General features: G+C 39.0%; 4 protein-coding genes across 5 annotated transcripts in view; 3 read left to right on the top strand and 1 right to left on the bottom strand.

Moving 5' to 3' along the window:
* LOC121385247 (glycerophosphocholine cholinephosphodiesterase ENPP6-like) overlaps positions 1 to 8,640 on the top strand; it is a 10,330-nt gene extending 1,690 nt beyond the window's left edge. Inside the window, exons 2-7 of the mRNA XM_041515846.1 lie at positions 13 to 161; positions 1,190 to 1,367; positions 2,204 to 2,499; positions 3,688 to 3,828; positions 5,057 to 5,165; positions 7,316 to 8,640. Of these exons, the coding sequence (XP_041371780.1) occupies positions 13 to 161; positions 1,190 to 1,367; positions 2,204 to 2,499; positions 3,688 to 3,828; positions 5,057 to 5,165; positions 7,316 to 7,563 (1,121 nt within the window). The 3' untranslated portion in view covers positions 7,564 to 8,640. The remainder of the gene's footprint in view (positions 1 to 12; positions 162 to 1,189; positions 1,368 to 2,203; positions 2,500 to 3,687; positions 3,829 to 5,056; positions 5,166 to 7,315) is intronic.
* A 1,752-nt stretch (positions 8,641 to 10,392) lies between these two features.
* LOC121385263 (V-type proton ATPase subunit F-like) lies at positions 10,393 to 17,927 on the top strand. Its single transcript, XM_041515869.1, has 5 exons — positions 10,393 to 10,470; positions 12,031 to 12,112; positions 12,733 to 12,815; positions 14,210 to 14,332; positions 17,161 to 17,927. The coding sequence occupies exons 1-5, from the start codon at positions 10,420 to 10,422 to the stop codon at positions 17,188 to 17,190; spliced, it is 369 nt and encodes a 122-aa protein (XP_041371803.1). The 5' UTR covers positions 10,393 to 10,419; the 3' UTR covers positions 17,191 to 17,927.
* Positions 17,928 to 21,713: 3,786 nt separating this feature from the next.
* LOC121385337 lies at positions 21,714 to 29,503 on the top strand. The gene is made up of 4 exons (XM_041515979.1): positions 21,714 to 22,012; positions 22,496 to 23,521; positions 28,226 to 28,274; positions 28,506 to 29,503. Exons 2-4 carry the CDS (start codon positions 23,288 to 23,290, stop codon positions 28,664 to 28,666), a joined length of 444 nt encoding a protein of 147 aa, XP_041371913.1. The 5' UTR covers positions 21,714 to 22,012; positions 22,496 to 23,287; the 3' UTR covers positions 28,667 to 29,503.
* Positions 29,504 to 41,136: 11,633 nt separating this feature from the next.
* Positions 41,137 to 66,421, bottom strand: LOC121385688. 2 transcript variants are annotated; one of them, XM_041516458.1, is made up of 2 exons: positions 66,244 to 66,421; positions 41,137 to 41,544 (listed from the first exon to the last, which is right to left on the bottom strand). In XM_041516458.1, the coding sequence occupies exon 2, from the start codon at positions 41,504 to 41,506 to the stop codon at positions 41,189 to 41,191; it is 318 nt and encodes a 105-aa protein (XP_041372392.1). In that variant the 5' UTR covers positions 41,507 to 41,544; positions 66,244 to 66,421; the 3' UTR covers positions 41,137 to 41,188. The 2 variants fall into 2 exon arrangements, with proteins under 2 accessions (XP_041372392.1, XP_041372393.1); XM_041516459.1 differs by lacking the exon at positions 66,244 to 66,421 and adding an exon at positions 50,009 to 50,075.
* Positions 66,422 to 72,089: the final 5,668 nt, after the last annotated feature.

Raw genomic sequence — 72,089 nt, 5'->3', positions numbered from 1 at the left:
GTTTATTTCCAGGTCTGTATCCGGAGAACCATGGGTTTGTGGGTAATTTTATGTGGGACAAAACGAAAAATGAATCTTTCGACATGACGCCTAGTCCACAGGGCAGCAAATCACACTGGTGGGAAGACGGGGAACCGATCTGGGTGACCGCCGGGAAACAGGTATATATCAAGCAATTAGTAACAAGATATTACCTTCAGGAGTCTTGACATTTCTTTTTACACTCGCACCTGCCTTAAAATTCGTAAATTCGGTCCCTAAAGTCCCCACTTAATTCATATTGCCTGTAATCGTACAATATATAATGACAACCAACGAAAAGAAACGCAAATATTGATAATACAATTTATCATTTCACAGAATTGAACAGTTTTAATCAAGATAACCTATTCTAAGTGGTAGGACATATCCCAGTGGTAAAGCACCCGCTTGATGCGCAGTCAGTCTGGGTTCGATACCCGTCGGTTTGGGCTATTTCTCGTTCCAGTCAATGCACCACAACTGGTACGTGCTATGCTATCTGTGGGATGGTGCATACAAAAGATCCCTTGCTACTGATGGAACAATGTAGCGGCTATCCTCTCTATGTTTGACATCAATGTGCTCTATAGGTGTCGTTAAACAAAACAAACTTTAACCTATTCTAAATATAAAGTAACCATAACCCGGATATGCGGGGTTTTTTGGTTGCTCAGTATACCGTGTATAATAGTCCATCTTCTATACTACGACAAAAAAGTTTAGCAATTTGGTACTAAGTTGTATTGTACCTTAATCCGCTCATTGGGCTATTTCTCGCTCCAGCCAGTGCACCACGACTGGTATGTCAAAGGCCGTGGTATGTGTTATCCTGTCTGTGGGATGGTGCATATAAAATATCCCTTGCTGCTAATCGAAAAGAGTAGCCCATGAAGTGGCGACAGCGGGTTTGCTCTCTCAATATCTGTGTGGTCCTTAACCATATGTTCAACGCCATATAACCGTAAATAAAATGTGTTGAGTGAGTCGTTAAATAAAACATTTCCTTCCCTTGTACCTTAATCCCGATCGAGGCTACTATAGGCCCCTACATTCAATTAGGCGACAGTTATGCATTTCATTTTATACTGAAAATATCCTGTTATTTATATACTGACAAATGCTGCATCAATTAAATGCAATGACTTAGTATATACAATTTACGTTTCAGGGAAAACGCACGTATCTGTACAACTGGTTGGGTTGCCAGGTGAAGATCCGGGGTAGAACGCCCTCGCATTGTCACCAATACAGCGACACGCCAAAAGTTCGCGATGGCATGGCTGGCTTTCTATGGCAGAGTAACGAAGCCGTAGATGCCCTAATAAACGACAAAGCAGATTTAGCAGGTGAGCAGACTGTCTTGGAATTTTAAAGATATATACAGAAAACCATCACCTTTTAAAGCTGTGGTATCGCCTGCTCACCATCCTATAGCATTTCAAAATACAAAAACAACCATATGATTTAAATATCGTCTCCCCGTCCCAAAATACATCATTGTTTACTGATGTAAATTCCTGGTACACTTAAGGTCATTGTATATATGTGTATGTACATGTATATATCTACATGTGTATTATCCTGTTTATCGGAAAAACATACTCTCTCTCTATTTCTGTTTCTCCCTCCTTCCTTCGGTCTCTCTCTCTCTCTCTTATCGTATGGCGTCACCTTTTCCTCCCACCCATCCCCCCCTCTCTCTCCACCTCTTCCTCCTCCCTCTCTTCTCTCCCTCCCTATCACTGTCTCCCCCTCCCAAATGTCAGAATAACCATAATATATTAGAGACACCAAATTGCCAGTACCGGGGTGTCGTTAAACAAGCATTTATTAATTCATTCCATTTCATTTCAACTTATTTTCGTGCTTATATCCAAACACGCTGTCCTGGGCACACACCTCAGCTATCTGGGATGTCTGTTCAGGACAGAGGGTTAGTTGTTTAGTGAGAGAGAAGAGGGTGTAGTGGCCTTACACCTACCCATTGAGCCCTTAAGAACTCGCTCTGGGTTGGAGCCGGAACCGGGCTGCGGACCTTGTACCTACCAGCCTGTAGTCCGATGGCTTAACCACTGCGCCACCGAGGCCGGTATTCATTCCAAATAGCCATAGTTTAAAATGTGCTGGGGTGTCACTAAACATACATTCCTTTCCTTCATCTTCCTTTCCTCTAATATCGCAGGTGTATACACTCAAATAGTAGACCAGGCTGCCTCCCAGTTCACTACAAATGGCGAAGAACTGAAAGGCGTGTTGAAATGGATTGACAACGAATTACAGAGAATTTACTACAGACTCGAAGACGCCGGGATGTTGGACGCCATCAATATCGTCATATTTTCCGACCGTGGAGTGACGGAAGTGACGCCCAAGCGAACCATTCATCTCCAGAAATACATCAATAATAACGATTATGACATCATAAAGGAATTCGGTCCAAAAGTTAGTATTTGGCCGAAGGAGGACAACGTGGAAATGGTAGGTCTAAACACCGGAATAGAAAGAAAGAATAGTTTATGTGTTGTTAGTCCCAATTTTTGTCATTATGCATTATGACAGTGTTTCGTGAGTGCATACCATCACTTATCAAATGAGCTCTGTCCGGTGCTAATTTCATTTCATAAACTAGTTTGAGAGTGGCAGTCCTCTATGGGACTGCAAGGAGGATGGAATCTTCTGTAAAGGATAAAATAGTTCATTTAAAACTCTGGAATATTTTTATTATTTAAGCATTTAGAATAGATGATCCAGTTCTGTTTGGTACATGAAAGGTCCACCACATCGCTATAGTTTCGCAATGCTCGCTTATCTACATTATCTAGGTCAACTACAAACTCAATGGCCAGCTTTGAATTTCTTCATTTAGCGGGACGCCAGTAGAACTGGGACTTTACTTGATTTGCGCAGGCGCTGAGCTTCTCACGTGATTTTTGAACAAATTTAACTGTCTTGATTAAGTGGTCTTCTCATATCTCCAAAACATATTTATATCCATAGAGGTATGGTACAACACTTTTCCCGGGGTCGGTAGGGGATTTGCCTTGAAATTTTGACAATGGCCAGCGGTTGGCATACGCGTTACATGTAAGGGGGTGTTAATAATTACGTAACGCTATAGGGGCTAATCTTTTCGATTAGCAGCAAGGGATCTTTTATATGCACCATCCCACATATAGGATAGTACATACCACGGTCTTTGTTACACCAGTTGTGGAGCACTGGCTGGGAAGAAATAGCTCAACGGGCCCACCGACGGGGATCGATCCTAGACCGGTGTGTGTGTGTGTGTGTGTGTGTGTGTGTGTGTGTGTGTGTGTGTGTGTGTGTGTGTGTGTGTGTGTGTAGCTTTATCATGTACTGTTACAGATCAAGTTTAACTTTCATAATAATTTACCCATTTTTGACAGAGTTATGTCCCTTGAACTTGGGAGATATGAAGAAAAAAAAAATCGGATTTTGTTTTGCAATGTCTGAAGATACTGAGGTGAAATTTTGTACATAGCTTTATCATGTACTGTTACTGATAAAGTTTATCTTTCTTGGTGGTGATTTACTCACTTTTCACAGAGGTATGGCCTTTGAATTTAGGAGATACCAAAATATTTTGGGTCAGGCAGGGGACACGTATTGCTTTGGCAGTACTCTACGAATGTTTGTTTTTCATAGGTTTACCAGAAACTGAAACACGCCCACCCTAACATGACGGTGTACAAGAAGGAGGAGATTCCGGATGATTGGCACCACAAAGGTCACAGGCGGGTCGCTCCCATCATTGCTGTAGCAGAGCTTGGATGGATGATCGTTACAGTAAGTATTTTTGTAGATTATAACCAGCATTTTTAAAGGCACTGTGTCACTATTATTTTTAATTAAAAACATATTGAATAGATTACCGTTGGTAGAAGTATACAGTTTGACACCCATCCACACCATGTTATGTCCGCCAACTCCCGTTTGGGTGTGGTTTGTATAGGTTTGAAAATTGTCAAAAGTGCACAAAAATTCATTGCATCCCCTCACTAGAAAAATCCTACACCTGACATCATCATTTTGATCTGTTAGACGATCTTTTATCGTAAACACTGTTTAAAACAAATACATTGAAGTATTAAAGGTGCTGTACATGTATTAAATCTCTATTTCTCGTTCAAGCCAGTGCACCACGACTGGTATACCAAAGGCCGTGGTATGTGCTGTCCTGTCTGGGATGTGCAAATAAAAAATGCCTTGCCCATAATGGAAAAATGTAGCGGGTTTCTTCTCTAAGACTATGTCAAACATTACCAAATGTTTGACATCCAATAGCCGATGATTAATAAATCAATGTGCTCTAGTGGTGTCGTTTTTAAATTATTACATATTGAACAGATTACCGTTGGTACCTGGTATACCGTTAAAACCTCATGTTATTTCCGTCAACTCCTGCTTGGATGTGGTTTGTATGGGTATAAAAATTGTCAAACGTGCACCGAAAAATCATTGCACCCCGTCATTTAAAAAAAAATCTGGCATCCGCCACTGATTATATCTAACACGATCCATCATCATGTTGTGATCAGATGATCTTCCATCGTAAACAGTTATCGCGAATTACTAAAGGGGCTGTATTAAAGCTCAGAGGCGGATCTAGGGGTGGTGGTGGCAGGGGCCCGGGACCCCCATACATTTTGCGATAGTTATAATTTTATTATATATTAATTTTCATTTTTTTTACGATCTCCCCTCAAACCTCCCCAAAGTTCCCTTGGCATTCCACCTCATGTCACTGGGGGCCCCCTAAATGGATTTTCTGGATCCGCCACTGAAGCGACATTATGACAAACAAATATTTATTAATTTCTATTTCGAAATGTAAAGATTATGCCTTTACGAGACAAATGCAACCAAATAATTTCATTTACAAGTGTTTAAAACGTTTTTTTATTTCTTCATTTAATTGATAAAATTTTATTTAAAGGGTGACCGATATATCACACGTGTGACGTCACAATTACATGTCGTTATTATAACCAAACATTCCTTTCTTTTTTTTCAGCCAGAGAAACCTTTCCCAGTCGGTGAAGATGGCTGGGAGTACGTAGCTTACCACGGGTTTGACCCCACAGACCCCCAGATGAAAGCCATGTTCGTTGGAGTTGGACCAAGTATGTTTACTCCGCTAAATTTAAAAAAACCCAATGTTTTAATTAATCATAGCGAGGCGCGGATTAAGATGGGAGCCAAAGGGGCGCGGTCTCCTTCTATTTTTGGTCATCAGATTAAATTTTGATTTGTGTAAGATGAGGGTTTCTTGTTATCAACAACATCGATTCATTTATGTTAATGCTACGGGCCTCGACACTCTTTTACAGCATCGTAGATTCGTGCCTGATACATATTATACTTTATTACACACCAGTGTAAGATATTGGTCATGTGATAACAATCACTCAGTATCTAACTAGTGTAATATTGGCGTGACGTAGATCACTCGCTGACCCAATTCGTAGAAAAATGTCTTGACATCTGCTTACTTCTGCGTTGCGGCTTGTTTGCAGTTGGTTTGTAATAAATAAAATACTAAACGAGCTTGCCTGTCATACCATTTTTATGAAACTCGTGAACAGTGTTGCTATCTGACTCGTTTTCGCTCGTCAGATACCAAAACTGTTAACTCATTTCATAAAAATGGTATAACAGACAAGCTCGTTTAATACTCTATATGGATCACATAATTAAAGTTTGATTTGTATAAGATGAGGTTTGTTGTTATCAACAACATCGAAACATTTATATTAATGCTACGGGCCCCACTGTTTTACAGAATCGTATATTCGCGCCTGATAAATATTAATACTGGATCAGATAATTAAATTTTGATTTGTATAAGATGAGGTTGTTGTTATCAACGACACCGAACGACATTTATGTTAATGTTACGAGCCCCCTCTGTTACAGAATCGTAGATTCGCGTCTGATAAATATTAATACTGGCTCAGATAATTAAATTTTTATTTGTATAAGATGAGGTTGTTGTTATCAACGACACCAAAAGACATTTATGTTAATGCTATGCCTCCCCACCTTCTCTATTACAGAAGCGTATGTCCAGGCCAAATACAAAAGATTAGCTCCAGTACTTGATGGGGGGGGGGGGGGGTTGCCTCCCTTACCCCCGGTCTCGTACGCTTATGCTCGTTACGGCAGCAATCACACCTTTATTACCCATATGGTTAAATATATCTGGGTACATGTCAAAACGATACGTTCCACTAGAACGCCAAATGGGACGTAGCATCCTCGACTAAAGCTCCCGACAACTGAAAATCATTTCACTCGGGACATAAACATGATACGAAATGGATGCTCGTTTAATACCCTATAAGGTCTCACTACACAGAACACTTCCGGGTGAGAAAGAAAAAGAAAGAAATTTTTTATTTAACGACGCACTCAACACATTTTATTTACGGTTATATGGCGTCGGACATATGGTTAAGGACCACACAGATTTTGAGAGGAAACTCGCTGTCGCCACTTCATGGGCTACTCTTTCCGATTAGCAGCAAGGGATCTTTTATTTGCGCTTCCCACAGGCAGGATAGCACAAACCATGGCCTTTGTTGAACCAGTTATGGATCACTGGTCGGTGCAAGTGGTTTACACCTACCCATTGAGCCTTGCGGAGCACTCACTCAGGGTTTGGAGTCGGTATCTGGATTAAAAATCCCATGCCTCGACTGGGATCCGAACCCAGTACCTACCAGCCTGTTGACCGATGGCCTAACCACGACGCCACCGAGGTCGGTCTTCCGGGTGAGAGTTCATTCATCCACTATAGTTCTTAATTGTGACACAAGTTATGGTTCACATATTCACTTCTAGGAAATGGTGAAGAATTAAAACAATATGTATGTTTAATGGTAAGCCTTCTGGCTGTATTTTGCCCATGCTATTTTGTAACATTGTGCATTGACCATTTGGGACATTTTGTAACATTGTGCATTGACCATTTGGGACATGAGTGTAAAGCGTAAGAGACAGCCAGAGTGAATCGGTTAACGAACCATCTGTTCAGACCGGTATTACAGCCAGATGCGGTCTTATAGCAAAAAAATCAGACGGAAATGTTCTCAATTTTAGAGTGAAAATAAATGCTTATATTATAATGTATGTTCGCAATGGTATATGTTGTTAGTGCCAACGAGAACCCGTTTTATTGGCAATCTTCATTTGAAGTTGGGCAATTTAACATGGTTTTCAATGGCAGATGACATCTGTGTAGTTTGACCTAAGTAATATGTTGTGTTTTCAGATTTCAAGAAGGACGTCGTTGCACCATCGTTCAGCAACGTGAATCTCTATCAACTGATGTGTAGGATCCTCCGAATCAAACCGGCCCCGAACGACGGAACGTGGGGCGCCGTTCAGATGATGTACCAGGACACGCCCGAATGGTCTTTCTGGAACGCAAAAATATACATCGCCATCATTGCTGCAATATGTATCGTAGCGACTGGGTTAAAAACAATTCATAGGCGTCGGACGTTTAAATATCTCTAATGCTTAAGGCTAAAGTATATTAGTATATTCAGTGGCGTAGCGTAGGTTCTCAGCGCCCGGGGCAAGGCAAGTATTGCGCCACCCCCTAACCAGTGGACCGTTAGCACTCCCCCGAGTCTCTTTCACCAGTCCAGAATTTTGCGTCCGGGGCAAACACCCCGGTGGCTCTGCCCACACTACGCCACTGAGTATATTCAGTGTTGAATGGCTTCAGGAGCAGGACTTTTTAAGGGGAGGAAGGTTTGAGAAATGTTTATTGGACTGAGCGTCGAATGTCTGTAAGGAGAAGTTACGGAATTTTGTGAACATGGTGTAAAACCACGTCTGAGGTGTCATGAGTAGCAGGATCGATTTCCTAGGTGTATTCGTAGTGGTGTTTTCAAATCCCATGGTATGTACTGTCTTGTTTATAGGAAAATGCATATCAAAAACCCATAATGCTTTTTTGTTAGTAGTGTATTTGGCTTGAACCTTAATTGACCACGAAAATAACTAAATAAATGTGTGTGTGTGTGTGTGTGTGTGTGTGTGTGTGTGTGTGTGTGTACACACGCGCACGCCCCCCACGTTTTGGCACCTTCCTACGCCCGTGCTATGTCCTACCAAGGTTCAGGCATATGTCTCCATTGTCTCCTACCCTGGCATGGCCAGCGGTTTGGTCCAGGGGAGATAAATAGGACGGGCCCGTATGAAGTATTTATTAAACCGTCGGTGTTATAATTTGATGGTTTTCGCTAGCAGGTTCACTAAGTTTTTCAACCCGCTGATACCAAAAATAGTACAGTATTCTTTCTAGCGGGTGTGAAAGAAATCCCAATTGCAGCAAATGTTAGTTTCCATATGCATCAGTATTGTTTTGTGTTCTTTCTTCAGGATGGAATTGCTTCAGTACAGATATCTGTGTTTTTTGTCAATATTAAAGTTTCGTTTGTGTGTTCTTGTCTTCTTATATATATATTATTTTTAGGGTTTTTTAAGTCGGGCGTGTACGAAAGACTAAATTGTAAATTAACTTGTAGATGTAATTATTGTTCGTTGACATGTATGTCGAGTGTTAATAAAACAAATATTTTCAGATTTTGTTTTCGTGTCATCCTTTTTTTCTAATCTTTTCAAATCTGCACAGAGTACAACCCCACAGGTTACTCATTCGTTCATTCATTTGAACTTATTTTCGAACTTATATCCAATTAAGGTTCTAGCACGCTATCCTGAGCACACACAACTCTGCTATCTGAGCTGTCTGTCCAGGACAGAGGGTTAGTTGTTAGAGAGAAGCCGGTGTACGTAGTGGTCTTACACCTACCCATCGAGTCGTTAAACTCGCTCTGGGTGAGAGCCGGTATCGGGGTGCGAACCCAGTACCTATCAGCCGTATGTCCCATGGCTTAACCACTAGGCCACCGAAGCCGATTAGATTATACAAGAGACTGGGTTAATAAGTAAAAGAAATACGGGGTGTGGGGAGGGGTGTCTTGCAGGCTTTCTGCCACACACTAATTTGAGTGTATTTAATAAAAACAAAACATACCATACGTGCCCTGCTACTAGAGGACTAGGGGTTGGAAATGTTTTGAAAATTCAGGGGACGAAACTCCTCTACTCAAATCGATTTTTTGTTGTTTACATATGCATAGGCCTATACCTGCATTTGTGACGATGAATTTCAATGGTAGAATGAAGGAAACTGCATTTCAAGACATATTATATAGTTTTTTCCATATGCCCATGCAGCCCTGTAGAAGTGACGTGAACTCTTTACTTACGGACTCAAAACAGCTGAGCTAAACAAAAAATACCGTAATACAAAGTCCTACACAGGCGCGGATGAAGGGGGGGGGGGGGGATTTCTGGGGTAGAACCCCCCTCCCCCGCTCAAGCAAATTTACTCTTTTTTTTCAATATGTTTTCCAGAGGAGCATGTCTCGACCCATATAAACATTCGCTCCCCTGTCTAGACCTCCCCCAACCTAACATTCCTGCACACGCGCCTGTTACATATGGAAAAAAGTAAGTTATAAAACCCGTAAAATGTATTTATTGTGATTTCAGTCAATACAGATACTTAATATAATCAGCAACACCCCCCCCCCCCCTCTCTCTCTCTCTCTCTCTCTCTCTCTCTCATTCTTTATAATATCCTGTTGTCTAACAGTTTGAGTGAATAAAGCTTTTTATTCTTCGTCTCCTCCTCCTTCTTTCTTCTTTTTTCCCCTTCTTCTTTCTTGTTTTCTCTTTTCTTCTCCCATCTTCTTCTCCCCTCTTTTTCAAAACATTGTATTAATATAATTGTTTAATCACAATCATTTTAAGAGCCGGTTCTACCGCAGTCGGGATTAAGCGCTTACCTGAGTTGTTTGCTTTCTCAGGAGACCCATTCACTGACACCCACCCTCCTCCATCCCAACCAAAGCGTAACGACTGGTATACAGTGGCGTAGGCAGGATTTTGTAGGGGGGGGGGGGGGGGCACCTGTGTAGTGGGATATGACACAGGAACATTTTTAATGTTATTAATAAGCGAAAAGGTAAACATTTCCCGGGATTGGGGTGGGGGGCATGGCCCCCCCCCCCCCCCCCCGGCTACCCCACTGCTGGTTGATATCAAAGGCTGTGGTACGTGCTATTCTGGAAAGTGCCTATAAAATATCCCTAGCTGCTAATGAACAAATGTAGCTGATTTGAATTTTCATCTAAGATTTCGCATCCATTATCCGATGACTAATAAATCCATATGCTCTAGTGGAGTTGATAAACAAAAGAAAGTCATTTTATTATTACGTTGATGGAAAATGGCGATGTGCGATGCGAGACCCTCAGTGACACATAGGTCACATGATCAATATTCTTGGACAAGATGGCGATCGCTTCGGCTAGAGGAAAGTTAATCGCTGTGATCGGTGATGAGGTATACGACAGTTTTAAATATACATGGCCATTATTTTCAGGTCTACTTGATACCTAATTTACAATCTAATTGTTTGTCTCAAAGTCGTAGTTATCGGACCAGAACTGGGAACCATATTGCAATATTTAGAATTTAATTTATGTTGTGTAAAATTTACACTCATGGACATCTACAGACTACACGGGCAAGGTTACTCAGCTTACTGGCGTCGACAAGGGACGGATTTTAAAAGTTATTTTAAAAGACGGATGCCATACTCGAAATTAATACAAAACTGTTTCCATTATATAGCTGGTAATCTTTTGCATTTTATTAAGTTATTTCCATTTATCTATCAATATTTATTTTTTGATTAAGAAAAACAAAATATTCTGTGATGGAGAATTTATCATGTATAACATTCATCATAAGCTAGGAGATGAGTGTCGGCGTAGGGAGTGCTTGGGTTTGGAGATTTGCTTCCAGTGCTGGAGCAAATCTTTAAATTCTACTGTAAAGTATTAGTTGTAACAATGTAATTCATGTAAAAATGTGTAGTGATTTATTTGCAACACTATACCAGTGGCGGATCCAGAAAATCCATTTATGGAGGGCCCCATTGACATGAGGCGGAATGCCAAGGGATCTTTGGGGAAGGTTTGGAGGGGGATCGTAATTTTTTTTAATATATAATAAAATTATAACTCACAAAATTTAGTGCCCCCCCCCCCCCCCCCCCGATCTGCCTCTGTATACAATTGTTTGATAGTAATGCTAATATTATATGAATAAATGTTTTTATCCAGCTTCAGGAATATTTCTTTAATTCGGGTAAAAGGCAAGACTTCAGACCATTCCAGCATTCAGTTCATTCAGGCGGTATAATTAATATTTGTTAGAATTAATGTAAGTTTAGGATTAGTATTAGTTATATACAATACCTTTTTAAACATCTTGTTCTATAAAAGCAACATAATGTTTCTATTTTGTAATCCAGTATCACTACGTTTTGTCTTTGAAAAATTAGACATTTTGACTATTCTGTGTAAATTTTCCTTGACACGGGTGTTTTTGTTGGTGCTTTTGGTAGAAATATAGCACAGAAGACACAATAAGTCATTATGGGACTAAAGGTTCATTTTATTCCGTAGACGCTCGGTTCATTCCGTCAAAATACACCCTATGAGATTTATAAGTATTAAAATACAGTCTCACTTGTTGATCCACTGCGTGGCTGAGTGGATACAGTGCTCGACTACAGTCCCAATGGTCTAGAGTTTGAATCCCAGACCCTAGCACTACGTTGTTTGTAGTGTTTAATGCAATGTCCACTTGATATCGCTATTCAATACATGCTGGAACGGTCGGAAATCTTTCCGGTAAAAATAAACCTGCCTGTCCCCCTTCAAAAATGGGAGCCCATACACCTGTGACATTCACAAATTCAGTAAAATCTTCAAAAAATAAAAAGAACAGTTGTTATATGAACATTTACAGACAACAGAACACAGATACAAAATTAATTTCTTTATATTTTTTTTTTTATAAACACTGAAAGTGATTGTGTGTTTTTCGTTTTAGGACACGTGTACAGGATTTGTGTTGGGCGGTATCGGTGAACTCAACAAACATCGACATCCCAACTTTCTTGTTGTTACAAAGAGTATGTGTTATATCCATTAGTGTTTTCCCTAGAAATATGCAAAAACTTTTTTTTATTGAAATAAAAAATAAATATAATTAATAAGCTTGCTTTAATAAATGAATGGCAAACTATTTAACAGACATAAGTTAATACTTTGTATTTGATTAAATATATAACACTATTAACAGGCATATGTTAATACTTTATATTTGATTAAATAATGTATATTTATCATCCATTAAAGGCTTTTGTAGGACATATCGCAGGCATTATAATTTGCGATATTCTCCTAGGAGATATCGCTTCTTTTTGTTATGTCATTGTGTATGTTTCGGCACTAAACCTATAATTAGAGATGTCATGCCACTGTCGTTATGCTAATTTACAAGTCTATAGTATCACTACCAAATATAGTGACATTCAACCCACATTACTGACATTGTTTACAATTGTCAGAAATGAAAATAATGATAATGGATGATAAAAAGAATACCCCTCTTGTATCTTGTGATATCATAATTTATCAGCACTCGTTGATAAAAGTATAAAAATTATCGGCAAGCCTCAGATTTCATACTTTTATCAACATGTCTCTGTTCTTCATGCTATAATTTGTTTATTTATTTTCTGTTTTGTAGACACAAGCATTGGTGAGATTGAAGAATGTTTCCGAGGGTTTCTCATCCGAGATGATATAGCAATAGTTCTCATCAACCAGACGGTAACAGATTAAAGTCCCAGTATTTTGTAGTAGTGTTAGCCCTAAGGCCTGCTTTCCATTAACAAGATTTCGTGCACATTTCTCTACTCGAGTTTATCGATACAATGTCCTTTTCCATATACATACCCGATTCCATGCGCATTCAGTGCAATGGAAAAAACAATCGATCAATGGGTGAGGTATTCATTTCATGTGCAAGTTTTGCAGTGCTGTGACATCATAACATGAAGTATTTACCTTCGCTTTATAAGTACACTTCAGCAACGTTAAAATTTGTACAGTAATCCGCTTGTGAAAATGAAGATATGGAAAGCAGGCCTTACATAGAATGACCAAACTTCGCTGTTTAAGAAGAGCTATCATCACTCAAACTCCCCCCCCCCCCCCCCCCCCCCATCTCTCCCTTGAGACTAGACCAAGGAGATTTATTTTTAGCTCTCATTAGCATGTGAATTTATATCGTATCTATATGGTAATGTCTTAAATGATATCCCATAATCTTAAGTATGAAGAGCAGTTAATAACTCTCCTCAATTTGTTTATGGTAACGTCTGTGCAACTATTGTCTATTTAATTATGTTGTAGATGTGACAGCACCGCTATTGGTATCTCATGACACCGCGACTGGCATATCAGGGTCGTGATATGTGTTATTCTGTCTGCAAATTACATATAAAAGATCCCTTGCTACTAATTGAAAAAGGTTTTCACTCTAAGACGTACATGTCAAAATTACTAAATATTTGACATCCAAGACCTGATTATTAATAAATCAATTTGCTCTAGTTAGGTCTTTAAAAAACAAAACAAAACAATGACCACTTGTTTGACATCCAAAAAAACCCCAATAGCTGATTATTAATAAGTCCTGAGTTACCCTGACCAAATTTGTTTCTGGAGTTAATAAACTTACAAACTCTTAAAGGGACAGTCCTGCGTTTACAACCATTGTAAAATGTTTCCGACCAATAGAGCCTTTTCGATGACTTATCATACAAATTAAATACATTTTCTTATTTAAAATGTCAGTGTCTGTATTTACAAGGTGTTTGTTGTTGTTCTAATGGTTGTAATAGCCCAAACTGGATTTTACCTGCCAATAATTCTGTACGTGGGAAAAAATATATATCATGAATTAAAGTAAAAGCTGAGTGCTACAAACATCAGTATACAACCGCAAACACATTCGATATACAGACACTGGTATTCTAAACAAGAAAATGTATTTAGTATGGAATAGTAGTCACCAACAAGGCTCTATTATCGCAAACATCTTACAATGGCTGCAAACTCAGGACAGTCCCTTTAAAAAATGTATTTAAAAATATATATTTATAAAAAGAAATTAAATGAAAAATAAGCCAATGAGTCCTAATGGGGTCATGTCATTGCAGATAGCGGAGATGATACGGTACGTGATTGACGGCCACACAGAGCCAATCCCCGCCGTTCTGGAGATTCCCAGTAAAGACGCCCCCTACGATTCCAATAAAGACTCCATTTTGAGGAGAGCCAAGGTGAGTAATAAAAGGAAAACGTTCACATAGGTTATGGAACGTTACAGGACTCGAACTTAAGAATTTTTCTCCCAATTTTTAAAAGAATTGCCATGGGTGGAACGGCCGACCCATGACAAGTTTGAGCTTGCACATGGCTATATGTTTTTTATAGAGTGACATTTGCAGCAAATAAACCTGACTGAAAGGTTATTTTGTTGTATGTAGACATTTCAAACATGCAACTGTTAAATATTGACAGTTTATTATCCACATAGTTCAAGATATTAATGAAATATAATCAGTATAACCCATGTGTGTCATTATGATTTCACATGCACAACGAATGACGTAATTTTGTGAAGCGACGTCATAACTTAATGTGGCTTCCTCAGTGTAAACGCTTATAAAAATGACATCATTTCGGAAAATAAGGTCTTTCATTGTCTCTTTTTAGTTACGTTTCAAACGTTTTGACATAGTCCTAGCTTGTTATTCATAAAAATAATATTTTGCATAATATGGATAATAGAGAAATTATTACACTCGCGTGTGAATCGTACTGATTTTACAAAACTTGTGTCGGGATTCATGTATGACCCTCGCTTTCGCTCGGGTAATACAAAAATCCTGACACTCGTTTTGTAAAATCAATACAACACACAAACTCGTATAATAATCTTTATTAATGTACACCAGATATATACATTTTGTCATTGTTGAGAAGTTTTACCGATGGCACAAAAAAACGTTAGTGATGCTCTGTACATACGCAATTTATATCTCAACGATGGCAATGGCTGTCGGTGCCATCGTTAAGTTCGAGCCCTCTGTTACGAAATCCGTATACGCCATTTTCTAGATGATAAGTTTCGTTTGAACGTCACTTGCACCAGTAGTGGTTTGCGTAACCCATTTTTGGTTTGTGCATTAAATTTAGGGCATCATTTACATCAATCTGATTAAAATTAACTCTACTGGTATATACCAGTAGATCTAACAGCATTGCATGGACTCCCATGTCCAGGTGACATTTCATCTATAAATAACAATTTAAATATCGACCAATTACACTTCACCTTTTATAGCGATATTCGGGAGCATACAAATTTTAAAAATATTGGGCGAGACTATTTATGCAATAGGCGAACTTGTTGGTCTATTTCAACATTGAAAAAAAACAGGGGGAAAGTGCAGTAATAAACTCTGGATTGTATACTGGTATAAACAGATTTTATGGATATACCAGCATGTTTTTGTTTTTTCATTTTGAAACAAATTTTATATAAAATTTTATAGTGAAATTAGTTTCCGGCATACTTCGTAATTCACCCGAATTATTTCGTATACCCTCGGCATAATCCCGAATGTTTTCAAATTCTTTTCAAATCACTGGCATGATTTTGCAAGTAAAGTTTTGATTGGTCGAATGAAACTTGAAAGGTCAACTAGACATGAGCTCCAACGGGCTGCTGTTAGATCCACATGTAATAATGGAGCTAGTTTTAATTAGATTGCATTTTATATTGTCACGACTGATTGTGCAGAAACTAAATAGGTTACCTGAATTTGTTTTTGTGTAATCCATAAATGGTTTACTCCATTTTCCATTCTCCGACTTGGTGTCAAAACATATATAAGAAATATTGATCAAGGAACTGTATTATAAATATCACTTGTGAAACCTATTGCTACCATATGCCTTAAAATATATCCAATATAAACAGTAAAAATTGCTTTTCATTGGAGGGAGGGGGGGGCCTTTGTGCTCATGTAACCCCCTCCTACCAGGGCATCACCTAAAACCTGACCTAGACAGCATCTTTTGGGTGAAACTCATGCCTGGAAACTTTTTTATATACGCCAGTCTATGATGGGTTGAACTATTGTATGGTGTTGTCTGTCCGTCCGTCCGTATGGCTGTCTGTTAACTTTTTCTTGTCCAGACCATATCTTGCATGCAAATGCATATAGTACCATCAAACCTCATATGTAGGAACAACATGGGATGGTGGTGTGTCGCATACTATTACTAGGTCATTGTTACCTACTTTTCACGGTCTACTGCACATAACAGTAAATCGTTATCAGGACCATCAAACCTCACATGTAGGAACAACATGAGATTGTGGTGTGTCGCATACTATTACTAGGTCATTGTTACCTACTTTTCACGGTCTACTGCACATAACAGTAAATCGTTGTCAGGACCATCAAACCTCACATGTAGGAACAACATGAGATGGTGGTGTGTCGCATACTATTACTAGGTCATTGTTACCTACTTTTCACGGTCTACTGCACATAACAGTAAATCCTTCTCCAGATCATATCTTTCATACAGATGCTTACAGGACCATAAAACCTCACATGTAGGAACAACTTGGGATGGTGGTCGCATACTATTACTAGGTCACTAGCTGTGACCTACTTTTCACGGTCTACTGCACATAACAGTAAATCGTTGTCTGGATCATATCTTGCATACAGATGCTTACAGGACCATCAAACCTCACATGTAGGAACAACTTGGGATGGCGGTCGCATACTATTACTAGGTCACTAGCGGTGACCTACTTTTCACGGTCTACTGCACATAACAGTAAATCGTTGTCTGGATCATATCTTGCATACAGATGCTTACAAGACCATCAAACCTCACATGTAGGAACAACACGGGATGGTGGTGTGTCACATACAATTACTAAGCCACTGTGATACAAATAATGGTCGTATCATGTACCTCATCGGTACTCTTTGTTTTTACAGGTTGATGGCTCTGAAGGGGTACATGCTTAATTGTTAATTTAGAAAATATATGTATTGTTTAATTTTTGTTCTAATTTCAGGGCATGTTCAGTGTGGACGATTTCCGGTAGAAGACATAGATATGAGACATGGTTAGGGCGGCTGTAGATGGTGGAGAAGATCATTTACCTCGTGACGCTGACGTACAGAGTGACATGTTGAAAAATAGTGTAATATAGTATGGCTGGTTATTGAAATGTGTTTTAAAGGTGCACACCCTAGTTTCAACCCGTTAAAATGGACACTAAGTTTGGTTTAAGTTACAAACCTGTAACACATTTGGATAATGTTACAAGAGAGTGAAACAAGAGTCTGTGGCATTGAAACGGTGAAATACCATTAAAAATAGATGAAAAATCAACTCCATAATATATATCCTGGGAAGGGGGCCTCGCTGTTATATGTGCTATAGGCCATGCGAATCCTTATTCTGACTGTGACTAAGGCTGTGTTCAACCATCGTGGACAAACATTTGCAAAAACTGGTTCATGTTCTTCACATTAAAACTGAATTCAGTTACTAAATCAGAGACCAATCAAACAGTTCGAAAGTGATAGCGACACTTGCTGAACGCAGATCAAATACGTGCATATATAAAAAGAAAAAATTCTACACACCCACTAAATATAGAAAAAATATATAGAACCCTAGCCCGAGTACCCTGTGAGAGGTAGACGGTGATTTGGACAGTTATGACGCTCGTCCAAATGTCCGTCTAGCTGTCAATCTGATTAAAATTAGCTCTACTGGGTCTACCAGTAAATCTAACAGCATTGCGTGTTCTCCCATGTCCAGGTGACATTTCATCTGTAAATAACAATTTAAATATCGACCAGTTACACTTCGCCTTTTATAGCGTTATTCGGGAGCATACAAATTCTAAAAATATCGGGCGACACTATTTATGCAATAGGTGAACTTGTTGGTATTTTCCCTATTTAAAAAACAGGGGAAAAGTGCAGTAATAAACTGGATTGTATACTAGTATAAACAGATTTACGGGTTTTTTCCGTCTTGAAACTAATTTTATATAAAATTTTATATTGCAATTAGTTTCCGGCATACTTCGTAATTCACCCGAATCATTTCGTATATCCTTGGCCATCGTTATATATCGTTTTGTTACTGCTACGACCACTTCCCCACCCGCCTCATTTTGTGACTTAATTTGACCAACATTAATTTTCTGTTTGTATTTTCGATTTGTTAGTATAAGAAGTAAAAGATATTTATTCCAAAACTTTAAAGTTTTAGTATTTTCGGTAACATTATGATTGGCATTTTATTTTCTATCCCAAAAAAAAAAAGAGAGAGAGAAAAAGAAATTGTATATTTGAATGCTTTGTGACTAATTTGTTGTCAAATTTTGTAATAATATTTTATTTTGCGCGTGTGTTCGTTTGTGTCCATACGTGTTTGTAAAGGAATAAATGATGAGTTGGACGATCTGTATTGTACTTTTATTTCCCTACAATACTTTACATGTTTTGGAATACACTACTAGTATACCCTTTAATAACTACTTGTTAAATCCATTATAATATGGTATCGAAAATTCAATGGTAGTTACGCCCTCATATGGCCGCAGGGGGGGGGGGGGGGGGGGGGGGGGCGGCGGCCGCCGATCCAATAATTTGACCAGTTGAGATCGCCGTCCAAAGAATTTTTACCACTTTCCACAATTTTATTTGTATTGCAGAACGGTTTGGGTTCAAATTAGTTTTGTCATTATAGATTAATATTATATATTTTTTTATAGATCTACTTAATTAATATCCCTATACGTCTGCCATGATGTACTAAATAGTTATTTAGGAGATGACCATATGGAGTTTTTAGATTTTTAAATCTTCAAAACTCAATATGGTTATGTTCATTGTAAAATTAATCGGTTTTTTTCTACGGAACTAATTTTATGTTTGGTATTTTTCTGAAATCATGGCACTGATCAACACACTTTTGGTGATGCCCGCAACCAGCGAACGTTCCTTTTCGAGTAAAAAACATGCCTACGTTCCAGTATGTCGCAGAAAAGGTTAAATCACCGGATGCTTTTGCATGTACATAAGGACAGATTGGACAACTTGGATATGAAATCTGTAAGGAATGCAATTTGATGCGGTCACGACAAAAGAGTGTTCAACTTGGGCACACACACAAATGGCATATCTGTGACATCGTCGAAGACACACCCTCATTGAAAAAACAAACAAACCATGGGTCAGAGAAAGAATCGCCTACCATCGCCTGAATGCATTTATAAACTTTCAAAAAGGTTTTTTAAATGTCACTAAACGCTGTTTTACTATGTCATTCACATTTCTTTTTATATAAAATAGCAACACATTTTATCACAATCAAAGATTATTTATAATGTCCAGAAGCCATTAAAATCGTTTTTTCAGTATCTACATTTCAAAATTGTCCTGGGGGAGCATGCCCCCGGACACCCCTAGCAAATTCGAGCCACTTCGTAGCCCTCAACATCGCTAGTCCGCCGCTCCAATGTCACAATCGTTCCGGCGGCCTTACAGGTTCACCGTGTAAATTGCTGCCTTCTGTTGACAATATTCATCGCGTGCACGTGTTCAGACGGGGTGGTGTATGTGGTGGTGGTGAGAGGGTCTGTACTATAGTATGCGAAGTTCTTTAAAAAACAACTTCGCTTGGAGCAGGGTATTCTTTGGTCTACATTTTCCTGTGTGAACAGCCTAATATTGACTGAAAAGTAGCTCCAGTGTCGTTTCATTTCAGCTTATTTTCGTGCTTATATCCAATTAAGGTTCAAGCACGCTAATCTGGACACACACCTCGGCTATCTGGGCTGCCTGTCCAGGACAGTGAGTTAGTGGTTAGTGGTTAGTGAGAGAGAGAAGATGGTGTAGTGGTCTTACACCTATCCACTGAGTCGTTAAAACTCGCTCTGGGTGGGAGCCGGTACCGGGCTGCGAACCCTGAACCTACCAGCCGTAAGACCAGTGGTTTAACCACGACACTACCGAGACCGGTGGGTGGTGTCCTTTAGTGCTGGTCTGTTTATATCTTACAGGGCCGTACCCTGACCAAAATCCATGGGGGGGCACTAAATTTTATAAATAATTTTTAACATACTATAAAGATTAAACATTTCTATGCTATTACTGGAGATATATAAAAAAATAAAAAAGGACAAGATTCTCGTACCGGAGGGTACGGCCCTGTCTTACATATCGTATCTTAAAGCTCATACTGACAGGATGCGGCGCGTGCGGTGTTGTGTGGTTAGAAACAAAAATAATCGTAATGCAATAGTTTTAATGAGAGCGTCTACACTGGATGCTTGCGTTTATGGTGTATATACCCAAACATAACCGGCGTCGTGGTTAGGCCATCGGTCGACAGGCTGGTAGGTACTGGGTTCGAATCCCAGTCGAGGCATGGGATTTTTAATCCAGATACCGACTCCAAACCCTGAGTGAGTGCTCCGCAAGGCTCAATGGGTAGGTGTAAACCACTTGCACCGACCAGTGATCCATAACTGGTTCAGCAAAGGCCATGGTTTGTGCTATCCTGCCTGTGGGAAGCGTGAATAAAAGATCCCTTGCTGCCTGTCGTAAAAGAGTAGCCTATGTGGCGACAGCGGTTTTCCTCTAAAAAAGCAAACAAAAAACCCAGTGTCAGAATGACCATATGTTTGACGTCCAATAGCTGATGATAAGATAAAAAAAATCAATGTGCTCTAGTGGCGTCGTTAAATAAAACAAACTTTACTTTATACCCAAACACGCAAGCCGCAGACGCATCAGTCTCAACGGTCGGACCGCACGCACGCACGCACCGCATTCGGTTTATACGAGTTTTTAGATATAAACAGTCGAGCGGTAGAAGGCACCTGACCGGCCTCGGTGGTGTCGTGGTTAAGCCATCGGACATACGGCTGGTAGGTACAGGGGAGACGTTTAGGCTTATAGTGAGGCACGAAGTGTCTCACGAGGGCGCGAGGCGCTCGAGTTGCTGAGGAGCATATAGCCCGAGTACTCTGACTGTAAGAGAGCTAGACGGACATTTGGACATAAATACGCTCTCAGTTCAGTCGGAGACCAACCTATGTATATTTTTGGCAATTCCTGACAACCAAAAAGTTGGCAAAGATTCCCGCTCTAATACCACACCAATCCTATGTTTGACGTCAAATACCTTTACATCGATCATTTTCGAGTTAACTGATAAAAAAAAAATCCACATATTAATCACTAATACACATACTACAGAAAGAAATCCGACAGCACCCACATTCAGCTACGCTTCGTGACACTCCGTCGCCATAATTACAAAGCTCGACGATCTATTTCGAGACGTAGATCACGTTATCGCCTACTGTCCAAATGTCCGTCTAGCTCTCTTACGGTCAGAGTACTCGGGCTAGGGAGCATATTGAAAAAAAGTCACCGGTGGGGGGGGGGGGGGGGGGGGGGGTCGACCGACCCCACGACCCCTCACTGGCTACGGGCTTGTAGTAGAAGACCTTCTATTACTGTACATGATTATTTATATACTGCAACCACCACTTATTTTAGACTAGATACGGCCTTGAACGGTTTGAGACCGAAAGTCGCTATCAGATCAGTCGGTGACATTACTAATAACAGTGAAAATAACGCCCAGTCATTAACACGCCAGAATTGAGGTAGAGTGGGATTCCCCTCCGCTATAAATAGTAACCAGCATGAGTGATCCATGAGTGTTTGTGCTGCGGCGACAATGGATTATGACTTGTTTACTGCCAGTGACCCGCTGCTGTTTTTTGCAGCCAGATCACGTGACCGAGTCGCCTAAATACGGTTGCTGGTCACCGATTTCGGCAGGTGAGAAACTGTCCGCATCTTGAGCTGTTCACAATGCCACACAGACAGGTAGGAAATTCTCAACGCACGTTCTGTTTTTTGTTGTGTATATTTCTTACTATTGTTATTATTGTTATAAATTATAGGCCTATGTTATGGAACATCAACAAAGCATAATAACAGGATACGTTTGGACGATACGGGGGGGGGGGGGGGGGGTAGGGGGTGATAGCTGGAGCGTCCTCTATTCGTGATCTTCTTACAACAGTAATACAAGTGTAAGTAGACTGGCTAGAGAATACTAAAGCTAGGAGGGCTGGGGGGGGGGGGGGGGTGTAGATTGGGTTTTTTTCCATTTGAGGTCATATCTTACTCTACGCATGTACACACACAACGCAAGGACTGAACCTAGCCTAATAAATAACCAGGGGTGAAGCGGCGGTCAGTAAAACAATCGGAAGAGAGTAGAGGTAGCGGAAGATCTTTTATATCTTTTGCCACCTGAGACTGATTCTATACTGACCTTATCTTTTATTCCTTTTTTTTTTTCAGCGTCTTTCGTTTGGAAGGAAATAATTGTTTATAATCCATACGTAATTCAAATATGTGGCATGTGTAGTAAAGACTTTTATATGGATTAAATCATTACGTCAGTTTTCCCAGGACTTAAATGAAGTAGTGTAACAACTGTGGCAGTATGTATTTGACATAACGCATGCAATGGTGACGTCATCAATAATTGTATCATCCAGGTGTGTTTGTCCAATAGTTTTTGTTTAAACAAGTGACTTAATACATGCCTTGGTGGCGTCATCAGAAATTGTGTTCATCCAGTAAAAAGGTTTTGTGCGAGTAAATACGAATCAAAAAGGATGTTATCGCGAGAGGGTTCTCAAATTAAGTAAAACGAAACAGACTGTCAGAGAAGTGATATCCAGTATGACCAGTATACAACTGTCTATTTAAAAAAGAAAAGAAAAAAGGATATTGATTTAGGGTTGGCGCATTCGATGTGCAAATAGAAGAACATAATATGTATACTATGCATCAGTACAGAGAGAAACCGCTTTAATGGCCTCATGTCCATTCATTTTATTATGGTGAAAAACCAATAGGTTACTAAAAGCTAAAATAGCAATCAAACAATTTGTACTGGCTCTACATTCAGTCACCAGATTTGTGTAGGCCTATACCAACATTTCGCAAATACAAGCTGGTATTTTGTTGAAACACCGTACTGGCAAGATTTTAGAAAGCATCTATGATCACGTGGTATACTATCACTAAACAATAAACTTATCAGTCGATAGTTCACCCCCAAAATAAGATTCGTCCTCGTTCAAAATGACAATGTTGCCAAGGATACCGTTCTTCCTTGTGGTGGTTCATGCCTGGTGCTGCTGGTTCGTCTGTGTCGCGCTATCACTTCCGGCGAACAACGCCACCGCACTATATCTCCCGGTGAACAACTCCACCGCACTATATCTTTCATCGAGCAACGTCACTTTGATTCCGGCAAACAGCGTCGCATCCACGTCACTTCCACCTGATGTTGTTACAACTGCAGAAACATTACAGGTAACAGAGCATGCGCAGAACAAAGTGTTTACGAAGGTGTAGTCAGAATCACTGAATTAGTTTTAGTTTATATATTTCTGTTCCTTAATTAATTATATGGGTCGGGGTGGAGGCGAAAGACCAATATTTTTATGTCTCGACTGCTGTAATTCGTTGTCTTTACATTCTTGGTTTAAATACAGTTTATTTTGAGGGTGGTGATATTTACTGGCATCGGTGGTGTAGTGGTTAAGTCGTCGTACTGAGTTCAAACCCTGGTGTCGGCTCCCACACAGAAAGCGAACTTTTAGTAGATAGGTGTATGGCCTTATCTCTCCCTAAAAACTAACCACTAACCCACTGTCCTGGACAGGCAGTTCGGATAATTGAGGTATGTTCCAAGGCCAGCGTACTTGAACCTTAATTAGACCATAAGCATGAAACTAAATTAAAATGAAGTGAAATTGAGATGCAAAAGAAATTCCCGCCTGGAAAAAGAAGACGAGATCGCAAAGTTGCGAGAGTTTAGTGGCCAATTTCACAAAGCATCATGGGCCGAATTTACGAAGCTTTTTTTTTTCTTAAACGCGGATTTTTAAGTATTGTAAATGTATGTAGTTACACGCGTGTAAGACTTAAACAGGTGTTTAAGTATTGTAAATGTATGTAGTTACACGCGTGTAAGACTTAAACAGGCTTGTTATCTTTGGCCCACTTAGTTTACGTCTGCGACTAGCAGTTAAACACCGGTCATACGTTTACGCTTTTGCATAAGCGTACGAAACAGGGGAGACGGGGGACGAGGGAGGCAGGGGAGCAAATAATCAAATTCGGGTAAAAATGATGGAGATATTCGGGACAAATGTGCTAACCCGAGACCTTTTTACCATGTATTTTCATAATTTTACCCTCAAAATTAGTTGTAATCCATGTAAAAATGCGTAGTGATTCGTTTGCAGCCATGTATAGCTGTTTTGCAGTAGTGTTAATATGAATAAATGTTGTTATCTAGATTCGGGATTTTTCGTTTAATTCGGGCAAAAAGGGGAACCCGTACGCCTAGATACGTGTTTGAAATTTATTTCACGCAGAAAATGACATCATTGCGAAAGCATTTTAAGAACAATATACAAATATGTATACTTCAAACTATATTAGTTGTACTGTTAGTAGTACCACAAATTGTGGATTAGTCGTAGATTTATGTAACAGGGTCCAAGTATTGAAAACAACAACACGTCTCGTTTGGAAAACCTTTTACTCTCGTGGGAGATTCAGGTGTCAATGACAAACACCCCTGTATGTGGTACACGGGCGCACGACAATGGTTTCACAAGTGAGTTGTCACTACTGTCAACACCTCTAAATGTAATCTGTCCTGCTGTCAAAATCTCATGTCCATCTTGTCTGCCGTCAGTTTGATTTGTGGTCATGAAAAGCATGCAGTGCTATTATCCAATCAGATAAAGGATACCTGACTAAGAGAACTATTAAAATAAATACTATTTGGCAGACAACTATATCTGACAAATACCTAAAACATAATATTAAAAATAGCAAACTATTATTATACACTTAATATTACTAAAATATCAGCTGCCACATTTACATTGGCTTACGAACCTTTTGTGCAATTGGACCTAAGCCATTTTCTTATTTCACGGAGTATATCTCCGCTATCTGATCTTGTGTAAAAACCGTCTGTATACATTGCACACAAGCAATACAATAGATTGACTACGAGCTAGGTTTGGGTTAGTGTTACTGACTTACAATATATTGACGTACACAGGTAAGCCTACTTGCTTTTGTTATACGCTACGCTGTTACGTATTGAAAGTACATGTTAACATTCCATGTCAAGTAGAACTTTGGCTGTTTGTATGTTCAGGGGTGGATCCAAGGGGAGGTCCACTTGGCGCTTTAGGGAAAGGTTGCCATATATAATTCCACCAGCCTCGGTGGTGTAGTGGTTAAACCATCGGTAGGTACTGGGTTCGTCTCCCCGTGCCGACTCTCACGCAGGGCGAGTTTAACGACTCAGTGGGTAGGTGTAAGACCACTGCACCGACTTGTCTCTCACTAACACACTGCGTATAACACAGGCCAGATAGCTGATTTGTGTGTCCAGGACAGCGTGTTAGAACCTTAATTGGATATAAGGACGAAAATAACTATAAATGAAATAATAAAATGCCCAATACCCGATGTGTATTTTTGTGCTGGGGTGTCGTTAAACATTCATTCATTCATTCATTCATTCATTCATTCATTCATGTCTTTTAATGGAATAATGTGATTGACATTTTTAAACATTGCAGCCCCTCCCTGAAAAATGTAGGTGGTCCATCTGAAAAGTTGCACGTGTACCGTCCTAGACAAATTCCTGATCCGTAACTGATGTGTACGTTGTTTTGACCAAAATGTATGTGGTTACAAGGCCGTCTTTAATGGTTATATAGCAACAGAAGGGTGTGTGTGGGGGGGGGGGGGGGGGGGGGGCATACCGCTGCTACCACATACACGCACGTACACGTATAAACAAAGCGTACACTTTACCTTTTACTAATTATTCGTATAAAATAGGACTGTATGTTAATTGTAATTCAAAATGGTGTTTTTACTAAATAATTTCCAGTAGGGAGGGGATGTAGACAGGGTGATCCAATAGCACCATATCTTTTTATATTGTGCGCTGAGATCATGGGAAATTTGTTTAGAAAGGAGGAGTCAATTAAAGGAATAGTAATAGAAAAAAGAGAATATAAAATAATGCAGTATGCAGACGATACAGCTATAACACTCGATGGGACAGAAGCTTCACTAAGGAACACATTAAATTTAATAGATCAATTTTCTAAATTCTCAGGATTGAAACCAAATATTGAAAAAACTATTGCTATTTGGATCGGATCAAATTCAAATAATACTCATAATCTATGTAAAGATAAAATCTTAAAATGGTCACAAAAGAATTTTACCTTCTTGGGAATTAAATTTAGTGTCCAGTTAAATCAAATTGTACAATTAAACTATACTGACAAAATTGAAGAGATCTCAAAGTTACTGAATACCTGGTCTAAACGTCATCTTATTATGCTGGGTAGAATTACCGTTGTCAAATCCTTGGCTCTAGCTAAACTTGTTCACCTTATTCTCAGTATCCCCAATCCAGACAAGGGCATAATAAAAACAATCAACAAGATCTTTTATTCATATATTTGGAAGAGTTCCATAGATAGAATCTCTCGGAATTCGCTAATGCAGGATATAGAAAATGGTGGTTTAAAAATGGTAAACTTAGATATTTTATGAATTCCTTAAAATTAACATGGATTAGAAGAGCAATAAATGGACATGATTCATTATGGTATCATATCCTTAGATGTTACCTCCCAAACAAAAATATTTTATTTACTAATATAGGAGATGATTACCATAAACTGTGTGGGAATTTTTTTTCAAATATGTTCTGGAAACAGGTATTCAGTATACTAGCATTATTCAAAAAGAAAGTGGAACTTAACGAAAATGATGTAAGTTCTGAACCACTGTGGTTCAACTCCCTAATTAAAATTGGTAACAAAACTGTTCATTACCAGAATTGGAATATAATAGGTATAACAAACGTACATGATATGTATGACCCAGATGGCAACTTATTTAAATATGATGGATTTTGTGAATTTTATGGCTTTCATCCACCATTTACTACATTTGAAGGGCTAAAGGCTGCAATATTACATACATGGCCATTTTTATCCACCAAACCACTTTCAGCTGACTTTCTATTTTGGCCAAAGTATATAAATACCATAATACAAAACAAACAGGGGTCAAAACATATATATAACACCTATATAAAGTCGTCTTTTTCTCCACCAAAAAATATATCTAAATGGGAAAGAGAATTAAATTTTGAACAAGAATACAATTGGTGGAAAAGTATCAACAGCAATGTGTTCAGTATATCTAAGGATACCAAATTAAGATGGTTCCAATATAGAATAATCCAAAGAATTCTCCCTACAAACAAGTTCCTCTGTAATATTAAAGTGATAAGCAGCCCAAATTGTAGCTTCTGTAATGCGTCTATTGAAACGTATACGCATTTATTTTTTGATTGTGTACACGTCCAAAATTTAATTAAACAAGTCGAGCAATGGATAAAAGAATCGGCAGACATTATAGTTAGCTTCTCTCGTACCAGTTTTCTTCTTGGCCACTCGAAGAACAATATCATAATTGACATTATTGCTCTTTTGACAAAGCAATTTATATATAGTTCAAAATTTCTGAAGAAATCACTAGATATTAAAATATTAAAAATTCATATACATTCTTATTATATATTAGAAAAAAAATGTATTCCAATAAAATCAAATATAATTAATGTATTAAAAGATGGAGTGTATACCATAAGTTGTTTGAATAAATATCTCTAGGTCATCCACCACTGACAGTATCTTAAGTATTTATTACCATATATATACATGTATAAAAATATTTGAGTGTTTAGTACTGAGTGAGGTTCATTGACGTGTTGGCAAGAGATTTGTTGTCTTATTTCATAGTATATTAATTTTGATCTGTGTATGTATCTATAAAAAAAAAATATATATATGTACTGTGTGAAAATGTGACCAAAAATTAAAATAAAATATTCAAATGAAAAAAATTAAAATAATTATTCGTATAAAATTACAATTGTCTTATAATTTCCAGAATTCTACAACGGAAACTGACAACGAAAAACGGGATGCGGCAACTGATAGTAAGTAAACGTAATGTAAATATACACACACACGAACGCACACACACACACACACACTCTCTCTCTCTCTCTCTCTCTCTCTCTCTCTCTCTCTCTCTCTCTCTCTCTCTCTCTCTCTCTCTCTCTCTCTCTCTCTCTCTCTCTCTCTCTCTCTCTCTCTCTCTCTCGCGTTTCCTTTTTGTTATTCAGTATATATATATTTAACAAATATTCCATTTGTTTATTTCGCAGTGAATTCCCCCTCCAACTGGAGCGCCGAGGAAATCGCTTTGCGTGTGGGGGTGATCGTCGCAATGCTCGCCGCAATCGTCCTCATCATTAAACTCACTTTGATCGTCCACCGCCGGTGCGCTACAAAAGACGAGTTGTATGCACACGTGAACTCTATCTGACCAAAGGCGGGTGTCAGGCGCGGATTCAAGGGATGGGGCGCTGGTGTACGCAACCCCAACACGATAGTCAAATGGTTTATAACGACAAATCAATGCTGTGCATTTATTTCCCGGTTGGCTGAGTGTTTGTGGGAAATCTGCTTTTATAATATAATGTTTCCTTGTGCGTATATGAGTGTGCGGGTGCGTATATGCGTGTGCGGGTGCGTATGCGTGTTTACTGTGGTCAAGTGTGTGAAGGAAGGCGTGGATCGTAGTTTTATGTTCACTATTTCCAGCCTGTGCACCACGACTGGTATATCAAAGGCCGTGGTATGTGCTATCCTGTCTGTGGGATGGTGCATATAAAAGATCCCTTGCTACTACTGGAAAAATTCCTATCCTGGAGGGAGGAGTGGGCGAAAGTCGATACCTGCGCCCATGACAGGCATGTTCTGAATGTGCACGTTGAAAACCTATTACCTGACCTAATGTTGCGGGTTTCCTCTCTAAGACTGTATTATGTCACAATTACCAAATGTTTGACATCCAATAGCTGATGATTGATAAATCGATGTGCTCTAGTGGTGTCGTTAAATAGAACACACTTTAACCTTTTTATGTTCAGTTATGTTATGTGACGTGGGGAGCTGACGCTATATATATGCATGTGACGTGGGGGAGCCGACGCTATATATTAGTGTGACGCGGGGGAGCTGACGGTATATATATATATATATAATATATATGTGACGTGGGGGAGCCGACGCTATATATATGTGACGTTGGGGAGCTGACGCTATATATATACACACATGTGACGTTGGGGAGCTGACGATATATATATATATACATGTAGCGTCGGCTCCCCCACGTCACACACACACACACACACACACATATATATATATATATATATATGTATATGTATATGTATATGTATATGTATATGTATATATATGTGACGTGACGTGGGGAGCTGACGCTATATATATATGTGTGTGACGTGGGGGAGCCGACGCTATATATATATATATATATATGTGACGTGGGGAGCTGACGCTATATATATATATATATATATATATATATATATGTGTGTGACGTGGGGGAGCCGACGCTATATATATATATATATATATATATATATATATGTGTGTGTGTGTGTGACGTGGGGGAGCCGACGCTATATATTAGTGTGACATGGGGGAGCTGACGCTATATATATATATATGTGTGTGTGACGTGGGGGAGCCGACGCTATATATTAGTGTGACGTGGGGGAGCTGACGCTATAGTGGAAGGTGGTGGTGAGGTACTGAGCATATTAAATTGTTTTTTTTATAGTATAACCGACGAAATAAATGCACGCCCCTACATGCTGGTAGGTACAGGGTTCGCAAGCCGGTACCGGCTCCAAACAAAAGCGAGTTCTTAAGGTTTCAGTGGGTAGGTGTAAGGCCACTACACCCTCTTCTCTCTCACCAACCAACTAACAACTAACCCACTGTCCTGGACAGACAGCTCAGGTAGCTGAGATGCGTGCCCATGACAGCGTGCTTGAACCTTAATTGGATATAAGCACGAAAATAAGATGAAATCAATCAATCAACCGTGTCAACATTAAACACTATGAACGTTGAAACGTGTTGACATTAACACCGAAATAAGCCGAGAGCGGTCGTTCAAGTTGCCGGATTAGCAATTGTCAAGAAAGAATGAGAATGACACTTCGTTCTGCACAAAATCTTATTTACCGAAAACTACACCACCTAACCGTTGATCAGCTGAGTGCTATTTAGATACACACACAGTACCAGTCAGGGCCGTACCTGATTAAAATCCTAGGGGGTGGGGGCACTAATTTTTATAAACAAATGAAACACTATACAAATTAAACCCTGAGATGTGTATGCTATTTTATGGAGTAAAAAAAAAGGTGATATTCTCAGGGGCAACTGCCCCCCCTCCCCCCACCCCCGGAGTGTACGGCCCTGCCAGTACAGTGAGAACACTGACTTAAATGAATAAGAAAGTATCGGTGTGTATGTGAAATAATTTTATAGTGATATCAACAGAAGTATAAATGTGTGGTAACCTATTGGTTACCAGGTCTGTATTTTGTGGTAACCTGTACACGGGTTCAGAACCGGTTTAAGGAACCGCGGGGCCTGTAGCACAAATAACAGCGGGTACCCACCCACCCCCACCCCCCCCCCCCCATTCCCAAGATATATATTTTGCAACCCCCTTGTGGAGAGGGAAAATAACCTGGGGAAAGTAAATGTACACCTCACCGCGGGGCCCCCTGAAGCGCGGGTCCCGTAGCACGTGTCACGTGTGCTGCTAGGATAAACCGGCGTTGGCAGACACCTTGTTTTATTTCGAGCCCTGTTAAATAACACTGAACACTGAAGCTTTTCACTAAACAATGCCAACATTGAACACTTGACGTTTTGTGGTGAAAACCTCGTTTAACAGAATTAACGCTGAACAACGTTTTGTGCTGAAAACCATCAAAAGAAAGTAGTGTCGTTGTAGACGCTTTTGCTATACACTGTCGTTATAGACAGTGTCGTATAAACAGTGCCGCAGTGGACCGTGACGAAGGAAGGAAATGCTTTATTTAACGACGCACTCAACACATTTTATTTACGGTTATATGGCGTCGCTTGTGGACCTTGACCATGTCGTAACAGTGCACTGTGGTCACCACTACAACATGGACATGGTGTCACTTTGGACACGGAGATAACAGTTGTCGTCACCAATGTCTACGTGGTTTCAGTATTATATCATAGTGAACACTTCAGTTTAGCGATTTGGAGTGGATCTAGTGTTTGACCAGCAAGGTGAGTCACCAGGGGGTTGGGCGTGTGTGTGTGTGTGTGTGTGGGGGGGGGGGGGGGGGGATGCTAGTATTACCGTATAATAACTCGTGTTCACCAACATTAACTGTTAAATATTAACAGATATATGGGTACTTTATTAACGGGTCTAAATCCAAATGAGGTTCAGGCACAACAGAAGCACATTTGTTACTACGGGCGTGCTAGTATTGTCGTAACAATTGTTCATCAATCCCAACTGTTAAATATTAACAGAAATAAATTTTTCACTTGGTGCGTGCTAATATTATAATAACAACTCCTGTCCACCCATCCCACCCCAACTGTTAAATATTAACAAAAATACATTTGTCACTGGGGGCGTGCTAGTATTATAATAACAACTCCTGTTAACCCATGCCAACTGTTAAATATTAACAGAGATACATTTGTCATTGGGGGCGTGCTAGTATTATAATAAGAACCCCTGTTCGCCAACAGAAACTGTTAAAATTAATATTAACAGAAATACATTTGTTACTGTGGGCGTGCTAGTATTATAATAACAACTCCTGTTCACCAACCTCAACTGTTAAATATTAACAGAAATAAATATTGTTTAAACAAATTGTGCAATAATCGGTGGAATTCTTGAGCAGCAGTGAACAATGGGTCATTCAAATATTACTCAAACTGCACGTTCCCCACCCTCATTCCACCCTGAATAAGTACCTGGTCAACAATAGAATGTGATAAACATTGGCTTAAATCTTGGAAGTTTAAAGCTGCTATCCCAAAGTTGCATAATGGTGTGGCGGCCCGCTAACACTATTTATTTTTGCTTTGAAATGTAAACATTGCACCTTTAACTATACGTCCTTAAAGGGACATTCCCGAGTTTGCTGCATTGTAAGATGTTTCCGACTGATAAAATATTTCTACGATTAAACTTACATATTAAATATATTAACTTGTTTAGAATATCAGTGTCTGTATATTCTATGTGTTTCTGGTCGTCTTAATATTTGTAAGAAACCCAAACTGGATTTTGTCTTCAAATAATTTCGCACGTACGAAAAAACTATATTTTAGGAAATAAGATGAAATTTAACCTAGTACAAATATTTTAACGATTAGAAACACGTTTAATATACGGCCACTAATATGTTATGCAGAAAAATATATTTGATATGTAATCACAATCGTTAAAAAGTCTCTGTTAGTCGATAACATCTTAAAAATTGCAGAAAACTCAGGAATGTCCCTTTAACATTACAATCAAAATAATTTACTGATCGCGTGTCAATTTATACTGCGTTCAAGGACATTACAGTTTTGATATTCACGAATTACATGCATTTAAGGAGGGATTATGTAAATATGGCAGAATGTTATAATTTCATCTTTAACATAGACGATCATTTCACTGTAATTGCAGCTTAATGGTAAAGGGTTTGCCTGTGTGATGGGTCGCTGGATCGATACCCCCAGTGGACACACTGATTTATTCCACGTGTCAACCAGTACCACGTGAATGATATATCAAAAGCCGTGGCATGTATTGGAAAGTGCATATAAAATATACCACATAGCCCAGTGGTAAAGCGCTCACATGATGCGCGATCGGTTTAGGGTCGATCTTCGTCGGTGGACTCATTGGACTATTTCTCGTTCCAGCCAGTGCACCACGACTGGTATACCAAAGGTTGTGGTATGTGCTGTTCTGCTTGTGGGATACTGCATATAAAAGATCCCTTGCTAATAATGGAAACATTTAGCGGGCTTTTTCTCTATGTCAAAATTACCAAATGTTTGACATCCAATATCCGATGATTAATAAATCAATGTGCTCTAGTGGTGTCGTTAAACAAAACAAACTTTAACTGTTATCTGATTGGAGTTTGTTTTTCTTTCACAGTCTTTAACGTATATCGTGAATTTAGCTCAGTCGGTCGAGTGCTCGCTTGAGGTTCTTGCGTCGCAGGGTCGAACTTCCTCGGTGGATCCATTCATTTGATTGGGTTTTATTTCCTTCCAACCAGTGCACCACAACTGGTCAAAGACCGGGGTATGTGCTCAGTGGTAAATCGTTCCAACTAGTGCACCATCACTGGTATATCAAAGGCCATGGTATGTGCTATCCTGTCTTTGGGAAAGTGCATATAAAAGATCCCTTGCTGCATTAGAAAAAATGTAGCGGGTTTACTCTCATGACTAAGTGTCAGTATTACCAAATGTTTGACATCCAATAGCCGATGATTAATAAATCAATGTGCTCTAGTGGTGTCGTTAAACAAAACAAACTTTAACTGTTATCTGATTGGAGTTTGTTTTTCTTTCACAGTCTTTAACGTATATCGTGAATTTAGCTCAGTCGGTCGAGTGCTCGCTTGAGGTTCTTGCGTCGCAGGGTCGAACTTCCTCGGTGGATCCATTCATTTGATTGGGTTTTATTTCCTTCCAACCAGTGCACCACAACTGGTCAAAGACCGGGGTATGTGCTCAGTGGTAAATCGTTCCAACTAGTGCACCATCACTGGTATATCAAAGGCCATGGTATGTGCTATCCTGTCTTTGGGAAAGTGCATATAAAAGATCCCTTGCTGCATTAGAAAAAATGTAGCGGGTTTACTCTCATGACTAAGTGTCAGTATTACCAAATGTTTGACATCCAACAGCCGATGATTAAATAATCAATGTGCTCCAATTGTGTTAAACAAAAACAAACCTTATCGTGTATGTTGACCTTTAAGTATGCGAGGCGGTGTCACTGCTGCGTTCTGGTTCACACAAAACATTCCGTACATTTTGTTTCATTCCTGTGTATTACTGGGATTTAGAAAATTGTATGGAAAGTAGTTTTACTAATGACCAATCAAATCAATCAAAATTAATGTTTGTTGTTTGTCTTGTTTAGCGGGGTTTTTTTTGGGGTTTTTTTTTAGGGGGGTGGATGGGGTAATGTTCGTCGGGGAGGGGATTGTAGTCATACCTACTATTATTATTAAATTTCATAATAACTGGTATTTCGTTTGTTATCCTCTATGTATATAGTGATATATTACTTGTTTCGAAAGTATAAATAAAGAATAATACATGATGTTTGTTAATAGTGGGTTGTTGTTTTTTGTTTGTTTTGTTTGTTTTTGTTTTTAATTATTATTATTATTAAAAAAAAATTTAGGGGTGGGTGGCTGGGGGTGATGGTGATGTATTGTTCATCGGGGAGAGCATTGTAGTCGCACACTGTATTATTATCAAATTTGATAATCACTATTTCTAGCCAGTGCACCACGACTGGTATATTAAAGTCCGTGGTATGTGCTGTCCTGTCTAGATTGGTGCATACAAAATATCCCTTGCTACTATGTCAAAATTACTAATTGGTTGACATGCAACAGCAGATGATTAATAAATCAATGTGCTCTAGTTGTGTCGTTAAACAAAACAAACTTTAATAACTGTATATAGTGATTTGTTTTCGAAAATATAAATACCATTACATTGATCAGTGGTGTGATTTCTTAAAACAGTTTGCCAAATATCTTACTACATAAAAAAAACGGCCTCGGTGGCGTCGTGGTTAGGCCATCGGTCAACAGGCTGGTAGGAACTGGGTTCGGATCCCAGTCGAGGCATGGGATTTTTAATCCAGATACCGACTCCAAACCTTTAGTGAGTGCTCCGCAAGGCTCAATGGGTAGGTGTAAACCACTTGCACCGACCAGTGATCCATAACTGGTTCAACAAAGGCCATGGTTTGTGCTATCCTGCATGTGGGAAGCGCAAATAAAAGATCCCTTGCTGCTAATCGGAAAGAGTAGCCCATGAAGTGGCGACAGCGGGTTTCCTCTCAAAATATGTGTGGTCCTTAACCATATGTCTGACGCCATATAACCGTAAATAAAATGTGTTGAGTGCGTCGTTAAAACATTTCTTTTACTACATAAAAAAGTTTGTTTTGTTTAACGACACCACTAGAACACATTGATTTATTAATCATTCGGCTATTGGATGTCAAACATATGGTCACTTTTTAGTCATAGAGAGGAAACCCGCTAAAAAATTTCATTAGTAGCAAGGGATCTTTTATATACATCATCCCACAGACAGGACAGCACATACCACGGCCTTATCTTACTACACATTGCTTAGGTTTGCGAGAGGCAGATTAACATATTCTCTTAACGTGCTTTGTCGCATTAAAGGGACATTCCTGAGTTTTCTGCACTGTATGATGTTTCCGACTAATAAAATATTTCTACGAATAAACTTGCATATTAAATGTATTTTCTTGTTTAGAACATCAGTGTCTGTATATTCAATGTTTTTCTGGTCGTCTTAATATTTGTAAGAAGCCCAAACTGGATTTTGTTTTCAAATAATTTCGCATGTACGAAAAAATTATATTGTTGAAATAAAATGAAATTTAACCTAGTACAAATATTAGAACGATCAGAAACATGTTTAATATACAACCACTAATATTTTATGCAGAAAAATATATTTGATATATAATTACAATCGCTAAAAAGTCTCTGTTAGTCGATAACATCTTAAAAATTGCAGCAAACTCAGGAATGTCCCTTTAAAATAAACATTACCGCGCATACTTCACTATTGGATCGTTTTTGATAATTAAAGGGACATACCCTAGTTTTTAAACACTAAGGCATATATTTTTACTATTAGAGTCGTTTTTGATAACTGAAATCATACTTTACTTAGATTTTATTGTTTAGATTATCCATTTCCGTACATTCGAAGTGTTTTTGGTCATCCTGGTGTTTCTAATATCACAAAATGCATTTGTCATATTTTTAAAAACGCACGTGCGTCCGAGAGGTAACAGTTATGGAGTCGAGTTTTAGTCTATTTTTTAGAGGGTATTTCACCATTTCAAAGTCACAGACTCTTGTTTCACTCAATTGTAACTTTATCCAAATGTGTTACAGGTTTGTAGATTAACTAAACTTAAGAGTTAATTTTCACGGGTTGAAACTTGAGTCTACGCGTTTAAAATCAGACACTACTTCCATTTTATTGGTTAAGACCATCCATTATTGTACATGTATATGAATGTTTCTGAGCACCCTGGTGTTTGTAAGAGCGAAATGTATTTTTAAATAATTCTAAAAACGCACGTACCCTTGAGAAGTTACAGTTATGAAGACAAGATGGTCTATTTTAAGAGGTTATTTCCCCGTTTCACTTCATTATAGGTTGCATAGTACCAAAGAAGAGCGTTCCGTGTTGAAGGTGCGTGGTGAAATATTTACGGAGTAAAAGCAGCTGTAGGTGTGATTGGTAGTAATATGTGACATTGATTATTTGTGCAAATACTATTATCCATTGACAATAAATAAATACACTTTTATTTGTTATACAGTTGTTATGCAGTATATACCAGAGGTTGAAACTAATGTGGGGTACCCCCAAAAATGGAACTGCAATTTTCAGCAAAAATGACGGTTGCTATTAAAAACATTAATTAAATCTCTTAAATTATACGTGACCCCCACCTCCAACCATTTTCTTGCAGTTAGATTAGATGTGAGGTGCCATACTTTCTATTGCTGTACTTCCTGGGTGTGTTGAAGCGCTGCTTTTATCAGTTTTATCAGTAAACGTTACCATTATTGGCAATAGGAACTGATTTGGTCTATTAGAACCTATACCATTGGACGTTTGGGGATGGGTGTGGGTGGTGGGCACTGTCAGTCCGATTGGCCGGGAATACTGAAATTTATTATTATTAAGTGGTTTAACGTGCCCTTATACCACTATGGTTTCGATTCGAACACGCCTATCCCGAGTCCGGCCTCCGATAAGATCCATGTAAAACTAGTTAATTACTCCCCGCATTTTTTTTTTCATGTCGAAGTCTGCTGCTCCAATTTTTTTTTCAATGTATTTTCCGGTGGAGTATGACCCAAATTCCCTTTAAAAAATGCATTCGCCATAGTCTAGATCCCCACCCTTGTACAACTGTCAGTAGCACGTTTAGGCTGTTAGTGTCAGACACGGGTGTTGTCTGAGCTAGACAGTCTATAGGTATCTGTGAGCCTGTCGCATGGTTTTGTGGCGCCAATCTCTCTCCAAACTCTCAGACACTTCACACTTATAAGTATCTATGAATAGGTGTTCCTCGATGTCTTCACCATTCATCCGTGAAATGTGCATTGCAAGTGATGACTATTTTTGAAAGGACACAAATTTCGCCTTACGGTGACTAGCACGGCGAAGTCAGGCTGCTCAGAGCGAAGTTTGGGCTCACTTCGCCCGGTCGCGTGAGCCCTATCCAGTATTCGGAACACAAAAGCAGGCGGGAAAATGGACACCTTCCGCCCCCTTTCTCAGTTCCGCAACACCCACACGCTGCCTACGGTTTCCGTTTTCAGTATAATGATCCACTCGCGATTGTCAAATAAAACCTGAGATTTTACTTCTTTGAACTCCAGGAATCTTTCGCAATGAGTACATGCGGTCCACATGGTAAAATTAAAAGGGAACAAAATAATGCTTTTGACATTCCATTTCTGGAATGTCGAAAAAAGAAAACGAAAAAAGAAAACCAGGCTTCTCCTCAAAGTGTAAACTATTAATGAGAGAAGATCAGGTGGTAGAGGTTAGTAAGCATTAATAACGATCCCAAGTTTGTGACACTTTAGTGCAGGAGCTCATCAAAATTTCACCGCCTCGGGCGATGGTTCAAGTCTCGACGATTTGAAAGTTTTGTAAACGTTGCTCTGGCGCCAATTAACCACATCTGTCAGCTGACAAATAATACCCCCCCCCCCCACACACACACACCCACCTCAACCCCTCCCCCAAAACAACCCCACTACCACCAACAAAAACCTTCACCAACAAGTATTCTGAGATTCTGCCAAAGCAATACATGTCTCCTACGGGGCCCCAACAAATTTTCTTATCTTCTAAATTCAAGGGCCATAACTCGGTGAAAAATTGGTAAATCGCCATGAAAATTAAACTTGATCTATAATAGTAGGACAGACAGACGGACGGACGGACGGACGGATATAAAGCCATATACAATATTTCATCTCAATATCTTCAGGCATTGCAAAAACAGTACGGAAAGTTTTGTTTCGAATATCCTACGTTCAAGGGCCATAACCCTGTCAAAAATTAGTAAATCGCAATGAAAGTTTAACTTGATCTATAACAGTACATGATAGTTATATACAATATTTCATATCTGTCTTCAGGCATTGCCCACGCTACGCCACTCCGGTTGGACCGGTAGGGGACTGAAAAAACAAATAAACAACCAAAACAACGACATATTGAATTGTCACACTAACGAGCAATATTTATTTTTACTTCAAACTACTAACCAGGCTACTGTACCAGTTCTACTGTACCAGTTATGGAGTTTAACTTTGATTCGTATTTTGGTGGAACCGTAGCGAATATTATTATTAGGAAGTGATTTGAAAAGAATTTCAAAACATTCGGGATTATGCCGAGGGTATACGAAATGATTCGGGTGAATTACGAAGTATGCCGGAAACTAATTTCAATATAAAATTTTATTTAAAATTCGTTTCAAGACAAAAAAAACACACAAAAAAACCGTGGTTGTATAGCCATAAAATCTCTTTATACACCTATACAATCCAGAGTTTATTACTGCACTTTTCCCTCTGTTTTTTAAATGTTGAAATAGACTAACAAATTCGCCTGTTGCATAAATAGTCTCGCCCGATATTTTTAGAATTTGTATGCTCCCGAATAACGCTATAAAAGGCGAAGTGTAATTGGTCGATATTTAAATTGTTATTTATAGATGAAATGTCACCTGGACGTGGGAGTCCACGCAATGCTGTTAGGTCTACTGGTAGACCAGTAGAGCTAATTTTAATCAGATTGACCAGTTTAACTAAACCTCATACCGAAGTGTTTTAGTTATACTGGTATAGTGACAAGATCGCGTTCACATTTTCATTTTAAACTGGTTTAGTCATAGTCGGTTTATCCTAGTAGTACATTTAGCACGTACTACGGGCCCCGTGGTGAGGTGTACATTTATTTTCCCCAGGTCGTTTGTCCACTCTTCCATTGCAAAATATATATCCTGGGAAGGGACCTCTGCTGTTATTTGTGCTACAGACCCCGCGGATCCTTAAACAGACTCTGGGTTTAGTTATACCAGTTTAGACTAGTTTTAAAAGTGTAAGTGCGAATGCAGCTAAACATAATTTTCGGTCGTTTGGTCATTGTAACCAAACAAAAAGAATGATAAAAATAAACTTTGCTTTCATAAACAAACAATGCGAATTGTGACATTAAATTTTCCGCCCTTTTGGTCTTGTAACGAAACAATGTGAATGAAGGAAATTAGTTTTCAGTACTTTTGTTCTCAACACCTATGTGAATGATGAAAATAGTTTTTTTTCGGTCGTTTTCTTCTTCTTCTTCTTCTTCTAACCACACTGTGCGAATTAACAAAATTATTGTTCAGCCCTTTTGTTCTTGTAACCAAAAATAATAATGAGAATGATGGAAATTAATTTTCAACCCTTTTGTTCTTGTAACTAAGCATAATTTGAATGGTGGAATTAATGTTAAGTCATTTTGTACTTGTAAGCAAGAATAATGTGAATGGTGGAAATCAATTTTTGGTTCTTGTGTTCTTGTAACCAAAAATGTCAGGGTTTCAGCCAGAGGGTAGAAAGTTAAAATTACGTACCTAAAATCTTGGAAATAATGGATACATTTTTATTATATTTTGAATAATTATTGAAAAAGAACTGCTGTTTAAAATTGGTCAAAGTACATGAAATGCTGTGTCCAATTTCAATTTAGATTTCAAACCTATAAACCACTTATAGTCCTTCCCCAGGGAGAACCGTTTTCTTACTATAGTATTTGTACTACAAGTTATTTATTTCTGAGCCGATCGTTTTTTAAAATGCATACCAAAATAGGTTTTTTTTAATTTATTTCCAAAACACTTTTACTTTTCTTCAAATCAAAATGAAATTACTTACAACCCCCCCCCCAAAAAAAAAAACCCTACACCCCCCAAAAAACAAAAATACAACAACCCAAAAACAATCCTAAACATTGTTCCTGGAGGCTGGGACAGACTACAGGGCCGTAGCTAGGGGGGGGGGAGGGGCAAGGGGGCATTTGTCCCCCCCCCAAGAAAAAAATCCAGAAAGCATTATAGAAACTTAAAGAACATTCTCTTCTTAACTGTTTAAGGAGTTTTAGACTATTAACTACTCACCCCCCCCCCAAAAAAAAAATCCTAGCTACGGCCCTGGGGCCCTATTTTCGAAGCCATCTTAGCGCTACGAAATCGTAAAACCGTCGTAGGTTGTGACGTCACTACAGCGCACGCCATAGTGACGTCATAGCTTACGATGATTTCACGATTTCGTAGGCTAAGATAGCTTCGAAAATATGGGCCCAGGGCCCGTATTTTCGAAGCAATCTTAGCCTACGAAATCGTAAAATCGTCGTAAGATATGACGTCACTATGGCGTGTGCTGTAGTGACGTCACACCCTATGATGGTTTTACGATATCGTAGGGCTAAGATGGCTTCGAAAATATGGGCCCAGGACTATAATAGGGACAGTTATGATTTGGTTTGTTTTTACCACCAAACATTTGAAAATGATGAAATCAATTTTCAGTTCTTCTTTTATTGTAACCAAAAAATATTGACACTGATCACAATTTTAATTTTCGATCCTTTCATTTTTGCCACCAACTTCGTTCCGCTTTCCTCTCCATGGGCCGAAGGACCCAGTGAATGTCGACTGCTTGTGATTCAGATTGAGTTGTCCCCCTTGGTCTTTGGCGTAATCCTTGTCGGACGTTTCGTAGTCGAGATAGTCGATGAGTTTCTCCATTCTGCGTTTCTCTTCCAACTCCTTAATGATGTTTCGTCCGTGTTGTCTCCAGCGAGAAGAGTCGGCGACGAGGAAGAAACCACACACCTGACAGAGACCCAGAAGAATGAGTAACACGGTGCTACTGACGACGAAAGAGGCCATCTTGGTTTTTTGGGGGGGGTTTGTTTCACAAATTTAATCTGAAAAACATGAAAGCATTCCATGAAACGAAGGAAATGTTTTATTTAAACGGACATTGCTGATTTTGCTGCATTTTAAAAAGACGTTATCGACTAACAGATACTTTTTAACGACTGTAATTACATATCAAATATATTTTTCTGCATACAATATTAGTGGCTGTATATTAAACGTGTTTCTGATCGTTATAATATTTGTACTAGGTTAAATTTCATTTTATTTCCTAAAATCCAGTTTGGGCTTCTTACAAATATTAAGACGGCCAGAAACACATTGAATATACAGACACTGATATTCTAAACAAGAAAATATATTTTATATCTTAAGTTTAATCGTAGAAATATTTTATTTTTCGGAAACATCTAACAATGCAGAAAACTCAGGAATGTCCCTTTAACGACGCACTCAACACATTTGTTTAATTTACGGTTATATGTCGTCGGACATACGGTTAAAGAAAAACAGATATTGAGGGAAGGAAGGAAGGAAGGAAATGTTTTATTTAACGACGCACTCAACACATTTTTTATTTACGATTATATGGCGTCGGACATATGGTTAAGACCACACAGACAATGAAGGAGTAAACCCGCTGTCGTCACTTCATGGGCTACTCTTTTCGATTAGCAGCAAGGGATGTTTTATATGCACCATCCCACAGACAGGATAGGACATACCACAGCCTTTGATGCATGTACCAGTTGTGGTGCATTGGCTGGAGTGAGAAATAGCCCAATGGGTCTACTAACGGGGTTCGATCCCAAACAGACCGCGCATCAAGCGAGCGCTTTACCACTGGGCTACGTCTCGCCCCTCAACACACACGTGAAGGTAATGATGCCGAATACTTGATAAGCAAATCATTTTCTTAATTATATTTTAATAAATAAATAAAACAAGCATTTTGAGAGTACTGCTAAAGCAATATATGTCTCCCCACCGGGTCCAACAAATTTTCGTAACTGTTAAGTTCAAGGGCCATAATTATGTAAAGTTTGTTTTGTTTAACGTCACCACTAGAGCACATTGATTAATTAATCATTTGATGTCTAACATTTGGTCATTTTGACACGTAGTCATCAGAGGAAACCCGCTACATTTATTCCTAATGCAGCAAGGAATCTTTTATATGACTTTCCCCACGGACAGGAACGCACATACTACAGCCTTTGACCAGCTGTGGTGCACTGGTTGGAATCAGACCCCCCCCCCCCCCCCCCCCCCCCCCCCCACCCCCCCCCCCAATCAGTTGAATATATCCACTGACGTGGTTCGATCCTGCGACGCAAACACCTCAAGCGAGCGCTCATCCGACTAAGCTAAATCCCGGCCTCTTAAGGTAATGATACCGAATACGTGATACGCTAATAATCTTCTTCATTAATTCATAAATAAAACAAGCATTCTGAGAGTACTGCTAAGCAATACACGTCCACCACCGGGCTCAACAAATTTTCGTATCTCCTAAGTTCAAGGGCCATAACTATGTGAAAAATGGGTAAACTACCACGAAAGATGAACTTGATCTGTAACTGTAAGCTATATGTATATGATTTCTGCTCAATATCTTGATGCGTTGTCAACCCCCAACCCCCCCCCCCCCCAAACCCAACAACAATACCCCCCCGACCCCCCCAACAACAATAAAACAAAACAAAAAACATTCGGAAAATTATGTGTGGGACAGACAGACAGACAAGTACGGTAGGGTACTAATAAAACATTCCTTGAAACAATTTTAACGCAAATGTCTTCATTAATTACTAAAATTAGCAAATACTAGTATACATCAAATATTTAGATCAAAGCGAACATTTAGTCCGCGTTTTAAGCCATCCGCTATGACATAGGTTGAATGTCGCTTACAGGGAAGAGAATTGCGGAATATTTATAAATCAATGTGCTCTAATGGTGTCGTTAAACAAAACAAACTTTAACTTTAGTACAAAAAAATATTGACTTGAAATATACATTGTGTGTCCTTTTCAGCTGTCCATGTTTAACAGCTTTTTAAAAAGTTTAACGACACTACTAGAGCACTTTGATATTTTATGTCAAATAGTTGTAATTCTGACTCGTAGTCTTCAGAGAAAAATCCTCTTCATTTTTCAAGGGATCTTTTATATGAACTTTCCCACAGGCATGAAATGAATGAATGAACGAACGTTTAATGAATGAATGAATGAATGAATGTTTAACGACACCCCAGCACAAAAATACACATCGGCTATTGGGTGTCACAAATGGTAAGTATACGAACGTTTAACGACACCCCAGCACAAAATTACACATCGGCTATTGGATGTCACAAAAGATAAGTATATGAAAATAGTATTTATGCCTATATAATTATGTAAAACCACAGCGTGGGGAGGGGGGGGGGGGGGAGTATAATACAATACATAAATCAAGGTAAAGTATATTTTAACATTTTGTATAAAAATCAGTGTTTTAAAAAAATTAAAATTAATTCTGGGTGGAATTTAAAAGATTCCAAAATATTTCTGTTGCCAAATATATCATTTCTCACCCTAGCCCGAGTACTCTGACTGTAAGAGAGCTAGACGGACATTTGGACAGCTATATACGTATATAACTGTCCAAATGTCCGTCTAGCTCTCTTATAGTCAGAGTATTCGGGCTATTCTCACCCCAGCACAAAAATACACATCAGTTTTTTTTTTCCTTCTAAATTCTACCTTCCTTTTTGCAAAGAAAGAAAGAAAGAAATGTTTTATTTAACGACGCACTCAACACATTTTATTTACGGTTATATGGCGTCAGACATATGGTTAAGGACCACACAGATTCTAAGAGGAAACCCGCTGTCGCCACTACATAGGTTACTCTTCCGATTAGCAGCAAGGGATCTTTTATTTGCGCTTCCCACACGCAGGATAGCACAAACCATGGCCTTTGTTGAACCAGTTATGGATCACTGGTCGGTGCAAGAGGTTTACACCTACCCATTGAGCCTTGCGGAGCTCCTTTTTGCAAAAACCATGTATCCATCCGCCTCGTGATTTAATACTCGATTCACTTTATTTCCGTAAAAAAGTTACAGTATGTTTGTTTAACGACACCACTAGAGCACACTGATCTATTAATCATCGGCTATTGGATGTAAAACATTTGGACACCCGACAGACATGACAGTTCATACCACGGTATTTGATATAGCAGTGCAGTGGACTGGCTGGAACGAAAACTGCCTAATGGGTCAACGTCGGGGATCAATCCTAGAGCGACCGCGCAGGTCAGGTCAGGTCATAGGGCTTTACGTGCACATTCAGAGCAAGCTGTTGTAGCGCGCGCCTGTCCTGGGCACAAGAGCCGGCTCCTCCGTCCAGGACAGGAAAGGTGGGGGTGTGGAGGAGGAGGGACCGCCTGCACTGGCAGGTGCAAGGGAGCACCAGCAGCCCGACCGTGGTTGGTAACAGGCGGAGGGTGGGGGTGTGATGGTGCTATGGAATTTTGATGGAGAAAATTTTGATGCCAAAGAGAAAAAGGTGCGCAATTTTGTTTGAGGAAATTGGGCGCAATTTTGAATGGTTGGTCGAAAGAGAAAGTTCCGGAGCTAACATAAGTTTAGATATTTAGTGAGTCGAGAGTAACTCATTAATTAGACCTCTGTGATGCTGGGGTGTCTCCCTAGGTTGCCCATAGGGCCCTTAGAAAGGGCCTGACCGCTTCTGGTCGTGGCATGACAGCCCACCTAACGCGCATCAGTCGAACTTTAAATACCACTCGGCTACGTCCGTCCCTCAACATTTCTTTGACGTGACGTCACAATGCTTTGACGTTTTAATAATGGACCGGCCTCGGTGGCGTCGTGGCAGGCCACCGGTCTACAGGCTGGTAGGTACTGGGTTCGGATCCCAGTCGAGGCATGGGATTTTTAATCCAGATACCGACTCCAAACCCTGAGTGAGTGCTCCGCAAGGCTCAATGGGTATGTGTAAACCACTTGCACCGACCAGTGATCCATAACTGGTTCAACAAAGGCCATGGTTTGTGCTATCCTGCCTGTGGGAAGCGCAAATAAAAGATCCCTTGCTGCTAATCGGAAGAGTAGACCATGTAGTGGCGACAGCGGGTTTCCTCTCAAAATCTGTGTGGTCCTTAACCATATGTCTGACGCCATATAACCGTAAATAAAATGTGTTAAGTTCGTCGTTAAATAAAACACTTCTTTCTTCTTCTTTTTTTAAATAATGGTTACTGATGTTAAAGCGATACTACGTACATTCGTCTGAATGTAGTTTAAAGTTCAGAAAGGTACGTACTGAATTGCTGTTTGTCATTTAATAATCATACTTAGTTTAAATGTGTATAAATGTAAAATATGCATGGGTCTAATACTACCTAATGGCGACTGCTAACTACTACTCTGCGGGACGTGTTGCAATAGTTTCTACAAGTGCAAGTGTTGAGTGGATGTATGAATAGAATTAAGTTTTTCTATTATATATCAGGACCGTTAAGTCGTAGAGGGTGCGTAGGAATTAGTGGATAAGAAAGTTATTTGGTAAATATTAATCCTGTTATGACTGTAAGACAGACCAATATATAATAGGCTGCGAAAGCTGAGGTGTGGAGGTGGGGGTGCAACCCTAATATATTTTGTACTTGTTATTGGGCTTATTATATTAAATATGCCAAGGTCTCACTACACAATTCACTTCACGTTCCACCATAGTTACAAATTGCCACACACACACACACACACACACACACACACACACACACACACACATATATATATATATATATATATATATATATACACACACATATATATACAATGAAACTTCTCTAAACCGAACACCCTGGGACCGAATAAAATGTTCGGTTAAGAGGGGTGTTCGGTTTACTGAGGTTTTAAGAAACAGCCTTGATAACCATTTTTAAAATTTTTACTATTAATATTACCAAGGTACAAACGTGTGTTAAATTACATTTATAAACCAACAATGACCAAATTAAAGTGGAAACTCTTTATGTAGATTGTTGAGCTTTTGTGAACAAACGTTCGGACATGTTGACAATCGATATGGAAATGAAATGCTGTTGACGTACCTACGCAACATATCGGAAACAGAAACCGACTTATTTGTCTAAATAAACAGTGGAACAGAGACAATGAGAATGCAATGAATTAAATTTAGGGTTGCTTTATCGGGTCCTCGTGTAAAATAATCAGATATAACCAGCGATAAATTTGTTCGGAAGAGGTAATAATCTCATTCCCAATAAACACAGTGCACATGATTATTCCCGTTACAAACTTAAAGGTGTTAATTGTATGACAAGGCTTAACCAAAATCTAGGTAACAGAGACTAATTAGAGCATTGTTCGACAAACGCTCAAACACGTCCCGGACACGCTACACCGAGCATGCGCATACCATCTGGTATAGTTAGTAACACCGCGACTTTGACAACTAATTGGTATGGTCAGAGTTTTTAATTGTTCGGTCTTCAGAGGTAAAATTTGTATTGAATAAAGAAAACGGGATCCGGAAATTCGTTCGGTATTCAGAGTAGAGGGGTTTCCGGTTTTCAGGGGTTTATTTCAGTGGTTAAAGCTGCGCTTTGGTGTCGGTCCCTTTGATTTTACCCGTGGTGTATCCCATAGTTCGACCACGGGCGTGTCTGACTTAATTTTAGCGATTGCTGAATTCTCGGAACCGGCGTGACGTCACACGGCCTAGTTACCGATCATCCGGGTCTTTGGGGGTGAAGCAAAGCCTTAGTGATTACTGGTTTACACATCTTCATAAATCAAGGCTAATATTCGTTCCTCGTATTCAGCCTTGACTGGCGATGTCAGAGGCTGAATCCGGGGTGGGCGTGCCTGAACCCTCGTGGATAGGGGCACGTAAATATAGTTACCCATACCCATATTCAGCCTTGATACATGTCAAGAAATCGTGCCACAAAATGCTTAAATTTCATTGGATGCGATGAGATCTGATTGCAACGAATCGCAACGCTCCTTATAGATTCCCATGTTGGCGGGCGAACACTGATATTGCTTTCAAGATAGTCACATGTTACCGATGCTGTGATTGATCAGCGATGTCATCGTGTAAGGGACATAATCGGTGTTACAAATTTTCTTCCAATAGAGGGCACTAGTAGTGGATATCAGTAATCTTGACTACATGTATCAAGGCTGAATACGAGGAACGAATATTAGCCTTGATTTATGAAGATGTGGTTTACATGCCTTACATATTGTCATTTATTTTCTGTAGCTAACACATAGTTGCAATACATCTTATGTGTATTATAACAGCTTGGGTTGCCATATTCTTGGAACCGGCGTGACGTCACACGGCCTAGTTACCGATGGTCTTTGGGGGTGAAGCAAAGCCTTAGGTCTCACTACACAGATGTCATCTGCCATTGAAACCCATGTTAAACTGCCCAACTTCAAGCGAAGATTGCCCATAGAACGGGTTCTCATTGGCACTAACAACATACACCATTGCGAACATACATTATATAAGCATTTATTTTCACTCCAAAATTGAGAACCTTTCCGTCTCAGTTTTTTGCTATATGACTGCATCTGGCTGTAGTACCGGTCCCAACAGGTGGTTCATTAACCGATTCACTCCGGCTGTCACTTGCGCTATATACCCATGTCCCAAAAGGTCGATGCACAATATTACAAAATAACATGGGCAAAATACAGCCAGAAGGCTTACCATTAAACATACATATTGTTTTAATTCTTCACCATTTCCTAGAAGTGAATATGTGAACCATAACATGTGTCACAATTAGGAACTATAGTGGACCATGATGAATGAACTCTCACCCAGAAGTGATCTGTGTAGTGAGACCTTAGTGATTACTGGTTTACATAGAATAAAGTTATCATATTAACTTTTTACATGCCTTACATATTGTCATTTATTTTCTGTAGCTAGCACATAGTTGCAATACGTCTTATGTGCATTATAACAGCTTGGGTTGCCATATAAGAGAAACGAACAACGGGAATCTGAATTAGTATAATCTATATTTAGTACCGATGTATTTCCGTGTACTTTGAATGTCGAGGGGACAAGGCAGGTAATATAATTTTTGTTGATGCAATTTTCAGGTAATGTTAATTATAAATTTTAACAATTTAGAAATGATAAGATAATTATTAATATAATAATTATGATGTGGGCTACAAAATATATAATTTGTATTTATAATAAAATGTGTATGCATGATTAAGTTAATTATTTTTATGATTTAATAATTATTTTATTTCCAAATAATATGTAATAATTAAACAATGGCAAAGTTGTTACTTTACAAGTTCAAAATTACAATAGTATTATTGTCATATCTTATTATATAGATGTATTGGCAACAGTTACGCCTACAGGTCACATATAGTTCAGCAGGAAGTAAATTAGAACATTGTTTTAAAAAGTAACACTTTCACTAACATTAGTAATAAAGTTACAATATAATCAATAAATATAAAATAGTTATTTTCTTTAAACAAAACCCCAAAACAAACCAAAATTAAATATTAAATATTTTCGCTACATTTTTCATTACATTATTTTATCAGTTGCAACATTTAAAAAGGACACCTGTTTTTAGGGAGTAAGCAGCGTTAAAAAGGACGCCTACAGACGCAGATCCGGTGTGTGTGTGTGTGTGTTTGTGTGTGTGTGTGTGTGTGTGTGTGTGTCTGGACACCCCCCTGCTCGTGACCAGAGAGTTGATCTTGACAGCGGGAATATACTTCAAATCCATCTAAAGCTATCTTCAAATACTAGTATGAAAATTTCCTATCAAGGGGGGGCCCTTCAAAGGCTCAAGACTGGACCTCTCCCGCTAAAATTCCTGGATCCGCCCCTGGCCTATAGCACGAGGTCATGGCACACCACCTACTTTTCACTGTTACACTCTTCAGAAGGCTTTAAATGTATTTGAACACCTAAAATTCAAAATGTTCTCGGGGAAGCATGCCCGGGCCCACAAATACATGCATTTTGATCCACAGACATTCGCCCCACCCCGCCTCCATATTCAAATACACTCCGTGGGCCCTTTGTAACAGTCTTGAAAAGTACCACCCCCCCCCCCCACTACCTGTTAAATATGTATCTGTCTTATAATTATATACATGACACAAAAACAGTTTGGGTGCCCCCCTCCCCCCCATGTATGGGTACCCCTCAGTATAAAATCATGGCCAAGCTCGTGCCAAAATTCACCATTTCATTTTATTTCAACTTAGTTTCGTGCTTATACCCAATTAAGGTTCAAGCACGCTGTCCTGGGCTATCTGGGCTGTCTGTCCAGGACATTGTTACAATTGTTAGTTGGTTAGTGGTCAGTGAGAGAGAAGAGGGTGTAGTGGCCTTACACCTTACCTATTGAGCCCTTAAGAACTCTCTCTGGGTTGGGGCCGGTACCGGGCTGCGAACCCTATATACTTACCAGCCTGTAGTCCGATGATCTTAACCACTGCGCCGCCAACATATCTTTATCTACATGGTAATTATTAAGCTGAGCAAAATATTACGTTCTCCACTAAAAAACAATAAATGCATTGTGTTCACCTGCTAAACATGTCATTTTTTTCGGGGCACTTCAAATTTCGACCCCTGCGCGTGCTGTAACCTCACCGTGGTGCAGGGGTGTAACATTTTCTTTGAGAATGGCTAATACAGCACAAAACTGAAGTTTTGAGTAAAATTCAGTATCTTATCTGTGATATTTGTGTTTTTGCACAGTCCTTTACACTGTGTTTTTGTTTAAATCTTGAATTTTTATATTGATGTTGATCATCACTTTATTTGCATGACCATAGTTTGACACCCAATAGCCGATGTATTTTTCGTGCTGGGGTGTCGTTAAACATTCATTCATTCATTCAAATTTCGAGGAGGGGTTACGCAGTGCTCTCTCCTTGTAGGCCTATCCGCGCCTTTAATGTCAGTATTCCCGACATGTTTCCAAGGCGAACCCAATAAATTGCAAAACCCCACATATTTACTGCGTCCAATTCGGACTACAAGCAAGGTGAAATGTGCCGCCAAAATTAAAGTATAAAATTTCTTTATGACCACGATGACGTCATGGGGGCGTGGTACAAGGTAATTACCTCATCCATCACGGGTGTAATGACCGAGGGCGTAGCCTCGATCATTCATTACACCCCACACTTAACGGCCGCAATAACCGTGGTCTAACTAGACGAATCTCTCGTAAAAAGATGATAAATCTTTATTATCCAAAGCCATCCTGGCTATAGGCGCGACATAAACATCAATATTATTATCATAGTAACAGTTGTGCATATATACATAGTGTGATATTTAACAATCAAAATTACATGAATAGAGTATATAAAATGTCAATAGGAGGGTAAACATAATATATTAATTTTTAATGAACATTTCCCTTCTTAGAAAAGCCTTGTATAAATATTTTCCAAGATTGTTTAAAGTTTTTATATTTTCCGAGTTCAATAGTTTGATTAACTTAAACACGGAAGGTCTGACGTAGAAGTATTTCTTTATGTAATTTATTCTTAGATCATGGTAAAAAGGGCAACTCAGAATAAAATGGAATTCGTCTTCGATTGTTTCATTATCACATAGTGTACATAATCTGTTTTCTCTTGGGGTATTTTGGCGTCTCCCGACTTCAATACAAAGGCAATGGTCAGATAATCGTATTTTGGTAATCAGTTTGCTGTATACAAATTCAAGGCGTTTTTTTAGATAGTTCTTGACATTATGAGTAGGATTTAGATGTTGATATAAGAATCCTTTAGATGACGAATCAATTATTCTGTTACAATCCTGGATGAAGTGATCCTCTAAACGTTGTTTAACTGTGAATAAGAAAGAAGTTTTATTTTCGACCTGTTGGCTATCCCATATGTGAGGAAGGCCTACTTCTAGTAGAATATTTTTCACAGAATTTGCCCAATTAAATCTAGGGAGATTGATATCATCTAATAATAATTCGTAGCAGCTCTTTAAAATACAGTTGTTAGTATTTAATATTTTCAGCCAATATTTAATAATTCTGAATTTTCGAGAAGTGGTTAAAGGAAAGCGACCAAGTTCTGCGAATACCATCATATTAGTACATTTTTTACTTACACCAAGTATTCTTTTGCAGAAATCGATGTGTACCTTTTCAATATCTGTAGCGCTATGGTATCCCCAAATCTCGCAGCAATAGCTTAATATGCTGCTAACATAAGTATCAAACAAATATAACTTAGTTTCTACATTAAGGTTACAATCATTAAATTTTCTCAGCAAACCAAATAAAGCTTTGCGACCTTGATTAGCAATGCATTTTTGTGTCTCAACAAACTTTCCATTGAATTTTAATACCAATCCAGATAATTGAATTCATTTACTATTTCCAATTCGTTATCCCCTAGATACCACTTTTCATTATCTCGTATAATACCTCCGTTACGAAATATAAGAACCTTGGTCTTATCGGTATTAATACATAAATTCCACTTATAACAATATATATTTAGACAATTTAACATTTCTTGCAAGCCTTCTATACTTTCTGAAAAAATAACTGTGTCATCAGCATACATTAGCAATAATAAGTTCAAATATTTCAATTCGTAAGAGTTATTGCAGTGGTTTAACAGGTCAAGTTCAATATCGTTGACAAAAAGAGAAAAGAGCATAGGCGATAGTGCGTCTCCCTGCATTAAACCCACACTAGTTGAAAAAGAATCAGAGAAGGACCCGTGGTGTTTAACACATGATTTAACATCATTATACATTGATCTAATTATAGTTAATAGTTTTCCTGTGACACCGTATCCGATTAGTTTATACCAAAGACTATTTCTATTAATACTATCAAAGGCCTTTTTGTAATCAATGAAACAACAATATAAACGTTTTTTATGCGCTAAAGTGGATGATAGCAGACTATGTATGGAAAAAATTGCATCACAAGTTCCATAGCCAGGCTTAAATCCGAACTGGGCATCAGATATAATATTGTGATTACTGCTCCATTGTAGAAGTCTATTGTTAATAAGAGAAGTAAATATTTTGGATATAACACTTAATAAAGTTATACCTCTATAGTTGCCTACATCGTTAGGGTCGTTCTTTTTGTATAAGGGTAGGATGATCCCGTTTGACCAAGAATTGGGGAAATAACCACAATCAATAATGCTATTGAATAGCTTGCTTAAAAACGGGTAATAAAATGTCTTTAAATTCTATGAAATATTCAGTTAACAGAAGATCATGGCCAGGGGTTTTGTCTCGTTTAAGATTTGAAATAACATGTTCAATCTCAGCAGGTGTTATTATTTTATCCAATTCTTCAAAAACACTTTCATTATGGGTATTAACTGAGGTATCGTCAAATTCATCTATCATTTGGGTAATATTAACCTGTTCAACATGATCGGTGTTTGTTAAATTTTTAAAATGTATAAAAAAATCGTTGATTGTTAATGACGTATTAACTTGCTTACGTTTGTTCTTAAAACGCTTGAAGAATTGCTTTGGGTTATGTTTTTTCAAATAATGCAACAGGTTACCTTCCTGATATAAATACATTCGTTTTGCTTTACCTATATGCTGTTTATATGTTTTCTTTTTTACAGCTAAATTATACCTGTTCTCGAATGAAGAATGCTTGTTAAACAAACATAGAGCCTCCTTGTAACTGCGATATAACTCACGGCACTTATCATCAAACCATGGTTTGTCACGGACTGATTTTAGACAATGACCTCCAACAGTTTTACATTTAACAGTGTGGGAACAGTATTGTTTGGTCGAGTCATTTATCAGATGAGTTAAATCAGTAACTGATTTATCAATACTTTCTTTGGTGGGACAAATATTTTGAAAGAGAATCTGTAATTGTTCGGACTTTCCGCTTAAACTGTTTAAAATATCAACCTTGCATTCCTCATTCCAGATAGTTAAAGTCATATATAAAGGATTACCTTTATTAACTACAACTTTGTTAAAAAATTTCAATGAGCAAACAACCTCGATCAAACAGGGCGCGTGGTCAGAAAACATATTAAAATCGCACACTGTAAAGTCGCTAACGATATGAAGTATGTCGTTGATGCAACTATAACATACATACATACATACATACATACATACATACATACATACATACATACATACATACATATATATATATATATACACACATATATATACATATACACATACACACACACACACACACACACACACACACACACACACACACACACACACACACACACACACATACACATATATATATACATATACATATACATAATTTCACGGGAAAGTATGCCCCCGGACCTCCTTAAATGTCTCGTGCCTTGTAGGTTGGCCCTCCCAATGTCCAAAACGTTCTCGCCGCCTAGATGTATATACAAGGTGGAGGGAACACAGATGTGAATGAGAAGAGCCATGGCTAACAAAAAGAAAGAAATAAAAAAGGTTCGCGATGTTAATTCAGTTCAGTTTAGTGCATCAAGAACTGCCCTCGATAGACTACATGCGCGGATCCAAAGGAGAGATGTTGGTACCCACCTCCAATTCGAAGTGCCCCGTAAAATCTAGCGCTTAGCGGATGAATATAATATTGCATTTATTGGTTTTTGGGCGGGAAGTAGCCCAGTGGTAAATCGTTCGCTTGATGCGCGGTCGGTTTAGGATCGACCCCCGTCAGTGGGCCCATTTGGCTATTTCTCGCTCCAGCCATTGCACCACGACTGGTACATCAAAGGCCGTGTAGGATTTGTTGGAATCCTAACCAGGCTTAGGAATACGAATGGTCATTTCCTTTCTTCAATCAGAAGTATAGCCCCAGAAATCCAGATTTTGTTAAAGATATTTAATACAACCATCAAGGATGATTCATCTGATCTTTGTGAAGTATCGTCAGATCCAGATTTTGTTAAAGATATTTAATACAACCATCAAGGATGATTCATCTGATCTTTGTGAAGTATCGTGGGCTCTACGAAGGAAGGAAATGTTTTATTTAACGACGCACTCAACACATTTTATTTACGGTTATATGGCTTCGGACATATGGTTAAGGACCACATAAGTATTGAGAGAGGAAACCCGCTGTCGCCACTTCATGGGCTACTCTTTTCGATTAGCAGCAAGGGATCTTTTATATGCACCATCCCACAAACAGGATAGCACATACCACGGCCTTTGTTACACCAGTCGTGATGCACTGGCTGGAACGAGAAATAGCCCAATGGGTCCATCGACGGGGATCGACCGCAGACCGACCGCGCGTCAAGCGAACGCTTTACCACTGGGCTGCGTCCTGGGCCCGTGCTTGTAAAACATAAAGTCTAGACTTTAATAAAGTCCAGACTTTAACGTAATGCTATTTGAATGGCGTTGCCATGACGTTAAAGTCTGGACTTTATTAAATTCTAGACTTTAAGGTTTATAAGCACGGGGCCTGCCCCCACTCAATCTAATGACGTCACACGCGTACAATTTGTATGGTGTTGTCATGGCATTAGTGTCTCAGACTCTATTAGAGTCTCGAGTCTAGACTCTATTAATAGTCTCGAGTCTAGACTCTAAAAGTTTTATAAGCACAAGGCCGGGCCCCGTGCTTATAAACCTTAAAGTCTAGACTTTAATAAAGACCAGACTTTAATGTCATAGCAACGCCATTCAAATAGCATTACATTAAAGTCTAGACTTTAAGTTTTATAAGCACGGGCCCAGATCACAAAAAAAAAAAAAAAAAAAAAAATTAAAAGAAAAATCATAAAATAAAACGGATACTCTATGACGAAATATCAAATTCCACGAGGAGTCAGCCTAATAAAGATCGGGTTATTGTTTATTTGAAAACCCACGCACTTAAAATGTCAAAACCAGACGCCGGTGAAACATTAGGAAGACTAATAATCAGTAAAATAAATCGGAGTACTTTTGTTCACTGAAATTAACAATGAGTTTGGTTAATCTACAAACTTGTATCACATTTGGACAAAGTTGGATAAAGTTACAACGGAGCGAAAGGAAGGAAGGAAGGAAGGAAGGAAGGAAATGTTTTATTTAACGACGCACTCAACACATTTTATTTACGGTTATATGGCGTCAGATATTGAGAGAGGAAACCCGCTGTCGCCATTCCATGGGCTACTCTTTTCGATAAGCAGCAAGGGATCTTTTATATGTACCATCCCACAGACAGGATAGTACATGCCACGGCCTTTGTTACACCAGTTGTAGAGCACTGGCTGGAACGAGAAACAGCCCAATGGATCCACCGACGGGGGTCGATTTTAGACCGACTCTGCATCAAGCGAATGCTTTACCACTGGGCTACGTCCCACTCCCCACCCCCCATTTATTTTAAAGAAGATCCTTCTCAGTGTTGTGAGCACTGGCTGGAACGAGAAATAACCCAGTGGGTCCACCGACGGGGATCGATCCTAGACCTACCGCGCTTCAAGCGAATGCTTTACCACTGGACTACATGTACGTCTCGCGGCTTTAAAAGAAATGAATGCGTCAAATATGGTGTTACAAGAAAATAATATATGTAGTTAAAAATAGTTAAAAGCATGTTTAGCTTAACGACACAAGAGCACACTAAGAGTAAAGTTTGTTTTATTTAACGACTCCACTAGAGCACTTTGAGTTCTTTATCTTATGATCGGCTACTGGACGTCAAACATGGTCATTCTGACACTGTTTTTTTAGAGAAAACCCGCTGTCGCCACATAGGCTACTCTTTTACGACAGGCAGCAAGGGATCTTTTATTTGCGCTTCCCACAGGCAGGATAGCACAAACCATAGCCTTTGTTGAACCAGTTATGGAACACTGGTCGGTGCAAGCGGTTTACACCTACCCATTGAGCCGTGTGGAGCACTCACTCAGGGTTTGGAGTCGGGTATCTGGCTTAAAAATCCCATGCCTCGACTGGGATCCGAACCCAGTACCTACCAGCATGTAGACCGATGGCCTAACCATGAGCACACTAAGAATATACAAACAAGCAAAACGTGTCGCACTGTCGGTTTCTGCAACGGCACCACAAAACGAAACGGTAATCTGTGTACGCCTTCATGTTTTTAAAAAAAGAAAAAAGAAAGATAAAAGGGAACAGTCTGGTCTATTTCAGTTAAGATAATTATAGCTCTTTATTCTCTTTAAATTAAATCGGACTTTGCGTCTCCGCATATACATCTTGTCGACCAACATTGACGTTATCCATTATTAAATGTCTTTTATTATCGTCTGCTCGTTGGTAGTTAAAACAGAATGCAAGGGACTCATTCAGTAACACCATCTATTTTAGAGGCGTGCTCATACCATAAACTAGCAATCAATAACAAGATTTTGTTATACATTAAGCAAATATGACTTGCTTGAATCATCAATTACATTACTTGTAAATGGAAGATGCACATTCAGAAAAAGAATGAATGTTGTTTTTGTTTTTTTTACCAACATCTCGGGACAAAGGAAATAGCAAAGCTGAGAAGGAAAAATATTTAGTGGTAGTATAACAAGAAAAAAAAAAAAAAAACCCCATTGTTAGAGCCTATTTAATCACATTAACTTTACTAGTAATTTGCAACCCGCACAGCAGAGACATTTTTTTACCATCTCTTGTCCAAACAGGAGCGGAACGTAACTTGCATTTACAAGTAACTCTGACTGACAAAGCGCTCGCTTGCAGCGCGGTCAGTTTATAGGATCGATCCCAGTCGGTGGGCTATTTCTCGTTCCAGCCACTTGCAACACGACTGGTATATTAATGACTGTTGTATGTGCTATTCTGTCTGTGGGATAGTGCATATAAAAGATCCCTTGCTATTAATGGAAACATGTAGCGGGTTTCGTCTCCAAGACTATATGTCAGAATGACCAAACGTTTGATATTCAATAGTCGTTAATTAATAAATACATTTGCTCTAGTGGTGTCGTTAAACAAAACAAACTACCCTAACACCGCCTCGTGTTGCTGTTATACAAGTGACAGTATACCACTTGTACAGTTGTTATCAGGTAGTACTACATATCACGAGTGATTTCAAACCAATTATTTAAAGGGACATTCCTGAGTTTGCTGCAATTTTTAAGATGTTATCGACAGAGACTTTTTAACGATTGTAATTACATATCAAATATATTTTTCTGCATAAAATATTAGTCGCTGTATATTAAACGTGTTTCTGGTGGTTCTAATATTTGTACTAGGTTAAATTTCATTTTATTTCCTAAAATATGTTTTTTTTTCGAAGGCTACGTACAAAATTATTTGAAGATAAAATCCAGTTTCGGCTTTTTACAAATATTAAGACAACCAGAAACACATTGAAATACAGACACTGGTCTATTTAATATGTAAGTTTAATCGTAGACATATTTTATTACTCGAAAACATCTTACAATGCTGCAAACTCAGGAATGTCCCTTTAAAGACAACATGCTTGTAATTATCAAAGAAAGATTGTAAAAGGCAAATCTGAATTTTGTAGTATTGTTTAAAAATTTGTTTAATGAAGAACTATTTCCAAAACCTGACTGTATTAAGCTGCTACAACAAGTAACGACACGACACATGGTGGCGTGATGCCTAGTTGCTAAACCATCTTGAGAAATATTGAAAACTGAAATGACACTACGCATAATGATTCTTAATTTGGTCAGCTTGTAGTCCATTGCACCTATATGTATACGTATGTAAAACCCCCACAAAAAACCAAAACAAAACAAAACAAAACAACAACAAACAAACAAAAAGGACTAAGGCCCAAAACACACTGGAATTGGGTATGGGTCTGGCGAGTATGGTACCAGTCGAAAATGAAACGCACTGAATCGAATGTGACAAAACACACTGCGTCTGTGCTGGCGCGAACTACAGATCTAGCAGCAGACGACATAGAACATACGGTCTATTTTCACACTACCAGACTGGCAGCTGCACAATGTTCGAACCTTACTCATTCATTTTTATATTTTTTTTCATTTGTCTTAATAAACATCAGGAAAGATACATATTAAGCAAGCAACTGCGCAATGTTAGAACCTTATTTTTTAATTTTTTAGTGTTAATAAATAACAGGAAAGAAGGAATAATCGTAATTATTGTTGTTTCAGGCCCGTAGGAGGGGGGGGGGGGGGGGGGGGGAGAGGGGGCTAGGGGGGCTCCGCCCCCCTTTTTTCGCCAGTTTTTATTTCGGGACTTTAAAATGTCTTCTAATGTTAATACGGAAATCTGACAATAGAACAACCATAAAAATTAGCCCCCCCCCCCCCCCCCCCCCCCCCACACACTTTGAAAATCCGTCCTACGGGCCTGTGTTTACCGGTATATCAGAAAATATATCAAAAGACATGAACGCAGTCAATTATACTGATAACACGTCACAGTTACAGACCCAGATGTCAAAATGCACCAGACATGGCGTCTTTGCCACACTCGCCAGACCCAGATTGGGTGTGTTTTGGGGCTAAAGGGTGTGTTGTTGCTACTTCAAATGCATTACCGGTTCGACCGAATATTGTTAATGACACTGACTTTTCTTTGACGGGGCTGACATAAATGTGCGCTCGACCCAAGAGCTGTCGGGTCAAAAAAATTGTCATTAATTATACTGACTTTCCTCGGACAGGACTGAAAATTGTGTGAGAGAAGGGTAGTGCTCGACCCTTCAATGTACAATAAAAGGGTTAAGAAGAAGACGTTTATTTTGTTTAACGACACCACTGGAGCACATTGATTCATTAATCATCGGCTATTGGATGTCAAACATTTGGTAATTCTCATAGTCATCAGAGGAAACCTGCTACATTTTTCCCAATGCAACAAGGGATATTTTATATGTACTTTCCCTATACATAGACAGAAAACACATACCACGACCTTTGTTCGGTTGCGAAGTTAAATCCGGCCCCGAATAAAAGGGTTATCTTATAGTTCGTCCCATCATCCTACAAAAATGTTTTTTGTCAATAATTTTGGTTTGGTTTGATGTAAAAAGAAAAGTAAAAATGTTGGGAAAATGTTGCATGTCCTTTCTATGAACCGGCCTCGGTGGCGTCGTGGTTAGGCCATCGGTCTACAGGCTGGTAGGTACTGGGTTCGGATCCCAGTCGAGGCATGGCATTTTTAACCCAGATACCGACTCCAAACCCTGAGTGAGTGCTCCGCAAGGCTCAATGGGTAGGTGTAAACCACTTGCACCGACCAGTGATCCATAACTGGTTCAACAAAGGCCATGGTTTGTGCTATCCTGCCTGTGAGAAGCGCAAATAAAAGATACCTTGCTGCCTGTCGTAAAAGAGTAGCCTATGTGGCGACAGCGGATTTCCTCTAAAAAACAGTGTCAGAATGACCATATGTTTGACGTCCAATAGCCGATGATAAGATAAAAAATCAATGTGCTCTAGTGGCGTCGTTAAATAAAACAAAATTTACTTTTTACTTTTCCTTTCTATGACTATATATGTAAAAATTACCAAATGTTTCACATCTAATAGCTGATGATTCACAAATCAATGTGCTCTAGTGGCGTCATTAAAAAACAACTGACAAACTAAGTTGTTCTTGGTCGAGTCAAGGGAATTCTACTCTTGTGTATGTTTTTTTTTTTTAATAATAATAAAAAATTATATTTTAATTTACATTTTATCATTAAAAATGATTTTCCTTATACAATGCACGATAATAAATGTTTAACAACACCCAACACGTACACTGACAGTCAAAAGTGGTTTTCCATGAAAATTATACAATGCCCGACATTAAACGGTTTAATAACACCAACCCAGTACGTATACTAGCTGTCAAAAACATTGTTTTGTTTTAACGCCAATGATTGATTAAATGACACCCCAGTACAAAAATACACATCGGCCATTGGGTGTAATAAAAAGGTAAGTATATGAAAATATCTTCTATACAACTATGTAAAAACACAGTGTAAAGCGCTGTATGGAAAATACAATACAATACAAATATTAAGGTAAGTATATTTTTAAATTTTGTATACAAATCAGTGTTTTAAAAAATTTAAAATTAATTCAGGTTGGAATTTCAAAGATTCCAAAACGTTTCTGTCGTCAAACATATCATTTCTCGTCGGCTTCAGTTGATTACACTCCACCAAAATGTGGCGCCACAGTCGGTGTACACTGACAATGTGGAGCACTGTTCAGAATGAACAAATTGTTAACGACATCTCATTACAAACCAAAATGTCGGCTGATTGCGTGTCCAACAAAGGTCGCAAGTACACCATGAATATGATTACTTTTACACCACCAAAATAATCAAGTATTTGCTACCATACTGAGATTTATCTTCTTAATGTAAACGCCACAGTGTACAAAAGAGAGCTATGGCCCACAGTAAGTGCTACACTGAGAAGGATCTTCTTTAAAAATGGGGAGCACTGTTTTGCACCAAAACTATTCAAAATTAAGTTCCAGAGAAGGATCTTCTTTAAAATAATTGAGGAGCAGTTTCTGTCCACCAAATATATCACAATAAGTGCTTTTCGCCTGCTTCCGATCTTCTTTAAAATAAATGGGGCGCACTGTTTACTCCTCCAAAATATGGCTCACAGTAAGTGTCACCACACTGAGAAGGATCTTCTTTAAAATAAATGGGGAGCACTGTTTACTCCACCAAAATGTGGCTCACAGTAAGTGCTCACCACACTGAGAAGGATGCTCTTTAAAATAAACAGGAGCCATTTACATGTGGCACCAAAATATGGCTCCAGTAAGTGCTCACCACACTGAGAAGGATCTTCTTTAAATAAATGGGGAGCAGTTTACACTCCACCAAAATATGGCTCACAGTAAGTGCTCACCACACTGAGAAGGATCTTCTTTAAAATAAATGAGGAGCAGTTTACACTCCACCAAAATATGGCTCACAGTAAGTGCTCACCACACTGAGAAGGATCTTCTTTAAAATAAACGAGGAGCAGTTTACACTCCACCAAAATATGGCTCACAGTAAGTGCTCACCACACTGAGAAGGATCTTCTTTAAAATAAACGAGGAGCAGTTTACACTCCACCAAAATATGGCTCACAGTAAGTGCTCACCACACTGAGAAGGATCTTCTTTAAAATAAATGGGGAGCACTGTTTACTCCACCAAAATATGGCCCACAGTAAGTGCTCACCACACTGAGAAGGATCTTCTTTAAAATAAATGGGGAGCACTGTTTACTCCACCAAAATATGGCTCACAGTAAGTGCTCACCACACTGAGAAGGATCTTCTTTAAAATAAATGGGGAGCACTGTTTACTCCACCTGGCCCACAGTAAGTGCTCACCACACTGAGAAGGATCTTCAAAATAAATGGGGAGCACTGTTTACTCCACCAAAATATGGCCCACAGTAAGTGCTCACCACACTGAGAAGGATCTTCTTTAAAATAAATGGGGAGCACTGTTTACTCCACCAAAATATGGCCCACAGTAAGTGCTCACCACACTGAGAAGGATCTTCTTTAAAATAAATGGGGAGCACTGTTTACTCCACCAAAATATGGCTCACAGTAAGTGCTCACCACACTGAGAAGGATCTTCTTTAAAATAAATGGGGAGCACTGTTTACTCCACCAAAATATGGCCCACAGTAAGTGCTCACCACACTGAGAAGGATCCAAAATAAATGGGGAGCACTGATTACTCCACCAAAATATGGCTCACAGTAAGTGCTCACCACACTGAGAAGGATCTTCTTTAAAATAAATGAGGAGCAGTTTACACTCCACCAAATATGGCTCACAGTGTGAGCACTGTTTACGATCCAAAATAATGTGGAGCACTGTTCACACTTCACCAAAAAACGTGGCACCACTGATTACATCTTCTTTAAAAAACGAGGCAGCTGTTTACACTCGACCAAAATGTGGAGCACTGATTACACTCGACCAAAATGTGGAGCACTGATTACACTCCATCAAAATGTGGAGCACTGATTACACTCCACCAAAATGTGGAGCACTGTTTACACCACCAAAATGTGGAGCACTGATTACACTCCATCAAAATGTGGAGCACTGTTTACACCACCAAAATGTGGCTCACAGTAAGTGCTCACCATACTGAAAAGGATCTTCTTTAAAATAAATGGGGAGCAGGACGTAGCCCAGTGGTAAAGCATTCGCTTGATGCGCAGTCGGTCTTAGATCGATCCCCGCTGGTGGACCCATTGGGCTATTTCTCGTTCCAGCCAGTGCTCCACAACCGTGGTATGTACTATCCTGTCTGTGGGATGATGCATATAAAAGATCCCTTACTGCTATTCGAAGACAGTAGTCCATGAAGTGGCGACAGTGGGTTTCCTCTTTCAATATCTGTGTGGTCCTTAACCATATGTCCGACGCCATATAACCGTAAATAAAATGTGTTGAGTGGGTCGTTAAATAAAACATCTCCTTCCTTCCTCTCTCAATGTCTGTTTGATCCTTAACCATATGGCTGACGCTATATAACCGTAAAAAGAATGCGTTGAGTGCGTCGTTACATAGAACATTTCTTATTTCCTATTTAAAATAAATGAATTTGTATGGCCTATGCGAGCACGACACAAAACCACATCTCATCCTTTATACACCGCCTGAAGGAGGACTATCAAAGTCAAAAAAATATATTATTGGTTGATATAACATATAAAATCACCGTAGGGAATGGCAGAATCTGTCTTTTCATTATCAGAGGCGGATCTAGGGGGGAGGGCAGGGGCCCGTCCCCCCCCCCCCCAAATTTTGCGATAGTTATAATTTTATTACAGATTAATTTTCGTTTTTTTTTACGACCCCCCTCCAAACCTCCCCCAAAGTTCACTTGGCATTCCACCTCATGTCACTGGGGCCCCCCTAAATGGATTTTCTGGATCCGCCACTGATTATCCTTATTGTTTGTTTTGTTTAATGACGGACGCCAGTGGATCACATCGATTATTAATTAATCATCAGCTATTGGATGTCAAACATTTCGTAATGCTGACTCGTAGTCATCAGCGGAAACGCTACATTTTTTGTAATGCAACAAGGGACCTTTTATATGCACTTTCCCACAGACAGGAAAACACATACCACGGCCTTTGTTCAGTTGTGGTGCACTGGTTGAGTGAGAAAAAAACCTCAATCAGCTGAATACCCTTAATGCCGACATGGCTGGGTACTCAACAAAATACAACATCTTTATTGGGATAAAGAGACGCTTTCGTGATTGAAAAAGATGGCTTTTGAGTGGAAATATAGAAATCATATATATATATGCTTCAGTTATCTCCCTAGTAAATTATTTCGATCTGATTATTGAGTTCAATGTCGTTTTATTGCTTTTTAGTTTGATTATTATCGATACATTTGATTGTATTTAAAAAAAACGGGGAAAAAAGATAACAAAATGTAATTCAAACAACTACGTTTTGAAAAATCGATGTGCAATGACGGTAAAATATCTAAAACTGATTGTGGACGAATAACGATGACACAAATGTCCTGTCGATATTTCACGGGTTTTTTTTTTTGTGTTTTTTTGTTTCTTTTCGATGATCGCTTTGTCAGGTTGCAAATACAAGTCTTGAACATTAAGGTAATCAAAACACATTTGGGAAATACTCAAACACCGATAGGGCCTAAGGCCAAACAAAATAAATGTCTGGTCTCTGGTCAGCGCGAGGGGCGAGACGTAGCCCAGTGGTAAAACGCTCGCTTGATGCGCGGTCGGTTTGGGATCGATCCCCGTCAATGGGCCCATTGAGCTATTTCTCGCTCCAGCCAGTGCACCACGACTGGTATATCAAATACCGTGGTAAGTCTATGTCCTGTCTATGGGATGGTGCATATAAATGATCCCTTGCTGCCAATCGAAAAGATTAGCCCATGAAGTGGCGACAATGGGTTTCCTTTCTCAATATCTGTGTGGTCCTTAACCATATGTCTGACGCTATAAAACCGTAAATAAAATGTGTTGAGTGCGTCGTTAAATAAAACATTTCTTTCTTCCTTCCTGGTCATCGCGCGCGTCGATTTTGACCTTCGCGCGTCTACATTTAATTTTTGTTTTAAATTTCCCACGGTACGGCATCGATTATTGCCGGGTTTTTCTTGCTATGACGTAAAACCGTATTTGGAGCCAAAATACCATCGCTTATGAACTAGGACGTGCATTCTGATTTCAATTTAAATATGCCCCTATGGGCCTTATTTCGGTATCAAATATACCCACCTTTTCTGTGCAATCCATGTTTTGGTTGTTGTTTTTTTAAAAATGAAAAACAAAAAAGCCGCGTCGCCGAATAATTCTGGAACTATTGTCTGTCCAGATACAGACATTGTTTTTTGCCTAATCTTAAAAAAAAACCCCTTAAAACAAAGTGGTGTAACAAAGGCCGTGGTATGTACTATCCTGTGGGATGGTGCACATAAAAGATCTTTTGCTGCTAATAGAAAAGAGTAGCCCATGAAGTGGCGACAACGGGTTTCCTCTCTCAATATCTGTACGGTCCTTAACCATATATCCGACGCCATATAACCGTAAATAAAATGTGCTGAGTGCGTCGTTAAATAAATCATTTCCTTCCCTGGGGCGGATCTAGAGGGGGGGGGTCCAAGGTGTCCGGACCCCCCCCCCCATCTCAAATTTGAGAAGTGCCCCCTTTATTTAGGATTTTTAGGTTTTTTACAAATTTATTTATTCTGTCAATGTATAGACCACTTTAGAATACGTCTGCCAGCGTCCCTGTTGTAGCACTATTATATTATGGTCCATGTGAACCGTGTGTAATTTTTCAATAGTGCCTTTTCATAATGTTATGGTGCCCTTTTTGTCTTGGACACACCCCCCCCCCCCCCATCAGAAAAGCTGGATCCGCCCAAGCTTCCTTCTTCCTCTCTCAATATCTGTGTGGTCCTTAACCATGTCCGTAAATAAAATGTGTTGAGTGTGTCGTTAAATAAAACATTTCCTTCCTTCTTCCTCTCGTCCTAATATTTGTAAGTATTCCCAACTGGATATCGTATCCCAGTAATTTCGTAGCTTACGTACATGACAAAGTATACATTCCATTAAAGGGACATTCCCGAGTTTGCTGCAGTTTTTAAGATGTTATCGACTAACTAGAGACTTTTTAACGATTGTAATTACATATCAAATATATTTTTCTGCATAATGTATTAGTGGCTGTATATTAAACGTGTTTCTGATCGTTCTAATATTTGTACCAGGTTAAATTTCATTTTATTTCCTAAAATACATTTTTTTCGTACGTACGAAAATATTTGATGAGAAAATCTAGTTTGGGCGTCTTACAAACATTGAATATATGTAGACATTGCTATTCTAAACAAGAAAATATATTTAATATTAAGTTTAATCGTAGAAATATTTTATTAGTCGGAATCAAACTCGGGAATGTCCCTTTAAAACACCCCAGCACGAAAAATACACTGGCTATTGGGTAGCAAACCAAGACAAATTATATGATTTGATGATCAGGATAAAACTTCAAGACTTTTTAAAATTAAACAAAAACACAGTGCAAAGAGCTGTACAAAAATTGCATATACCACAGAAAGATCAAATAAAAAATTTAGAACAAAAATTAATCGATCCTGAAACAAAATATATGCAAAAAAAAAAAAAAATAATAAAAAAAAAATTAAAACTTCACCTTTTAACGACGGATGCAGTTTTGATGATGCGCAAATTCAATTTCTGTATCTTCGAAGTTAGTCGCGAGTCTGCGAAAAGCAAATCTGACTTCGACCTTTTCGTTAGTTTCTAGGCCGATGGCAGCGGTGGCACACGCAACTAATTTGTCTTCGCTACGAATCCACGACTGGTGCCAGTTTAGCTGTAAGTGTGGCTTAGCAGACGTCGGCACATTAACGAACATGCGGATGAATACAAGAAAACCACTTACCGCGCGTTTTACGTCTGCTTTTTGTCAAGAGAGGAGACTTATTACACGCCTAAAATACGAAAACTACCGCTTTAATCATTAAAATACGAAAAGCATCAAATGTCTGCGCAAACGATGGTAGTATTTTTAGTCGTAATTTCTAATTTAGTAGATTCAATGATATAAATAAACTGTGTAGGATGTAGAACTAGGACCCAATTTCAAAAAACATCGTAGACGTACACCTATTTTCTTTTCTTTTGTCCTTTAGGGTGTATATTACCAAATCAAATCCCATAGGCGACAATAGTAACATATGTGGCTAAAACTCCTACCTGCAGCGTATCAATCGACATAAACGCCACGGATATAAATACTACCAGTGAATCAGAAAAAAATGGGGGTCAAGCTGCTCATTTCTGAAATAACGGGTAGCGTCTATGACTACCCTAGTTCCGCACAAAATTCGAATACTTTTTTTTTACAGCTACCTCATACATGTTTCAAGCACAAGACTACTTGACACAGTGGTATTAGATGAAATAAAATTGCATACATTATTTTCCCAGAAGAAACTTTTTATTTTTATTTTATAATAAATAAAACATTTCCTTCCTTCCTTCCTTCCTTCCTTCCTTCCTTCCTTCCTCAGTCGTCGTTTAATTTTGGTAATCATTTGGTAAACATTTTTTAAAAATCCATTGACACTTGGGTTTCATGTTCCTTGTGCTTGGGAATAACCTTTTCTTTTTGTCTTGCTTTTGCATCTGTTTATAAGCGTTCTCAATGCCAGACAGTTTTTTGTATTTCGCTTAATCACAGTGTTGGGTTACTTCTCGTTCCAGCCAGTGCACCACGACTGGTATATCAAAGGCTGTGGTATGTGCTATCCTGTCTCTGAAATGGAGTATATAAAGTATCCTAACTACTAATGGAAAAATGTAGGTTTCCTCTGTTAAGACTGTATTTCAAAATTAACAAATGTTTGACATCCAATAGTTGGGACACGGCCTCGGTGGCGTCGTGGCAGGCCATCGGTCTACAGGCTGGTAGGTACTGGGTTCGGATCCAAGTCGAGGCATGGGATTTTTAATCCAGATACCGACTCCAAACCCTGAGTGAGTGCTCTGCAATGCTCAATGGGTAGGTGTAAACCACTTGCACCGACCAGTGATCCATAACTGGTTCAACAAAGGCCATAGTTTGTGCTATCCTGCCTGTGGGAAGCGCAAATAAAAGATCCCTTACTGCTAATCGGAAGAGTAGCCCATGTAGTGGCGACAGCGGGTTTCCTCTCAAAATCTGTGTGGTCCTTAACCATATGTCTGACGCCATATAACCGTAAAATAAAATGTTTTGAGTGCGTCGTTAAATAAAACATTTCTTTCTTTCCAATAGTCGATGATTAACAAATCAATGTGCTCTAGTGGTATCGTTAAAGTTAAACATTGCCCCCAACGCTGAAACTGGGGTGGGGGGGGGGGGGCACTGGGGGATTATGGAGAGGCGCCCCTGGACTTGGAATCGCCAGGATACGTTTTTATATTGCCAGACTCACCAGACGCTTAACTTTCCCTGTTTAAATACTTTTTTTTATTTTTTTTTATTTATTATTATTATTATTATTATTATTTTTTTTTTTTTTTTTTTTTTTTTTTCCTTCTCTGGTAGAATCGTTGGGGGCCCCCCCCCCCCCCCCGGAACCTTCCCCGGTTTCGGCCACACCGAAGTCCCCAATACGATGGGTGCCCCTAAGGATGGGGGCACCGAGACTGGAGGGCACGACGGTTGGGTTGGCCGGGGGGGTGCTGGGTGGGTGGGGGATACTCCACCGGAATATGGTTAGGGCGGTAGGCGTAGGCGGTTTTGGCCGTAAGGGGTGTTAGGTTTGTCCGGGGGACTGCCCCCCCCCCCCCCCCCCCCTCCGGAGCCTTCCCCGGTTTCGGCCACACCGAAGTCCCCAATACGATGGGTGCCCCTAAGTAAAACATATTTCCCTATTAAAAAAACCTTTTTGTGGCTGAAGCCTAACCTCTTAGTCACCTGCCACCCCTATTTTGAGGGCTAATTAATATATTTAAAAAATCATTTTAAAATATATTTATATTTAGGACTGCCCGATCTAAATTTGCGTTACAAATTGTTAGTTGTTTGCTGTATATTAAATATTGTTTGGGAAAATAACGCACAAAATTATTTATTGTAAAGTCCTTTTTCCCTGTTTGTTTAAATATCAAAATTGCCCCAGTAATTGTTCTGTCCCAGGTTGGACTACTGGCATCCGGTGGCCGAACCTGGGATAGACATGCTCGAAACCTTCGTGGTATAGGAGCATGTAAATATTTTATTGATTGATTGCAGGCACAATGATTGCCCTTGCGGTTGAGACAAAGCGTATCTTTGTTACATTGTGACCGGCATCGGTGGCGTCGTGGTAGGCCATCGGTATACAGGCTGGTAGGTACTGGGTTCGGATCCCAGTCGAGGCATGGGATTTTTAATCCAGATACCGACTCCAAACCCTGAGTGAGTACTTCGTAAGGCTCAGTGGGTAGGTGTAAACCACTTGCACCGACCAGTGATCCATAACTGGTTGAACAAAGGCCATGGTTTGTGGTATCCTGCCTGTGGGAAGCGCAAATAAAAGATCCGTTGCTGCTAATCGGAAGAGTAGCCCATATAGTGGTGACAGCGGGTTTCCTCTCAAAATCTGTGTGGTCCTTAACCATATGTCTGACGCCATATAACCGTAAATAAAATGTGTTGAGTGCGTCATTAAATAAAACATTTCTTTCTTTGTTACATTGTTGTCTTGCTGTCATGGTCAAAAAGACCACAACGAGTACATGTAAGTTTTCCACAACATGTATTCTGACCATGACCAAGGCACTGGTATTTGAAGCAACGCATAGGAATCACTTGAACAAATATTCATTTTCTATATACAAGAAACTGTAAATAATGTGTCTTTAAAAATATTAAAAACACACGCACACACAAATAATGTATACTAGAAACTATAAATAATGATAGAGATGGAATGAATGAATAAATGAATGAATGGGTGAATGTTTTACAACACTCCAGCACAAAAATACATATCGGCTATTAGGTGTCACAAAAGGCAAGTATATAGAGATGTTTTTTAAAAATAAATATTAAAAGCACCCGCGCACACACACACACCCATGCGCGTGCTGTAACCTCGCCGTGGTGCAGGGGTGTAACATTCGGTTTCAGAATGGCCAATACAGCACAAATCCCCTTGTTTTCTTCGAGATACAATTGAAATTTTGAGTAAAAGTCAGTATCTATCTGTGATATTTGTATTTTCGCACAGTTCTTTACACTGTTTTTATTTAAATCTTGAATTTTTATATTGATGTTGATCATCACTTTATTTGTTTGCATTATCATAGTTTGACACCCAATAGCCGATGTATTTTTCGTGCTGGGGTGTCGTTAAACATTCATTCATTCATTCATTTACTCCCACACACACACACACACACACGGAAGAAATGTTTGTGTTATTCCATTTCTAAGCTGACAGCCATACAAGACGAACCAATCAGTATCATGAAAACAATGTTAAAGACCAATCGATAAAACACTATAAATCGTGCCACAGATTGGCAGACCTCTTGCCATTTAAAGTATTGGCCGTTGTTTTAATAACACCGGTGACAATTACCGGTGGGTAAGGAAATAACAGTTTTAAAGAGGCGAAATCTCACCGCATCTTTAAGCGTAGGCTGCACACTTAAGATTGAGTCGGTGTATGAAAACGGTCGGAATAATCAACTGGGAGGTGAAAACCAGATGGTGGGATTAACGACAAAGAAAATTCGATTTGAAGTCACATGCACTGTGAAACGAAAGATTTGATTTGAAGTTTGCGCAGGCGAATACAAGGAATCGATTTATATGTTGTTATCCAGTTGTTACAGGGTCAACGACGCCGAGAATTACCATGCTCTAACCACATCCCTTTCAAAATGTTTAAAATTCAACCCCATCATTTACAGTACAATACAATACAAATACCAAGGTAAGTATATTTTAAAATGTTGAATAGAAATCAAAGTGTTTTAACCCACACAAACAACCCCAAAACAAAAACTAACTAACTAATAATAATAATAATAATAATAATGGCACCCAACCAAAACGTCACATATAAAAATGAATGAATGTTAAACGACATCCCAGTACAAAAACACACGTAACTAAAACAGTGTAAAGAACACAAATATATATAAACTATTGCTGCTGCTACAAAGTGTGTGTGTGTGTGTGTGTGTGTGTGTGTGTGTGTGTGTGTGTGGGAGGGGATTCCTACTCCAGTAATTTAGAGAGGAACCTCGTTACCTGTTTTTAAAATAGTAGAAAGGAATCTGTTATATGCACCATCCCACAGACAGGTAAACACATACCACGGCCTTTGGTACACCAGTCGTTGTGCACTGGCTGGAACGAGAAATAACCCATTGTGTCCACCGACATTGCATTTCCATGTTAAGCCGAGCGCACACGGGCGTTAAAAAAAAGCAGTTCGGCAGAAAACGAAAGGAAGGAAGGAAGGAAATGTTTTATTTAAAGGTAGGGTCAACTCAAACAAGAGCCTTATGTGTTGGACAGATGCATACCCGGACCACCAACACATACTGACACTTTAGCAAAGGAAAAAAGCGTAAATTTAGAGTTAATAAAAAAATGATTATTCCTGCTAACTGGGGGCAGCCATTTTGTTTCGTTTTTATGACGTCCGGTGGGATAGGTTGGGGCGAAGTGACGTCAGCTCCTGACCATCTCCTGTATGTACAGTATAAACAAAAGCAGTAATTTTCGACAAGGCGCTTCACTTTGATCAACCTGACTTGTAAAACAGCATAAATGACGTAATAATATAATAAACTATTTAACTAAATATATTTCAAGTTGCATTAACGAAACAAAATGGGGTTATAGTATTTTTCTCTGTTAAATAATCCAAAGGAAAAATGTAAACTATTAGGCCTGTTGATATGCTACGTTGGAGCAAAAACCGACAACCCACGATACTCAAGTGATAATTTTCTTTTCTTTGGGACTACGTAATTGGTCAGTTCTGTGGTTTTAGATGGAAAAGTATACTTAATCAATAGTTTTACAGAACTATTTACAATAATAAACCATGTCCATTACCATTTTAGGGGCGACATGTAATATTCCACAATGCCGGTATGTATTTTTGTGTCTAAACAGCGTCAATTAATTGGCTCGTCTTGTTACCAATCAAATACACACCTGCCAATCAGGAATCACAGGTAGAAGCAACTAACAGCATAGACCAATTAACTAAGAAAACACCCCGTGTATCATTTCAGTACATAGGTTAATGCATGAACAAAACATTGTTAATTATTTCGACTTGTTGTGTAGCCACTTTGACAATGGTATTTTATTTTGTATTGAAAAAAATAAAATATATATAGTGCTGGATATACTTATTACTGGCTTACTGGGATGTGTATTATTACAGAACATTGCAATGTATGACTATTTATCTTCCCGCAAAAACCAGGTAGATTGTGTTTTTCTAGTTCTAAGGCTCATTCCTGATGTTACGTGTT

The sequence above is a fragment of the Gigantopelta aegis genome, chromosome 11, assembly GCF_016097555.1.
Source record: "Gigantopelta aegis isolate Gae_Host chromosome 11, Gae_host_genome, whole genome shotgun sequence".
In the NCBI taxonomy this organism is placed as follows: Eukaryota; Metazoa; Mollusca; class Gastropoda; order Neomphalida; family Peltospiridae; genus Gigantopelta; species Gigantopelta aegis.
The sequence above is the reverse complement of the archived record's forward strand: the minus strand, read 5'-3'. Positions and strand labels throughout refer to the sequence as shown.

Bases quoted from the DNA above. Each gene is read 5' to 3' on its own strand.
- LOC121385263 (XM_041515869.1), top strand. From the start codon at position 10,420: ATGGCGATCGCTTCGGCTAGAGGAAAGTTAATCGCTGTGATCGGTGAT. The intron at 10,471-12,030 runs GTATACGACAGT...TTTTCGTTTTAG, and splicing joins TCGCTGTGATCGGTGATGAG to GACACGTGTACAGGATTTGT. The intron at 12,113-12,732 runs GTATGTGTTATA...TCTGTTTTGTAG, and splicing joins CTTTCTTGTTGTTACAAAGA to ACACAAGCATTGGTGAGATT.
- LOC121385688 (XM_041516458.1), bottom strand. From the start codon at position 41,506: ATGGCCTCTTTCGTCGTCAGTAGCACCGTGTTACTCATTCTTCTGGGT.
- LOC121385337 (XM_041515979.1), top strand. From the start codon at position 23,288: ATGACAATGTTGCCAAGGATACCGTTCTTCCTTGTGGTGGTTCATGCC. The intron at 23,522-28,225 runs GTAACAGAGCAT...TATAATTTCCAG, and splicing joins CAACTGCAGAAACATTACAG to AATTCTACAACGGAAACTGA. The intron at 28,275-28,505 runs GTAAGTAAACGT...TTTATTTCGCAG, and splicing joins ACGGGATGCGGCAACTGATA to TGAATTCCCCCTCCAACTGG.